Source organism: Eulemur rufifrons, chromosome 18 (genome assembly GCF_041146395.1).
Source record: "Eulemur rufifrons isolate Redbay chromosome 18, OSU_ERuf_1, whole genome shotgun sequence".
NCBI lineage: Eukaryota > Metazoa > Chordata > Mammalia > Primates > Lemuridae > Eulemur > Eulemur rufifrons.
Window position 1 is genome coordinate 7,500,232 of NC_091000.1, and position 72,089 is coordinate 7,572,320.

The following is a 72,089-nucleotide window of genomic DNA, read 5'->3' on the forward strand; positions in this document are numbered from 1 at the left end:
ATTGGCAGATAATCCTCGGTGGTTGCGTCATTGTAAAAAGGCGGCTTCTCTGCCAAAGGCTGTCATGGTGTCAAAGATGGTAGGAGGGCAGAGGGAGGGACAAGCGGGGTGCAAGCTATATCCAGTATTGTCGGGGCAAGAGGGGGACCCCTTTTTGGAAGAGCCCCCTCCTTATGTTACAGCTCACTCTCGAGGGTCGGAGCACTCCGAAACAGGGTCTCAGAGCCCCCTTGATCCAGCTAGTCCCCCGCACACTCGTAGCGGTTCCCAATACCAACCAACGCCTGGTGGTCCCATATCTGAGGCCCCTATTCTTCCTTTACGACAGGCACCCATGAGTCCCGGGACCGATCATCCTCCTTTTATGGTATATGTTCCTTTTTCCACCAGCGACTTGTATAATTGGAAGAATCAAAACCCCTCTTTTTCTGAGAAACCTCAGGGATTAATATCTCTTTTGGAAACAATCTTTTTTACTCATCAGCCCACCTGGGATGATTGTCAACAGCTTTTGCAGGTGCTTTTTACATCTGAGGAACGAGAGAGAATTCGGAGGGAGGCTGCTAGGGCAATTCCTGGCCCAGACGGGCAGCCAACAACTGACCCTGTCCGAATAGAGCGTGTATTCCCCTCCCTGCGTCCTGACTGGGATCCAAATGAAAATGAAGGTAAGGGGGCTCTTGATCAGTATCGCCAGACTCTGCTTAGGGGTATACGGGCCGCCGCCAAGAAGCCGACTAATTTGTCTAAGGTAAGCGAAACAGTGCAGGGACAAAATGAGGCTCCGGCGGCATTCTTAGAACGCCTCTTTGAGGCTTATCGCCTTTATACCCCTATCGATCCTGAGGCACCTGAAAATAGGCGGGCTATTAATATTGCCTTTGCCACACAGTCGGCCCCTGATATTAGGAGAAAGTTGCAAAGACTAGAAGGGTTTGAAGGGAAATTGCTGTCTGAACTGGTGGAAATTGCCCAGAAAATTTATAACAATCGAGAAGACCCTAATGTTGTGCAGTCTAAAAGGATGGCCAAGATCCTGGTAACTGCTATGGGAAATTCTCAGAGTCCGTGTACAGAAATGAACAAAACCAAGAAGGGGAGATACCCCAAGAAGGGTCGCAGTGATCTAGCACCAAACCAATGTGCCTATTGTAAAGAAAATGGACATTGGAAGAGAGATTGTCCGCTCCTTTACCAAAAGAAGGGAGGCCAACCAACTCCAGTTTTGGTGGAAGAGACTGAGTGACGGGGCCCGGGCTCCATTTTGATGAGCCCCCAGGAGCCCAGGGTCACGTTGAATGTAGGGGGCACCCCAGTAAATTTTCTGGTAGATACTGGAGCCACGCATTCTGTTTTACAGAAGGCAATGGGACCTGTATCGGAGGAAAGAGTCTCCATACAGGGAGCTACAGGAAAGACTAAATCGTATCCGTGGACTAAGACGCGGATAACGAATTTAGGAAAAGGGACGATTACTCACTCTTTTCTAGTCATACCTGAATGCCCATACCCTCTTCTGGGCAGAGATCTACTACAGAAATTGAGGGCCACTATAACCTTCCAGGGGGACGTGACTGAACTTTCGTTTGGCCAAGGCCCCTCTGCTATGCTTCTCACCTGCCCCCTATCAGAAGAATATTTGCTAACCGAGGAGGTCCCTAAAAGGGTTAAGTTGAGTAAATACTTGCAGGAGCTTCAGTATAAAATACCTGGTGTTTGGGCAGAAACCAATCCACCCGGTCTGGCTTCTCACCGCCCTCCCATTATCGTGCAATTGACCAGCACTGCCACGCCGATACGCGTGCGGCAATACCCCATTAGCTTGAAAGCAAGGAAGGGAATTGCCATTCACATAGCAAGACTCAGACAGGCAGGAATTTTGGTGCCTTGTCAATCTGCCTGGAACACCCCTTTGCTCCCAGTTCAAAAGCCGGGAACGAATGATTATCGACCAGTACAGGACCTGCGGGAAGTGAACAAAAGGACTGAGACTATCCATCCCACGGTGCCTAACCCATATACTCTCTTGAGTATGTTACCTCCAAATCATCAAGTTTACACTGTGCTGGATCTAAAGGATGCCTTCTTTTCACTCCCATTGGCAGCGGTAAGTCAGCCTATTTTTGCCTTTGAATGGATTGATCCAGAGGGGGAATATTCGGGACAGTTGACTTGGACTCGATTGCCACAAGGATTTAAGAATTCCCCTACCCTGTTTGATGAGGCACTAAGCCAGGATTTGGTCCAGTTCCGACAAAATCATCCACAGGTGACTCTTTTGCAATATGTGGATGATCTCCTCTTGGCCGCACAAGACCAAGTAACATGTAAAAAGGCAACTGAGGATTTATTGCTTGAATTGGCCCAGTTAGGTTACAGAGTTCCTGCCAGGAAGGCTCAATTATGTACTCCAGTAGCTACATACTTGGGTTATGAACTAAAAGAGGGAAAGAGAACTCTCTCCACTGACAGAATCCAAGCTATTTTAGGAATTCCACAACCCCAAACGAAGAAACAGGTGCGGGAATTCTTGGGGGCAGTGGGATATTGTAGACTTTGGATTCCCAAGTTTGCTGAAATAGCAAAGCCATTGTATGCTAGCACTGGAGGAAAGGGAGAAACCTTAGTGTGGACTGAAACTGAGACCAAAGCTTTTGAAAGTTTAAAACGGGCACTTGTGAATGCCCCAGCACTGACTTTGCCTGATGTGACTAAGCCTTTCAAGTTATATGTGGCTGAAGCACGGGGAATAGCGAAGGGAGTGTTGACGCAGGAATTGGGGCCTTGGAATAGGCCAGTAGCCTATTTGTCAAAGAAACTAGACCCGGTGGCTTCAGGTTGGCCAGGATGTGTGCGTGCCGTTGCGGCAACTGCCGTTTTAGTAAAGGAGGCCTTGAAGCTAACTTTGGGACAGGATTTATGTGTAATTGCCCCACACTCAATAGAAACTTTGTTGAAGAGTCCACCTGATAAGTGGCTTTCAAATGCTCGGATAACTCAATATCAAGTGTTACTATTGGATCCGCCCAGGATTCGGTTTTTGAAAACTGCTTCCCTTAACCCTGCTACTCTGCTTCCGGATACAGAATTGTCAGAACCTCTGCATGACTGCTGTGAAATATTAGAATCTTTGACAAGTTTGCGACCTGATCTTACAGATCAACCTTGGCCGGACCCTGAAGAAGAGTTATACACGGATGGGAGCAGCTATGTGAATGAAGGAACAAGGTATGCAGGGGCAGCAGTAGTCACCAAGGACCGGGTTATCTGGGCACAAGCTCTTAACCCAGGAACATCAGCCCAAAAAGCTGAACTTATTGCCTTAACCCAAGCTCTTAGATGGGGAAAGAATAAAGTAATTAACATTTATACTGACAGTAGATATGCTTTTGCTACGGCACATGTTCATGGGGCACTTTACCAAGAGCGGGGCCTTTTAACTTCAGGCGGAAAGGAAATAAAGAATAAATCTGAGATCCTAGCTCTCCTAGAAGCTATTTGGCTGCCAAAGAAAGTGGCCATTATTCATTGTCGGGGGCATCAGAATGAGAGTACCCCTACAGCGAAGGGAAACATGTTTGCTGATGTCACTGCTAAGGAAGCTGCCCGAAAACCAGTGGGGCCTCTCCATATTTTGCCTGTTCTGCCTGAGCGACTCTTGCCGCCCTCGCCGGTTTATTCAGAGGGAGAATTGGAACTGGGAAGGACTCTAAGAGCAACCACCGATCCGGGAGGTTGGAAAGTCCTTCCAAGTGGCAGGATCTTAGTCCCACAGCACCTGGGTCGCCGGTTAATTGAACAAATACATCAAAGTACGCACCTAGGAAGCACGAAGGTGGCAGAACTGCTTCAACGAGACTATTATATACCTAATTTGCATCAGATGACCCAACAGATTACGGCCGGATGCCTGACATGTGCGCAAGTTAATCCAGGTAAAAGATTGAACCCCCTCCCCGGAGTCCGGTTGCGAGGACAAGCCCCTGGGGAGCAATGGGAAACTGACTTCACGGAAATCAAGCCAGGCAAGTATGGATACCGCTACCTGTTGGTATTCGTGGACACTTTCTCAGGATGGGTAGAAGCATTTCCCACGAAATCAGAAGCAGCACAGGTAGTAGTAAAGAAGTTAGTAATGGAAATTGTACCTAGATTCGGCCTTCCTTTAGCCTTGGGGTCCGACAATGGCCCGGCATTCATTGCCAAAACTACTCAATTATTAGCTCAGGCATTACAAATTAAATGGAAGTTACATTGTATTTATAGACCGCAAAGTTCAGGTCAGGTAGAAAGGATGAATAGAACATTGAAGGAAATATTATGTAAGCTAAGAGCGGAGACGGGCGAAGACTGGGTGAGCCTCCTTCCTTTTGCACTATTAAGAACTAGGTGTACTCCATATGTCAGAGGTATAACACCATATGAAATAATGTTTGGCCGTCCACCCCCACTGGTTCCTAAAGTGGGAGAAGAGAAACTAGCTGAATTAAGTGACCACACTCTTCTTAAATCCCTGCAAGCCTTACAGCTGAGCACTCGGAAGATCCACAACTTAGTCAGGGCTGCACACTCTAGTCTTGCTAATTCTCCTTCTGATAAAGTTTCTCTTCAGGTACAGCCCGGTGACCTTGTTTGGATAAAAAAACTCCAGCCCGCTACTTTAGAACCAAGGTGGACTGGACCTTTACCGGTGATTCTCACCACCCCTACGGCTGTAAAGGTGGCAGGAAAACGCCACTGGATTCACCATACCCAGATCAAGAAGGCGACTCCAGTCCAAGAAGAACGATGGACGGCTCGGCCCACCGAAGATCCACTAAAGATAAGACTTTTAAGACATTCCTCTGGAGCATCTTGATGGGGATGGTGGCGACGAGCCCCCACCAGCCTTTAAATTACACTTGGGTGCTCACGCGCACAGTCGATGGGACAGTGATAACTCAAAATGTTACGGTCTTTTCTCCCTTGCTATATTTTGATTTATGTCAACTTTTAGGTAACACTGAGCCTGTGATGGGGTTATTACCTGAAGGGAGGTTCGGGGCCTATGGATGTGGCAATATTAACATAGAAGGAAACATGCAACGCATTAGGTATTATGGTTGCCCTACTACAGGCCCCTCGCATTGTCATGCAAATGGACAATACTGTATAAAGTGGGGCTGTGAAACTATAGCTAGTTGGATAAACAATGACCCTGATATTATATTGACAAAAGAAGCTTTTAAGTGTGTTTCTTCAAATACCTGTAACCCCGTAACTATAAGTATTAAACGGGGCCAGGATCAGACTTGGGCCACAGGGAAGACCTGGGAATTTCACCTGTACGGAAGAGGGGGAAAGAAGGGGCCAGAAGTCTCATTCACTATTCAGAGATTTACCCCTGTTCGTCAATTTAATCCTATAGGCCCAAACCGTGAGACTTATTTAGGACCTGAATTACCGGCACAAGCAATCCTAGAGCCCACAACACCAGAAAAGGACTTGTTGCCAGAGCCACGCCGAAAGCCTGTGTTAAATTTGTTAAGTTCAGTGTATAAGTTTGTTAACCAAACAAAGCCTAATATAACTCGAGATTGTTGGCTCTGCCTTAATCCAGAACCTCCTTATTATGTAGGGATTGGAGCCATCCGACCCTTAGGTCAAAATGAAAATAATATAAGAAACTTGACTGCTGAAGAAATATATAAGCAACATTTATGTAAATGGGGTCAAAGGCCCAAGCTGACTTTAGAAGACCTACAGGGACAAGGAACTTGTATTTACCCTGTGGGGTTCACTTTATCCCAGTCTCCCTATATGGCGTCATGTAATATTACTATTCAATTAAATAATTTGACAGATCCCGAACCTAAAACACTCTTGGTGGCCCCAAATGGCACGTGGTTTGCGTGTACTACAGGTATCACCCCTTGTGTCAGACCCTCGATAATTATACAAAAGCAGGATTTGTGTATTCTATCTCATATCGTGCCTCAAGTCTACTTTTATTCAGGAGAAGGCGGACGAGAACATCTTCAAGCTTCCATCCCTTGGCGGCTAAAACGAGCCATTCCAGTTTTGGTACCGTTATTAATTGGACTAGGCATTGCAGGTTCGGCTGCTGTAAGTACTGCGGCCTTAATAACTGAAAATCAAAATTTTAAAATCCTGAGTCACCAGGTAGATTTAGATTTAAGTGACTTGGAAAAATCCATTAGTTATTTAGAACAATCAGTTGATTCACTGGCCGAAGTAGTCTTGCAAAACAGAAGAGGGTTAGATTTATTATTCCTGAAACAAGGTGGATTATGTGTAGCCCTGGGAGAAACTTGCTGCTTCTATGCCAATCATTCTGGAATTATTCAGAATAGTCTTTCCCAAGTAAGAAATAGAATACGGGAAAGAGAAGAACAAATTAATGCTGAAAATAACTGGTATCAAAACTTGTTCACTTGGTCCCCATGGCTCACCACCTTGTTGTCAGCTATAGCCGGACCATTACTGTTACTTTTATTAATAATACTGATTGGTCCATGCATACTTAATTGTTTAACAAATTATGTACAAAGGCACATACAAGGTGTGAAATTAATGGTGTTGCGTACCCATTATCACCACATTTGTGAAGATGAACTGTAATAACTATCAAGGATTTGATATCTCGCTGAAAACCAGTGGGGAATGTAATGGGTTAAGGGAAGAAAGACACCCCTATAGGGTTAACTTGTTAAGAAACTCTAATGAATGCTATCTGCTTCTGTACTAAGCTTGCTGGTCTGGGAACCAGGGAGGTGGGGAGGATGATTGCCCTGTCATGGGTTCAACATAGGCCTAAAAGATAATCAAGATAAATGTGGTATGCTTGGTCAGTAAAATAGATGACCTTTTACGTCAGTGATTGCAACCTGTTTTATGGCGCCAAGGGGTCCATAAAACACCAGACCTCCGGGCGGTATAACCTTAAATTGTTAATGATTGTCCTGTTTTTGTTCTCTTTGTTCTTCTTATACATGTGTATAGGCACGTAGCCCTCCTCAAAAAGGGTATAAAATCCCTGTACAACTTCAAGTCGGGGCCACTCTCTGTTATTGTTTGGTGGACAGAGGTGGTCGCCGGCCGGCTAATAAAGACTCCTAAACTGGCATTAAATTCTCTTGTGATCTGCTTGCGCGCTTCCACATTATAACAACAGTTAACAAGCTTGCAGGCATCACAGGGTCTGCAGAGGAGGATGGGTTCTATCCTGCCTTTGTGCTTCATCTGATAGGCAAGGTTGCAGCCAGAACAGGTCGGACCCCAGCCTTGCAGGCGGGAGTTCAGCTTTAGTTCACAGGCCTCGTTTCTATTACCTGTATGTCCAAACTGCAGCCATCTTAGGCTGCTTTAATTTTGTTTTTCCTTCATATTTTCCTTTCTCTGACATGTAGAATGAAATCAAGTAGAACACCACTCTATCTCAATTTATATTTTTCCTAAAAACAAAAGTTAACATTTGTATGGTAATCTTTCAGCAAATTTGGCAGGAAAAAAAAAAAATCCAATTCGAACATTTCAAAAGAATTCTACCTGTCTTTTAAAAAAGTTCTTGGAGCCCCATCAATGACAAGAAATACCTTTCAGGCTCTCCCTCAAACAGTGTCACATTTACCAGGTGACATTTTCTTCTACTTCACATAACTTATCTGACACAGGAGCGTATCAGCAATATACTACAGGGAAGATAATTGGAATCAAGAAAGCTAATCCACCTTTCTGCTTCAACTGTCAGAGAAAAAAAATGAAGTCACAGCAAATACTTTTAAAAGCACAACAGTAGAATGTCAATTTCCTGACTCAGCAACCCAAACAAAAATGGCAAATCTATTCACAAAGCCCTTGGAATCTGCCACATCCGGTATTGAGTTGGCATAATGCGCTTTCACAGCAGCTTGAATGGAAATTGCGTGAAAGAAAGATGGGAGAAACCCCCCGCCCCAACCTCCAAGTGAGGAGAGACACACTGCGCAAGGGTATGTGACCCAATACATTCAGCCGAATTAAAGTTTAAAAGGAGTCCTTTGGTCTAACAGAGTAAAAGTTTCAGAAAAGTAATTCCAAATATAGGAAGGACAATGATTTCCATACAATACTTGCAAAAAGCAATGTCACCTGACCAAAGTTAATCAGGAAGCAAAATGGATCCCGGTGGATTGAACACAATGATATTCACCCCCCCCCCACCCACCCCCCGCCCCCAATCTTCCTTATACCCTGGAGCAAAGATTCCTATTTGTCAGGCAAAAAACAAACATGCTGGTTATTAGATGTGTCCCTGTTTGTTTGAAAAACAAACAACAAATCTGACTTGATAAATACATTATTCTTATTTATGTCGTGTCAAGAAGTGGATCTTGGAGGGTATAAGTTATTTTGCCAAAGACAATTCCCACAAGGTCTACCTGCCTCCCTCATTCCCTCCCTCCCCGCCTTTCTTTTTCCTTCTTTCTTTCCAGAAAGTCCCACTTTATCAGGATGTTGTACATGCTATTCCAAAAGTTGAAGGATCTTCTCTTGCTGGAGAGAAAATACCTAAATATCCACTAGGCTAGCAGCCATCCTATGAAGAAAATTCCTTTCTGAAAGGTGGTAGAAAACTGCAGGGGGGGATGGTGCAGAGGACCAGCAAGCAGCTGGGGCGGCAGGGAATGGCCCTGGCCTTGGCTCCATCCCCTGAGTGCTGCCTCCTACCCTGCCAAGGAAGAAGAAATGTTAGAGTCCAAGGTTGATTCATAAAAATCTAGAAGTTTAAAGAAAAAGAAACTTTAAATTCCTTTATTATATTTTCTACTTTTATACTACAGTATTTAGAGCAAAAAAATCTAGGAAAAAGATATTCACATGGAAAGTTGAATTTAATATTTTATAGACTGGTTCAGCATCTGTCAAGATGGCAACCTGTTATCACACTTGTGAGAACACCCGAGGCATGAATGATTGCAGACTAATTCACAGCCTGTCACATCTTACTACTTAATTGTCATACACCAGTGTAAACAGATACCATTTTTTGTCACTAATAAATGTGTTTTTATTTATGAAAGCGTTAGTGTAATTAATTCTACCTCTAACTTCAAGCTCAGAAAAGCAAGATCTATTTTTTTTTTTTTTTTTTTTTGAGACAGAGAGTCTCACTCTGTTGCCCAGGCTAGGCATCAGCCTAGCTCACAGCAACCTCAAACTCCTGGGCTCAAGCGATCCTCCTGCCTCAGCCTCCCGAGTAGCTGGGACTACAGGCATGCACCACCATGCCTGGTTAATTTTTTCTCTCCATATTTTTAGTTGTCCATATAATTTCTTTCTATTTTTAGTAGAGACGGGTCTCACTCTTGCTCAGGCTGGTCTCGAACTCCTAAACTCAAAGGATCCACCTGCCTCGGCCTCCCAGAGTGCTAGAATTACAGATGTGAGCCACGCTCAGCCCCTTACAGCTTTATAATAGAAAACAGTGGACGGCAGGATGAGAGAGACTAAAATATTCATTATGCATGGTTCCCTCCAGATTTCAGTGCCTGTTTTTCTCTACAATGGCTGTTCTGGAAGTTTAAAATTCCCACCAGGACTCCTCCTCCACAGTTCCAATGTCCCAGGGCTCTGGAAACACTATTTCTTCCCTTAAGGTACCAGCTGTCTCTCTCTCTCTCTCTCTCTCTCTCTCTCTCTCCAGCTCACACTTCTGTAAGTAGTTCCTTCATTATAACAAAATTTATGTTCCTTAAAACTGTTCATGAAAGTTTCTCAATGCTTTCTAAGATACAGAGCTGTCTACTTGTGTTAGGTAGATAGTGAGGGATTCCAGGTCTCCTAGGGACAAAGTGGGTGCCGTTGCCCCCATGTTTGTCCTGCCTCACCCTAATTCTCCACACCTGGGGGGAGGAGGGAACACCCTAGAACCTGCCAATTATTACTTGGCACCAGCTGCAAAAGAATGCAGAGGACTCTCTAGCCCACCAGCCAAGTAGCATAGGTACCATAGAGTTCGGATGGTGATCTAGAACCCACATGCCTAGTTAAGGCTCAGGTCATGTGACTCCCAGCTGTCCAATCAAAGTAGTTCCACGGTGACCTCTGAACCATGAGGGAGGTCCCTATCCGGGCACTATAAAATAAGACACAGACCTTAGCCAATCTCTCTTTGCCCTTCCTTGTGCTTACCCTTCTGCGACAATGGGTCTGGTCATCGTCTGTGCTGTATGTATCAGGCTCTGTAAACCTGTATCTTGCCCTTGCCCTATAATCCTACCTTTCTCTCCTCAATGCAACTCATTTTTGTGCTTGCCTAACTTTGGTGTGTCTGGTCATTCTTTGGCCATGAGCGCACTAAGAACGACATTCCAAACTGAAACCTGACACTTGCGAGACCTCAGTCCTTCCACCTAAAATTTGAATCCCATCCTCTCTTCCCCAGGAATCTCACATCATCAATTATTCCTTCTCTGTCAATTTTTTTACATTTCCCCTTTTACTGGATTCTCTCCGTTGGCTTTGATCATGCTCAGGTGCCTCCCATCTTCAGGAAAAGCAGCCAACCTGTGACTCTGCTCACTCCCCTCCAGGTATCCCTCATCCTCTTTTCACAGGCAACTTCATCACACTGCCAAAGTTATTTTCATTTACTCTTTCTGTTGTCCCACTACAATTATCTTTAGTTCACTTGTCCTCTGCTTTAAGTATATCCTAGAAACCGTCCTCATTAAAGTCACTAATGATTTCTGTGCCCCTAAATTCAACAAATATCATTCATTCCTCAACACTCCATCCTTTTTGAAATACATTCTATTTTCCCTTGGACAGGTATTAGGACAAATGCAAATTGAAAATAAGAGGCTTAATTCTCCCTATTGAAAATAAGAGATTCCTCCCCACCCCGCACCTTCTCAGGGCATTTACTTTGGAAAACTCATAAGTACTTTCTCCTCTCTTTGAAATGTATATATATCCTTTTGAAGATTAGATAGGACTTTTGTCAGCTTTATGACCCGGGAATGTCTTTCTGAAAGACCTGGGAGCCAACTCTTTGAAATGTAAACATCTGGGGAGATACCGATCCCATCCCCCAGTTTCTGTGGGAGGGGAGGAGCCTAACTTTGGTGGGTGCTTCTCTAAGTTGCAAAACTGCCCTGTTGTCTTAAAGATAGGAGAAATTTGGTTTCCCTCTAGATAAAGCCGGATTATCTGGCAGACGTGGTCATCCCAATTATCAGCTAAAGTTCGGATGAACCGTGTGTGACAAATGGTGCTGTCAAATCCTCTTACTTGAGAACTAGTTATTGTTTATCATGAGAACATGTATGTAAATAGGTTGTATCTGTTTGGCTAAATAAAAGGGTGAGATTTCTTTCTGTCTTTACGATTTCTTAGCAGATTGCCTGTGGTGCACATCACATCCTGGCTTAGTGCTTGTTCAATAATAAAAAATGCTTTCTTTCTCTGCTACCTTTGTGGAGAGGATTTCTGGGTTGGGAGAAGATTTTGTTTTAAATTCTATTTCCCCTACACTGGGTATCATCAACATTTCTCATTTTCCATTCTGTGTAATGCTATTTTCCTTTCCACAAACCAAGTTTCCACATTGCAAAATGATTTTTCAAAATGTGAACCTGACTACATTAAAGCCCAGGTTTCTCTCTTTCTCCTAGCTGCTTACTGACTTTAGTGATCTTAGTATAAAAATGAAAACCAGTAAGACAGCATACACGGGGCTATAATCTTGGGCTTTGTCTTTCACCCCTCCTGCTCCAGCCTAACCTTCTAGTTTCTCAGATGTGCCATATTCCCACAGTCCAGAATGTTCTCCCCTTTTTAGCACCCCCACCCCATTTAATTCCAATTTATCATTAAGATCTCATCTTAAGTATCACATCTTCGGGGAAGCTTAACAAAATCAAGGTCAGATATTTCTGGTATAGTTATAAGAGCATTGTATGCAATTTTTTGGATAAACTTACTGCAGATTGTGTTGTGGGATTGTTTGATTGCTGTCTGCCTTCTCCATCTGACTGTAAGCTCCAAGAGAGCAAGACGTTTATTTTTACTTGCCATTGCTTCTCCATGGCCTAATACAGTGCTTGGCATATGGCAGGAGATCAAGAAAGGTTACATTTGTCCTCTTCTCTATTGGAATAAAATGTTGGCATTGTATGCAATAAACCAGAAAAAAAATTCAGAAAGTTCTATGTTAAACTTTTTCAGTTGTTAGCTTCCTCTTGAGTCTTAACTATAAAGATATGTGGCTAAGAAACCAAATATTATAATATATTAAATATGTTTCTCACGAATTCCTTTTACAAAATCAGTATTGACTTTTGACTTCGATTACTGCTGCTTTTCGATTGCCGTGTAACAAATTAATCCAAAACTTAGTGGCTTAAAACAGGAGCTGACAACAATTTTTCCATAGAGGGTCATATAGTAAATATTTTAGAGATCTCGTTGCAACTACTAGTGTAGCACAAACGCAGCCATCAACAATATGTGAAGGAGTGTGGCTGTGTCCAATACAACTTTACTATTGGACACTGAAATTTGAGTTTCAGATGATTTTTGTACGTCACAAATATTATTATTTTGATTCTTTTACAACCTTTTTAATGATGTAGGATCCATTCTTAGCTCACAGGCAATACAAAAACAGGCAATGGGATAGATTTACCATGGGCCATAGTTTATCAACAACATTTTTATTATCTTTAACAGGCTAAGAATGAAGACAGAGCAGGGTGATTCTCCTGTTCCTCTTGATGTCTAAGAGGTCACCTGTTAGCACTCAGCTTTGGATGCACTGCGCTGGAGGGTCTGAGACAGTTTTACTCATATTTCTGGCACCTTGGTGGGAACACTGGCAAGGCTGGGCTCTGCGGGGATTGCGACACCAATTGCTGACCTGGCTCTCAGAGACACTTTGGATTACCAATATGTATTTTGATGGAGGGTAAGACATTTTCCACATGTAAAATAAGTCAGCTTTTGAGAGGAAGGAATGATGTTTATCAGCATTAACAAAGTACAGTGGCATCGTGGAACAAGTTTCTTAGTTTCCTCCTAAGAAAGTGCTTATGCTAATACACACTGTCAGGTTTTGTACAACTGTTCGCTTCTGATCTCATCATTTTCTTCTTTTTTCTTCATCCTTCAATTGCCTTTCCTTTTCAGCTCAAAACAAGCCTGCAGAGTAAATGCTGAAGCATAATCCTGTATTAATTTATGGGCCGTGGTGTAGCTTACTAGAAATGAAATGCTCCGGTCCCACGGAATCCTAATCACTTTCACAGCCAGCAGGTGCCAGAGTTAAAGCATTTCCAGTGAAGTGAACAAGAACATTAAATAAAACCCATGCTCAGGACTGGATGCATTTAAGTCAGGAAGAGGAAAGTGCTGTGTTACTGATCAAAGCCTGGCCCAGGGAGGCAACTCTATTTGGCTTTAACTCAGTGGGAAAGGCAGTAACTTCAAATCCATGGTCAGTTCAATTCAATTTATGAGAGACTTACCCAGTTATTTCTGTATTGCATAGCAAGCAGAGAGGTTCTGAGCCGGCTTGTGAAAAATACCCCAGGTGAAAGAGATATCTAAAAATTGCCCCCCATGCAAGTTCTTTCAACTGTTCCTGACCCTTTGAGCCATTGTGTCAAAGCAGATCAGAAGCTCCGGAGAAGGAAAAGGCCTCCAGGTTTGAGTGGACGGCTCTGGTCCTATTCCCTGGTGAAAATTTCTCTCTCATATGACACAAGTGGTGGGAAAAGCCCTCTCTGTTAACTGCTGACTGGGAGTTGCCCACATGAAAGCAGGTTTGGGGACAACTCAAATTTAGATGCACTGAGAATCATGGAGTTCCTGAATATGCAAATGACTGAGAATAATCCTCTAAAATCTAAGAACAATAGATACAAAGATGTCTTTAAATACATTGTAAATCCAAAATAAGCTGAATTAAGGCACATTTTAAAAGTAATATGACTACGCTTAGTTCTGGTGATCAATTATGCCAATCCAAAACAAATTCTCAAAGTTGGTAAAAGTTTTCCATGTATCTTAAACAGCAGGGGGCTGTTAAATCCAATAGAATGGTGAAAGGAAATAGAATGGTAAGCCAAAAACTACAGATAATCAAAAAATTGCTGATGTAGTATTAGGTTTTGGAATGCCTGATATGAACACCTTGGCAGGAAATATATCTTCTTAATGATATTCAACATATAGTAATATTAGAATCAGCTTGCTCTCCCTGCATTCAACTTATGGTGTCATGCACAATAGTGCCCACGTTTTAATTTTGCACGTAGTCCTGATTTTGAGTGCCAGTTTTACTTTACAAATGATTTTATATGCACTGTAAAATAGCTTTGGTAATGCATAATAGCTTAGACACTTTTAGGATTAAAATAAAGATACTAACATTGTCTGTATTACCACTTCTAAGTTTAATATAGTACAGGTATACCGCAGAGATATTGTGGGTTTGGTTCCAGACCGCCACAATAAATCAAATAGTGCAATAGAGTTGTGCAATTTTTTTTTTGTTTCCCAGTGCATATAAAAGTTATTTTTACCCTATACTGTAGTCTTTTAAGTGTGCAATAGCATTATGTCTAAAAATCGATGTAAATACCTTATTTAAAAATACTTTATTGCTAAAAATTGCTAATGGTCATCTAAGCCTTCAGTGAGTTGCAATCTTTTTGCTGGTGGAGAGTCTTGCCTCGATATCGATGGCTACTGACTGACCAGGGTGTTGGTTGCTGAAGGTAGGAGTGGCTGTGGCCATTTCTTAAAATAAGAGAACAGTGAAGTTTGCCATATTGATTGATTCTTCCTTTCACAAAAGATGTCAGTGTAGCATGTGATGCTGTTTGATAGCATTTTACCCACAATAGAACTTCTTTCAAAATTGAAGTCAGTCTTCTCAAAATTTATCACCTGCTTTATCAGCTAAGTTTATGTAACATTTGAAATCCCTTGTTATCATTTCAACAATGTTCACAGCATCTTCACCAGCAGGAGATTCCATCTGAAGAAACCACTTTCTCTGCTCATCCATAATAAGCAACTCCTCACCCATTAAAATTTTATCATGAGACTGCAGCAATTTGGTCACATCTTCAGGTTCCATTTCTATTTCTAGTTCTCTTGATTTTCCTACTACATCTGCAATTACTTCCTCCTCTAAAGTCTTGAAGCCCTTAAAGTCATCCATGAGGATTGGAATCAACCTCTTCCAAACTCCTATTAATGTTGATATTTTGACCACCTTCCATAAATCATGAATGTTCTTAATGGCATCTAGAATGGTGAATCCTTTCATGAAGGTTTTCAATTTACTTTGGCCAGATCCATCAGAGGAACCACTATTTATGGCAGCTATAGCCTTATAAAATGTATTTCTTAAATAATAAGACTTGAAAGTCAAAATTACTCCTTGATCCATGGGCTACAGAATGGATGTTGTGTTAGCAGGCATGAAAACAGCCTTAATCTTCTGCACATCTCCATCAGAGCTCTTGGGTGACCAGGTACATTGTCAATGAGTAGTAATATTTTTTTTTATTTCAGTATATTACAGGGTACAAATGTTTGTGTTACATATAACGTTATGTTACTCATAGTCAGAACTTCAAGCATGTCCATCCCCCAGACAGTGTGCACTGCACCCATTAGGTGTGTGTATACCCACCCCTCCTCCCCACTCCCACCTGCCCGACACCCGATGAATGTTACTACTATATGTGCACTTAAGTGTTGACCAGTTAATACCAATTTGATGGTGAGTACGTGTGCTTGTTTTTTCATTATGATACTTCACTTAGTAGAATGAGCTCCAGCTCTATCGAGGATAATACAAGAGGTGCTAGATCACCATTGTTTTTTGTGGCTGAGTAGAACTTTATGGTATACGTATATCACATGTTACCACTCATGTGTTGATGGGCACTTGGGTTATTTCCACATCTTTGCAATTGTGAATTGTGCTGTTATAAACATTCTAGTGCAGATGTGTTTTTTATAGAATGTCTTTTGTTCCTTTGGGTAGATGCCCAGTAATGGGATTGCTGGATCAAATGATAGTTCTACTTGTAGCTCTTTGAGGTATCTCCATATTACTTTACGGAGAGGTTGTACTAGTTAGCAGTCCCACAAGCAGTGTATGAATGTTCCTCTCTCTCTGCATCCATGTCAAAATTTATTGTTTTGGGACTTTTTGATGAAGGCCATTCTCACTGGAGTTAAGTGACATTGTGGTTTTGATTTGCATTTCCCTGATGATTAGAGACGTTGAGCATTTTTTCATATGTTTGTTGGACATTTGTCTGTCTTTTGAAAAGTTTCTGTTCATGTCCTTTGCTCACTTTTTAATGGGGTTGTTTGATTTTTTTCTTGCTGATTTTCCTGAGTTCTAAATAGATTGTAGTTATCAGCCCTTTATTGATGTATAGTATGAGAATATTTTCTCCCCTTCTGTAGGTTGTCTGTTTGCTCTCCTGATAGTTTCCTTGGTTGTGCAGAAGTTTTTTAATTTGCGCAGGTCCCATTTATTTATTTTTTTTGTTGCTGTGATTGCCTTTGGGGTCTTCCTCATAAATTCTTTCCCTAGGCCAATGTTTGTAAGAGTTTTTCCAACATTTTCTTCTAGAATTCTTATAGTTTCATGCCTTAAGTTTGTTATCCACTATGAGTTGATTTTTGTGAGAGGTGAAAGGTGTGGCTCCTGTTTCAGTCTTCTACATGTGGCTATCCTATTTTCCCGGCACCATTGAATAAGGATTCTTTTCCCCAGTGCAGATTATAGCAGTAATATTTTAAAAGGAATCTCTTTTTCTGAGCAATAGGTTTCAGCAGTGGGTTTAAAAGATTCAGAAAACCATGCTGTAAACAGATGTGCTGTCATCCAGGCTTTGTATTTCCATTTATAGAGCACAGGCAGAGTAGATTTAGCGTAATTCTTAAGGGTCCTAGGATTTTTAGAATGGTAAATGAGCACTGGCTTCAACCTAATATCACCAGCTGCATTAGCCCCTAACAAGAGAGTCAGCCTATCCTTTGAAGCTTGAAACTAGGACTTGATTTCTCCTCTCTAGCTAGGAAAGTTCTACATGGTATCTTCTTTCAATAGAAGGCTTTTGTCTACATTGAAAATCTGTTGTTTAGTGTAGCCACCTTCATTACCAGTCTTAGATCTTCTAGATAACTTGCTGCAACTTCTGTGCAAGCACTTGCTGCTTCACCTTGCACTTTAATATTAAGAGGATGGTGTCTTTTAAACCTCATGAACCAACTCCTGCTGGCTTCCAGCTTTTCTTCTGAAGCTTCGTCTCCTCTCTCAGCCTTCATAGAATTGAAGAGAGTTAGGGCCTTGCTCTGGATTAGGCTTTGGCTGGTTTGATTTTCTATCCAGACCACTCAAACTTCCTCTGTTTCAGCAATAAAGCTGTTTCACTTTCTTATCAACTGTGTGCTCACTGAAGTAGCACTTTTAATTTCCTTCAATAATTTTTCCTTTGCATTCACAAGTTGGCTAACTCTTTGGCACAAGAGGCCTAGCTTTCAGCCTATCTCAGCTTCCAATATGCCTTCCTCACTAAGCTTAATCATTTCTGGCTTTTGATTTAAAATGAGAACCGTGGGACTCTTCCTTGGTCTTGAACACTTAGAGGCCATTATAGGGTTATTAACTGGCTTAATTTTAATATTGTTGTGTCTCAGGGAATAGGAAGGCTTGAGGAGAGGGACAGAGATGGGGGAACGGCTGGTCAGTGGAGTAGTCAGAACCCAAACAACATTTATTAAGTTCCTTCTTATATCGGTGCAATTTGTGGCACCCCAAAACAATTACAACAGTAACATTAAAGATCACTGATCACAGATCACCATAACAGGTATAATAATAACGAAAAAGCTTGAAAGATTGCAAGAATTACAAAAATGTGACACTGAGACACAAAGTGAGCACATGCTATTGGAAAAATGGCACCTATAGACTTGCTTGATACAGATTTCCCACAAAACTTCAATTTGTAAAAAACACAGTATCTGCAAAGCACAATAAAATGAGGTATGCCTGTAGTTAGAAATATCTTTTGATTACAAATGTAGTAATAGTCACATTGGCCAGTGGGGGCCATCCAAGGATGTATGTAGCAAAATCTAAGAAACATTTATTCAAATTGTGATGTGAGCATTAAGGATGGATCGGGAAGCTACTCATAAGTCTAGGGTAGGAATGGAAGGAAGGGGGCAGGGGATATTTGGAACTAGACCAATGTATGCTCAAGCATGAATTCTCTGAGTCACACAATAACCCAGGGATGGGAGGAAAAAGGAAATGGTGTCCATGTGATGTGTGTGTGTGTGTGTTTATGTTTGTTTCTTCACACTGGATAATATAATTGTTGTCTAGATTCATAAGATGAGAGAAGGAAACCCTTCAGAAGCTCTTGAATTTGATACCTTCTATAAATCTATGTCCTGAAAGAATAGCTACAAGAATGTTTCATAAGCAAAGATCTCCAATCCCTTGCCTTCTTTCAACTAGTTTTGTCATAATCATGACACAAATAATTCTGTTTAAAAAAACAAAGCTGTTCTAGCATATGACTGCTAATGGAGCACTTGAAAGCCCTTCTTGTTTTGACAAGTCAAGTTCAAATAGTATTTGTGGGCATGAGAACATGGTTTGTTTTTACCTGCATCCAGAGACACCTCACCCCTGGAAAAGTTTTGTGCCATGATTTTTTAAAAGGAATACTGTCTAGAGTTTTGACAGTGCTCTCTGCTGATAATCCTTAACCAATTAAAGAGGACCCACCAGAGACCTTTTTCATAAAAGATTTACAGAGAAGTCACAATGTAGTCGAATTCAAAATGAAGAGTATAAAGATAAGTGAGCAATTTTTGAGTAATAACATATTCAGTAAAAGATAAAACATAGCACCTCAGAATACAATGGAACAGCATTAAAGAAAGGTATCCTGGGAGACATTTCTCTCCCCTAACAACTCTTTAGAATAACAGATTTCTTCAGGGTTACTTTGAAAGACTGTAACACTTAACAGGTAATTGGGTCAATAATCCCACTGTTTTGAAACAGCTCTTCAGGGACACACACAACTGGTCCTCTAGCAAGAGCGTCATTTTGACAATTTGAAAAACAAAAAATGTTAGTTTGATTGTCTCTAGCTGAACAGACACCAGCAAAGGAAGAAGCCAGTTTATTTATTTCTAAGGGACATTGCATATCAAAGCTTGCATTAATTCCACTTGCTGCCACCCAATAGCTATTAGTTTTTAGAATATGATGTTACTTTTGCAAGATTTGATACTTTATGCTTATTTTTTTCTTAAGTTAGGGACACTAGCAGTAGGAAATGAGATCTATGGCAGGAACTGGGAGCCATAGATTATAGAATATTGATTCTACAGGAGAGAGTAGGCGAGGGAGGGGAATTAAAATATATTCAATTCCTATTGTATGTTAGGCCCTGTGGAAGGTGCTTCATAATTTACAATTGCTACAATAGCCTTATAAAGTATGTATTAATATCCCTAATTTGACAGATGCGAAGTCAAGTACTTTCTCCAGTGGCACATGGATAATGTGGTAGGAGAATTCCAATTTAGGTCTGTCAAATTCCAATGTTATGATCTTTCTAATTCAAGAGGCTGACTCATCAGGAAGAGAACTTGATATCATCCAGCTCAGCGTTGCTCAGTTCTAATTGCATATGAATCCGCTGTGGGTCTTGTGAAAATGCAGTTTCTGATTCAGTACATCTGGGGAGGGGCCTGAGATCCTGCATTTTTAATAAGCTCCCACGTGAAGCTACTGATGTCGGTTTGGAGACTACTCTTAAAGCAGCTAGTCTCTGGCATACCCCCTATGGTTCAGTTGTGCAAACCTAACGTTCTGAGAAAGAGCTTCAGATTCCCCAACTAGCTAGTGGCAGAGCTGAGTTTGAGCTAGTGTCAATGCCAAAAGGTGGTTTTGGAGGTAGCCTTCTCCTATTCTCCCACGGCCCACCAAAGCAGACCCTTATAAAAATGCACGTACTTGCTGTGCAAACTCAGTTACAGGAACTCCCTAGGCCCTCTTTTCAGTAAGATTGCAGTCCCTCCCTTCTATGTGGAATTCATGACTACTGTGAACCCTGTGTTCTGACTTCTAGTCAGTGCTGTTTCTACTATAACTCAAGTATTTACATCTGAAAGTGGGATGCACAAGTGAGCCGTGGAAGGAAGCCATTATGAATCCTCCACAGCAGGGGTCACAAACTCAAATGTCCTTGGTCAGGCAAGTCATGGAAAGCATTAAAGCAGGCTTGCTGGGTGCTGACAAACCTGTGAGCTGCTGCCCCCTCCCGAGAGGGAGTAGGTTGGTTAGATACTCTAGTTAGTTCAGAAAGGCTAGTTCGGCTTAAACTCTCCTACAGCTAGTTAGTATCTCAGTAAACAACCCTGGTCAAATCTTCATTTGGTGATTGGTTCCTCTGAGAACATCTAGGGTCCTCCTGAGTGTTGGAGAGAATGCGTGTGTGCACACATATGTGTGTGTGTGTGTGTGGGGCATCCTCATGCAATTTTGGATGATCAGATATTTGTGTATTTCTGCTTCTCCTACTCATCGTATCCAGGATGATACTGGAGATATCTTTACCCTCAGTTCTGTAAGTCCACCATGGAATTTCTAATCGATTTGTATAATTTTTTTTCAAAATGTTCCAGTGAATAGGGAATTATCTTGTGGCAATGGACCATTAATCTCATTAAATAATAGCAACTAGCAGTTCCTTTCAGTGCCAACATGTGGCTAGATGAGACACCTGGGTGGACTATATCCACTAAATATTTTTATAAAATGAACCAAATCTAGGGAAAGGGGTAGGTGTCACGGCTTTTGCATCTTATAGCAACTGAAAAAAATATCAAACAATTAAATAAATGTTCCAAGCTGTATATGCTTTAAAAATATTAATGAATAATAGTCCACACTAAAAATAAGGGTTTGTGCTCCTGTGCATCAGAATCATGGATTCAACTAATTTATTCCCCATAGCTACAATTTTGGGTATGAATTGAATTTTAGAAAACTTAGTAAGTTAGAAGGAACATGATATTGAACACAAGATATTTTAAGAATATAGCAATTTGAGGTTATAATTTATATATGATCTAAATTTCGGCAGCATTTTATGAATAAACTGGAAATTAGCTGGGTTACCATATCTGACCTAGAATTTGGGAACCTTACTGCAATTGCTGCAGGAAAAAAAAAAATGAAACACCGGACTCTTGAAGGATAGAATTAACTATATTTGCACCCTTGGTAGGATAAGCACAGACGATAGGCAGAGAGAAGTGACACGTTCTGAACACTAGTTGTGGGCCTTTTCTCTAAGTTTTGAGCCACTTCTAAGTCTTAGCTTATGCATCTATAAAATACAGGAGTTAGACTTCTATATCTGATCTCAAAGGTGTATTCCAGTTCAAAAATTCTGATGCTATGAACCATGTTTTACATTTATAAAGTTAGTTTTAATGCACCTTGATATAGTATCAAAGTAATATACATGTATGATTTGTAACAATTCTAGAAGGCGGCTTATCATGGAATCATCAATGATCTTCTTATACCCCCCCTCCACTCCCTATAAGAAATCACTCTTGATTTCTCCTGGTGGTAACCTCCATATCCTCAGGGAGAAGTGATGCTTACGCCTCTTTTTCTGATTAGTTGAGTGTAGACAATGAGGATTTTGCTCATATTTCCCACGGTAGTTAAATCACTGTAGTGATACAGTTCCTTTCTTGATTACCTGTAAACATTACGCCTTTGTTTCTTGTTTCATTACACAGTGTCTCCTGATTTTCTATTTTGACAGATGAGAGTGTTCATCATTTTAAGTGGAACCTGTTAAAATTTAAATCATATTAGTTACTATTTGATTATTTTATTCAAAGGAAAGAGGTTAACATTTAGGTGTGTTTAGGTGTGTCGGGTCCCAGTCTGAATGTCAGTTCTTGGTGTGCTCATGGCGGAAGAGTGACCAGACACACTGAAAGCAAGGTAAACACGAAAATGAGGTTTACTGAGGAGAGAAAGATAGGATTACAGAGCAAGAGCAAGATACAGGTTGACAGAGCAAGATACATTTGCCACAGATGATGACCGGACCCATTGTGGTAGCAAAGGAGAGCTCAGTTATGGGTTGGGTCTTGTTTTATAGTGTCCAAATAGGGACCTCCCCGTGGTTCAGACGTCATGATGGAATCACTTTGATGGACAGCTGGGAGTTATATGACCTGAGTCTTATTACGCATGCAGATCTCCCATGAGCCTCTCTGAAAGTCCATTTGGGGAGGGTGAACCGCAACGGTTTGTCCCTAGGAGACCTGGAATCCCACACTGTCTACCTAGCAGATGGTACTCCTGGATAGGATAAGGGATCCTTTGAAAATTTTATCACAATTAATTCAACATTCATTGTGTGAACTATTTTTAAGAGAAATCTCAGGTTATCCTTCTTGGCCTTTGTTAAATCACTCTTTAGGTTTTGAACTTGTAAAACTGCAGTCTTTGTTCTCATCTTCAACTTACCTGCAGATCTACAATGTTTTATCTCAAATAAATGTCTCAAGGGACATCGAATGATAACAAAATGACTAATTACTGTTGATAATGTCAAGAGCTGTGAAGAGTCAGATTTCACCCTACTTGCCAGCCAGCTAACAAGTGAGCCTGCTGTAGCTTCATGAAAACTGACAGAAGACGTGAGATACCTGGGTCAGAGACAAAGGAGTTTTAGTCACAGCAGAGCAAGCAACACGGCTTTCATGTTCAGGTCCCTACCAGGCCCCACGGCGGGTACAGAGAGGCAGGTTCAGGTGGATACTACACACAGTAAGTTGGCATCACAGCTGGGGGACCTCAAGCTTAGGAAACCCTGATGTTTTATTAAGGGGCCTGCAAACAAACCTGTCTAAACCTTACCTCAAAGGGAGACATAATCTTTCTCCTAATGGATAGCAAACAAACATGCCCCTTGCCCTGGAGGGAGACACTAACTCAATCTTCCAAAATTTTTTCTATAGAAAAATTCTTGATAAAGGGGTGGGGAACCTATGGCCTCAGGGCCACATGTGGCCCTCCAGATCCCCAAGTGCAGCTCCTCAACTGAATTCAAACTTTATAGAACGAATCCGTTTAATAAATTTGGATTCCGCCAAAAGGCCACACTCAAGGATCCAGAAGACCACATGTGGCCCCAAGGCCTCAGGTTCCCCACCCCTTTCTAGCTTTCGGCAGAATTAAATGAGATAATACATATAAAAGTACTTAGTATTGTTAAGTGCTCGATCAGTGCGGGCTAGTATTACTCAAGCACACAGTCTGAAGGGTTTCTTTCTGTTACTAGTCTAATAATCTCTGTACAACTTAACTACTTAAGCATATGTTATGTATCAGTCAGGACAGTAGGTAGTTTACGCTGGATCATACTAACAGAGGGCGTGTTCACCCCACATGCCCATTGTGCAATGTTGTTGGGGGTCTGCCCATTATGGTCAGCCAAGGACACAGCTGGTGGGGGCAGCCACCATCATGTTGTCAGGCTTGGGGAAAAGAGCTGGGGAAGGTCTCACACTCCACTTCTGCACAAAACTGATCACCAGAACTAGTCACGTGGCTGTACCAAATCACAGGGGGGCCAAGACCAGTCCTACCAAGTGCCAGGAAGGCAGAGCTGGAAACGTTTGGCGAACAGGATTCCTGCCTACCATAGTTTACGCTGCGGCAGGCAGAAATAATAATCAACCCACAAGAAGAGTCTTTGTTGCCCCATTTAAATAAAGTGAAATAATTAATTTAAAAATAATTGTTTCAGGGATTAAAGCAAATAAATGAAGAGCATGAAATTATCAAAATCTTTATTATATACAGTGATTAACATTTTCCTGTTTGCCTATTGTACTAAAAATACAAGACACTTGAGTGACGTTCATCTGAAGCCTCTGGGGTATTAATCAAGAAATTTTGATATTGCTGATATCAAAATCGTTTCCTTTTTTCTAAGTCTTGCTGGTAAACTAAGACAATGCTTGGACTTAAAGTCCACTAAACTCCTAGGCTATGCTACTAATGTTATATGAGATGAAAGATATAAACTGAAATCAGGATAGAAGTACTATATTGTACTCACCATCTAATGTTTTATACCTCTCTTTATATATATATATATATATATATGTATTTATACATACACACACAGATATATACTTTTCTATTTCTCTCTAGATATTGTCACAGTATCTGTATCAACTTAGAGAAATAGAGAATAGAACACTTGATAATAAAAATCTAAGTGACTATTTATATATTCTCAGAACCGCTTAGGAAAGCCGCTTAATCCATATATATGCTTAGGACAATCTAATTTCACCTTAGTATGAAGCAAGTGGTGACCGTTTCTGTGAGGTTAAAGGAAAACAACTTGCTAGAATGGGCATGAAAGCTCTGCAGCCATTGTCCTTCCCTTACCCGTTGCCCTGTCACAGCCAAGCAATCCATGTGGTAACACAACCAGGACAGAAAAACCAACCACCAACTACTGTCTGCCATGAAAAGTCAGATCAGGAATAGATTTTCTAAGGTTCCCTTCTCAAGTTACTTTCTTGCTTTTTCCAAGTTTTAGTGAACCATTTCTAAGTTCAGTTTATTTATGAGTGGCTCACAATTCCCTTTACCAACTGTGCTATTTCACGAGTTTCCATGTCTCAACCCCAGTAAACATTGATATCAAAACATCATCAAAGAAGTGAGTTTTCTCCATACGCAGCATCACCAGCAACAACAAAAAAAATTCTATCTTCTCAAAGGAAAGGACAATGCATCTGCAGTATTTAAATACTTTTAATATTATGGTCAAATATACAACTTTAAAAATGTATTTCCAAAGCTAATTCCATTTCTTTCTACTTTAGATATATAGGGATTACTTCTATCGGGAAGAATGTGAGTTGAAGAGAAAACACCTTTTAAAAGCACGTGGATTGTTTTTGTCAGCTAAACTCATTTGCTGGGGGAGTGATAGGACATGAATACTTTAAACTTCATTCTCCATTTCCTGGTGGTAAATGGCTGCCGAACTTATTAATGGATAGCAAATATGCAAAACAGGAGTAAGGAAGTTTCTTAAAGGAAACATACTGTAAGTTTAAATATTGTTTTCCCCCCCTTTTCCAAGGCTCAGCATCAGAAAGCATACCTCATGGGAACCTTCAAAAGTAAGATTTCCTCTTCTGTGAGTGTGAAGCTGTAGGGTTATTTCATAATTAGCTTTCAGGCTACAATTAGTAGTTGCTAATTCCAGATTTTAAGTCCTTATTTGTGGAGAGTATGATTTAGTGGGACAGGGGGCATGTTCAAAGAGGCTCTCCAAACAATTTTGTTACATAACAAAGTCTGAGAATCTCAAACTATAGCTTTCTACCCTAAACTATAAAGAACATTAAACATTAAGTATAGAAAAAACAGCAGAAATACTAAAGTTTGAGGACATTGTACCTGTAGTTTTATTAATGACTCTTGATTAAAAAAATAATAATTTCAAAGGAAAAGATGCTGAGAAAACACAGATACAACTTCTGCATAGCTGTCAGTCATACAGTTAATTCAGAAGTTAGGAAAACAATGCCAAGCTAGACAACATATTTACTGACTTATTTCTAATTGCAATACCCACCTCTGCACAAGAGATTAGTAAAATTATAGTACAGATCAAGTTCCCCAAATCATTTTCAAAAGAAATGATCAATATCAAATATTAGTAGCTAAAAGATCAGAGATTTTTGTGGCTTAAGAACCTTCACACATTAAGCTCCAACAGAAGAAAAAAAGCAAATATCAACACAGTGGCTCATCAGAAGATTGTTCGTATCTTCTAATATGTGCAGAACAAAAGCGTCTATGATATTAATATCATCCTTTAAGCTTTTAGGGAATATGAGGTCAAACTAATAATCAGTGATAAGAGACATATCACTGTCACATACTGAAATTCAATCAGGACTAATGCTGAGACTCACTGTTACTTTTTTCTTTAGGTCTAAAAAACTTGTATACTCTATTTTAAGCATTTAAAGGTAGATGGTTTCTTTTGGTTTTACTATACCACTGTGGAAATAAATCCCCAAAGTAGCAATTTCTTGCAACATTGATCAGAAATCCAAATATCACCTAAAATTTAAACATATACAACACACACACATACACATATTTATTTTCAGGGGATATACAAAAGCTTAAATAAAAATAGATAATAAAAACAAAAGCATTTCAGTTATAGAAAGTGCCACTTTAGCATAAGTTTATTTTTGTGTTTCTTTTACAAAAAGACTTGAGAATACTTGAGGAACACTATACAATGACAGTGAGCAACCTTTTCAGCCTTTGTTTCTTTCTTCTTTAAATATAGATGTTGACAGAAAAGATGGATTAGATGCAGTCCACTTTTTCCTCAGTTGGCTGATTTTTTAGAGGATTATAAACCATGAAACTAAACTGAGTAAATGTGGAAAGTTTACTGCAAGCAGCACCTGGGGTCATACAATGAGAAAGTGGTTTGGTTAGACATAGGATGCGCATATTTACAACCAATACACATACTGCTTATTGCCTGGACGCTGGCCATTGTATATCTTATGTCTAACTGAGCCACACAGAAGTAAACTAGTGTCATCCTCTGTGGTACTCAGCAGTGACAGTCCACGAGAGGAAAGAAAGGTAGTGGGCAAGCCATCTCTTGAACTTCAGGTAACGGGCTGATGTTTCTGCTCTATAAACATGCTGTCATTGTTACTATTATTTAACTGTTTTCACATCCTTTCCTTAGAAAAAATTATCCAGGCACATTCCAAAACCTTTATTTCCCTAGCCACTAGAACATTCCCATCAATCACCCCGCCCCGCCCCACCCCACCCGCTCTCTATTCTTTTCTACCTTCTGCTCTCACAGAAAGCCAGAGGACCTATTTGTCAAGATGCCATCTGTTTAGTCAAGTTCGTCTTCTTTAACTGAAATACCTGCGGGGTGCGGCGGGGTGGAGGGGTCCCCTTCTACTGTCATTACTTTTAATAAAGAATTAGTCAATTTTAAATTCATCTACAATTATATAATTATCATTTTCCCATTCTGTTAAATCCAACTTCGAGCCTTCTAATAAGGTTTATTTCTTAAGAGGGAATCAATAAAACTGACTTATTTTATACCTAAAGCCTTTCCCCCTCATAACTTTTATCGACTTTTGTGTCTTAGTACTTAAAAAAGAATAAAGTATTCTTCAAAACAAGTTTTTCAAATACAGAACTGTGGGAAGTAAAAGATCAAAGAACAATAATAAGCAGTCTAACCTAATAAGTCATATTGATCAGTAAGCTGTATATCCTCCTCATCTGAAAAGTCACTAATGAGAATCAGCAGTGGTTGATCTTAAAACGCTTTGAAACTGTGATAGGCTCATATGGAAAGTAAATGAAGCAAACGACACGGCTCCAACACAGTGCAAAAATAATTCTGCTCACCTCTTTGGTTTACTAATTAGTAATACATTTTGTTCTTTGGAGCCCCAAGAAGATCTAAATGGCTGAGACATTTAAATAATGAACAGAAAGGAAACAGGGAAGATAATTTATTCTGGTCTACTTCTAATTAGTAAAAGCATTTGCTAGATTAGTCATCTCAACAGGTACTGGAGCTGACACCAACCTTCATCTGGGACAGATGTGAAAGATAAGAACTAACAGCCAAAGACTGGATCACAGCTGCCCGCAGTCTCCCCCAGAGGATTTTAGGTGTGTTTTTAACACTTTGTGGGTCTTCACAGATCATCAATTAACATTTACCCAGTGCCTACTCTACAGTTATCCCTTCTTCCACTGGATATGGTGTATCGTACACTACAGTATTTAAAAGTGCATGTTTTATAAACATTTGTAAATTCACCAAGATATGAAATCCCAATACGACTTACCATAACTTCCGGTCACATTGGCACATATAACAGCCCCAAAGAATTTGGGATAATACTTCTGAATTCTTGAAATCACTTTCTGGCAAGCTGTGGTTGGATCTTCTCCTCTTCTCATATATTCTACAGCTTGGTAGCTGATGTAAACAGAGGTGAAACTTTAGTATCACAGAATAAATACTATAATAACTCCAAACAGGGTTACTTGAAGTTAGAAATTTAAAAACACCAGCACAGTGACATGTGAGAGAATACATAGAAATGGACAGGAGTCAGTAACTCCTATTAAAGCATTGACAAAGCAAGTAAACCTTGATATAATGTCTATCTTTTCAACTAATACACCCATTAATTTCAGATGAAGACTATTATTTTTGGCTTTAGCTGAGTAACCATCACTTGGTAAAAACAGCCAGAAATCATAGCCAATAGAGGTTATATTTAAATGAAAAAAGAAGCTACAAAGGGGAAAATACTGCATATGTGTAAAAATCTAGTTGTAGTAATTACATGTACACAATGACTGCAACTTTCTACTTTTATCATCAATTATCACAGCTCCTTTACTCAATAGCTTTACATCAATTATTTAAGTAGGTCCCAAGTAGTCTCACCTGTGAAGTAGGGCGAGCAATACTATTATGTTTCAAAGGACTATGATTACTTGAGCGATTATCATTATCAACATGATAGGCAGAAAGTTTGTATGCAGTTTCTAACATGCTCTTGTGCACATGAATTCAGATTACATTATGCAAAAATTATTTCCTATCTTAACAGAGAAAATACCTAAGGGTCTCTAAAATTCACAGGTGTAAGGAGTCATACCTCGGTAGAAAGCGCATCAGTATATCACCATCTCCAGTGGCTGCAGCTGCCCCCGCAGCATCATCGGCATAGGCCCCAGACCCAGGAACTGGTGAGTCTCCTATACGGCTTTGTGGGGCAGAGCATCAGGATTTAGGACAGGAAATCAAGCGTAAGCTAAATTATGTCATGAGCTATTTCAAAAATAGGGGATATTTCCACTGAGCCACTGATTATCATTTTAAGTAAATTCTTTCTCAGAACATAGGTTTTCATTAGTTTTTTTTTAGTCTTCCACAAACCTCTGTTCACTACACAACAATTTGTTATCAGATGTGGAGTGCAAAAAAGTTGAATTTAGAGATTAAAATGGTGGTTACCAGAGGCTAGGGGTTGGGGGGAGTGGGGAGATGTTGGTCAAAGGACATTAAATTTCAGTTAGGAGCAATAAGTTCAAGAGCACTACTCTATGTATATTGTGACTATAGTTAATAACAATATATTCTATATTTGAACATTGCTAAGAGGGTAGATTTTAAGTGTTCTCACCACAAAAAAATAGGTATGTGAGGCATTGTACATGTTAAGTAGCTTGATCTAGCCTTTCTACACTATATACATATATCAAACCCTCATGTTGTATACCATAAATATACACAATTTTTATTGTCAATTAAAATAGTTAATAAAAAAGAACTTATCAGCCAGTTACATACCAAGATGGCAGAGATTTATAGTGACTCCTCTATTATTACCATTCTTTATCATCTAATTTTTAAACTATCTCAACAGGTTCAAATTTGGTTTCCCTTACTTATAATCTATTCCTGCTTCCTATATAATGTGCCAAACTTTTACCAATTTTTTTCTAGGAAGAAACCTTTAATGCTTTTCTACTATTTCAAGATAAAAGCCAGAACTCCTTAAATTGACTTAAGACACCCTGAATCTGGCTCAAGTCCTCCCTGGCGGTGTTATCTTCCACTGCTCCCCGAGCCCTCCCTGTCCTCATGGACACAACTTCCTTCCCAGCCAGCAGGATCCCTGAACCCGAAGTGTGCACCACTTTGTATCTGCTAGTGCCTTTGCCTGCATGTTCCCCTCTCCCTTCTGTGGACTCAGGGCTCAGCTCCCAGCATTACTTTACTGGCTTTCCTAACTACTCCAGCTTAAACAGATCACCTCCACCACCCTTGTACAGCACTGGCTGTGACTCCCTTTCCTTTGGCACTCAGCGGAGAGTATTGCATTTGCTTTCACACTCATTTATCTCACCTGTAAGGCTAGGGCTGTGCTTTCCAACAACCCCACTCCCACCCCATCCAAGCACCTAGCACATAGTGCTTTACACTCAATATTCATTGCAATGATCTGTTCTTTTGGAAACACTAACCCAGGTATTTTGAATTTTAAACCATTTGTAGATGTACCAGCAGCAGTACGTCCCGTCTTATGGATTACAACCATGCCTGGAAGTTAAAAAAACAAAACAAAACATTGTAGATATCTAAAGTTTACCTCAAATATAGCCAAATAATTGAGGAGCTGGTAACTGCTATGGTCTAAATGTTTGGGTTTCCCCAAATTTATATATTGAAATCCTAATTGACAAGGTGACAGTATTAGGAGGGGGTACCTTTGGAAGATGATTAGGTCATTAGGGCAGGCCCTCATGAATGGCATCAGCATCCTTATAATAGAGGACCCAGAGAGCTAGCTTGCTCCTTCCACCACGTGAGGACACAGTGAGCAGGCACCATCCACAGCCCAGGAAACGGGCCCTCACCAGACTCTGAATCTGCCGGTGCCTTGATCTTGGACTCGTTAGCCTCCACAACTGTGTGAAATAAACTTTGGCTGTTGATAGACCACCTAATCTGTGGTATTTTGTTATAACAGCCCAAACTGACTAAGAAAGTAACATAAATATACTCTTTTGTTAATTTTAGGTAGCAGAAAACAAAAAACTTGAGAATATGGAAAATTGTACCAGTGGACAATTTGTGGTTTTTGATGTCCTGGTTTCACAGCATTGTTTGGCAGCCATTCCACATCCTCTTACTCTTCTAATTGCTCAGTTACTGTTCAATACCATTTCAAAGGTAATTCCAAAGAAAATCACTGATACAGATTGCTACGGTCTGAATGTGTCCCCCAAAAGTTCATGTTTTGAACACTTAATTGCCAGTTAAACACTGTTAACAGGTGGAGCCTTTAAGAGGTGACTGGAATGCTGTTATCTCGGGAGTGGCTTAGTTATCACAGGAGTGGCTTCCTGATAAACAGGATGAGTTTGGTCTGATTCCCTCTGTCATGCCCTTTTGCCACGGAATGACCCTCACCAGATGCTGGCATCATGCTTCTTAAGGTCCCAGTCTCCAGATCTGTGAGCCAAATACCCTTTTATTGTTTATAAATTACCCAGTCTGTAGTATTCTGTTACAGCAGCAGAAAATGAACTAAGACATAGACAAATGCACATTTTCAACATGACAGCTTGGAAAAAATTATTTAAGGTCACTTGAATATGGCAAACACAAAATTATCAAAAAACTAAATATCAAATAAAGATTTAAAAATGCACAAGTGAATAGTTATTGAATTTTAGGGGTCTTATATAAATAATTTACAAAATTGTATACAGATACTAAGATAACATCTCTCTCTCTATCTAGGGAACATACTTGGCAGTTAAAACAAAATCAACTTCTGGTGCATGAATAGGGATGAAGAGGATCTACAGGAAGGCAATTAATTAAACGTTAACCATAAAAACTGTACAAAAGGCAAATTACCAATTGTATCATGACCACGGTCATCTCTTGTTTCTCTATAGGTAGGATCATCCTGCTTTAAGATACTAGGTGGTTTGTAGGGTCCACAGTACTTTGAGGCATCTGGTATAACATTCTGTAAATAAGATTTAAGTTTTATTTCTTAGAAAGTGTGTTTTTAGAAATTGCCAAGTAGCTATATACAATCACCAACTACTAGGAAGAAACCAACAAAGACATCTGGTAACTTAAAGAATTAAAAGCTAAGGATTAACTAAGTCTTATGTAAAAACAGATGGATATATAATTTTGCTAAATACCCATTCTAGTCTCAGAATTACGTAATATGGGTTAGATATCTATATTGTATGGAACAGGTCTCTTGATTTTTCATTTCATATATGTAAAATTCTCAGCACAATGGTCGACACAAATGAAGACTTTTTAAAAATTAGATATTAATCCTCAAAGGAATTAGGTGCATACTTGACCTTTAAATTTCAGAATTTGTTCCCTGGCCAAAGAAGAATTCTGAGATTTAAACTAAAATTGGTATTAAAATCTTTTTTTCCCCCAAAGCTAGGTTTATGCGAATATATTCTAAATTGTACTGTAAGATTCCTTTATAAATCTTAAAGACTCAAGAATATAATCCAAATTCATAAGTTTAGGCTACGTATACAGATTGGTATTAAAGCAAGAAACCTATCACTCATGCCTTACCAATTAGTGCACAAGGTGCCTCCCGTAACCTCGTTTTATGATTAGCCTCTTTCAAGTGCTAGCCCCAGTGACTCCTGACTCCTTGGTGACTCAGAGGTATTTAGGACTTAAGGAAGAAACAGATGGGAGACTAAGATATCCCACAGAAGGACCCTGTATGGCAAAGGCAAACTGATTTATGCTAAAAGTCTTATTAAAGACAAATCATCCCACTAGTAACGTACTAGACATATAACAGTATAAATCAAGTCAAATACAGACAAGATACCAGATATACTGCACATAGATAAAATCTAAGAAATATGTTAGACTAATGGTTTCTAAATTTTGTTTTTTTTTTTTTTTTGGACTTTGTTACAATATAAGCAGAACAGTTCTGATTGAGGCAGCCCCCTCTCCACATTTTGAAAACTACTGCCAGAGACCAGCAGTTCTCCACCCTGGATGTGCATCGGATACAGCTAGGGAGCTCAGGAACACCCATGCCACCCAGAGAGCCAACTTAAATGGCTGGTTCTAATGTTCAGCCAGGACACTAACTGGCACCCTACACAACAGGCAGGCAACAGAGAGTAGAAGGGATGTCATTCAATATTTTCAGATAACTTGCCCTTTAAAATTAAATATGTTTACCTACCCTCCAATAATTTGGCTGGCAATTCCGAGCAAGCCAATCTGAATGAAGAGCTCGAGAAACATTAGTAGATAAATCCTCATTGATAAACCCCATGCTTTCTGCAAACTTGGTGGCTGGAGATTGGGAAGAAAAGTATAAATTAATCAAGTATCGTCTTTTAAACAAAATATATGTACTGGAGATGTTCTATGTCAACTATCTCAAGTGGGGTACACAAAGACATCATAGGGACACACAAAGACTTTCAGGGGAGTCTTCAGATGTGAACAGTTTTAAGGGAATCAATTTCTAGATCTTCGACTTTCATATGTACTTCCTAAAACTGATCTGCTTGAGATCTTGGTGTGTATGTTATGACAGTTTTCCTGCATCTGCACGTCTTCCTCCTCCCATTTTACAAAAGAAAAGGCACACTTCTCACCAATACTGACTCTTATTCCCCTGATCAGTGTGCAATGCCTAGGGTATAAAAAACTCTGGTAAAAACTTTGAGACACAAAAGGGACACCTGGATTCCAAGGAATGGCAGCAGATCCTTTTACTTGTCAGGTAGTTGCCAATTCTGTACATTCAACAAAATTGAAGGAAGCCTAGTGGAGTTGTTAGATCATACATCATTAACAGTAATTTTTGACTACAGGTCACAATGTGATTTTTGGTATATAACTTGGAAGGCATTCAAATAATTGACACTGCTATAACAAAACTCCTTCCATTCCCATCGTATCTTAAAGATGAAGAAAGTGAGATTTAGAAGTTAACTTATGGAGTTAAACATGTTAAGTAAAACAGCTGGAATTTGAACTTAGGTCTGCTTTTATCCACTGTTTCAGACTGAGTCCTATTTTTCATAGCGAAGACTATAGACAGAACCCTGGAAAAAATTTCAGTATAGTTAACAAATACCTGACTCTCCTGCTAAAAGTGTGTGTGTTGTATGTTCCAGTACTTTCCGTGCCACACCAATAGCATTTTTAATTCGTCTAAGATCTCCTACTGCTCCTACATCCATAGTAGTGCTGCAAGGAAAAAAATGCAGTAAGATTAAGGCATTTTCATAGGTTGATAAATATTTTTCTCCAAGCAACAGTGTTTTGTAGGATAAACCCCCTCATCTTAACACAAAGAAAGGTGACAAGATATTCGTGAAGTTCATATAGATTCCCACGATCAGACAAAATTAAGGAAAAAATAGAAAGATGGCATATTTACCAAATACCCCAACAGCACTAAAATTCTCAGTTTCTCCTAGCTCATTTTAAATATGGCTTTTGAAAGGGGCTGTAAGGCTCCAGATCAGGCAAAACACAGGACTTGTGGGTGGCAGGTATACAATTATTTATAAGGTCAGAGACATATTGCTGTAGCTTGGGATTCTCCCTGTTTTAAGGAGACTACCTACTTCTGTGTGATATTTCTATTGCTACGATGGTTTCTTTTTTTCATGTGAGAGGGAAACTCTTTGTGTCTGGAAAGGCCAAGTACAGTAAGCTAGGGGTTTTTATCTGTGACAAAACTCATGCATTCTTCCATCTTGCTCTCTGTAGAAGAACTCCAAATGTAACTCAACATGAAATGAAACTGCAGAGATAAATAGGTCCTGAAGAGTGTTCTCACCCATCCATGATCATAGCATCCAGTGTGGTCTCTCCGAGTTCATCAGGACTTCCTCCAAAGCCTACAGTGCCATCACACTGCTCTCTCTCACATGTGGCACAGCCACTCTCCACTGCATCCAGGGTCGAACCTCCAGATGCTAATGTCCTCCATGCTGTTAATGAAATCCCAATAATGTTTCTTTATATTTACATATTTTTCCAATGCCAAATGCAACAAACCAAAAACATTTTGTGAACTCCAATTTTTAAAAACTTTTCCACATTTACTCCAAGTTAAACTGAATTTTTAACAAATTAGTTTATGAAGTGTTACAAAGAAGTCAAAGTAATATAGACAAATTATATAATTAGTTACCATGAAGAAGTCAAAGACTTTGGCTAATGGTACAAAGTGAGAGTTTCTTCATTTATTAATACCTAGTCTTCTGTGTTTGTGAGAAAAGAAATAAGTATCTTCTCCTTTATTTTAAAAGGTACAATCAAAACTACTAAAAGGTAGTCAAATTTAAAATCTGCTAAATCACAGCCTTATAAATTTCTAATTCATCATGTTATTAAAAATGTGCACAATACTTTTATTGAGGTAACACCTATCACAGCAAGTCTCGATAATACTGTAACAGCAAATAAATAATTACAACATGGGCTTTACATGGATTGATCCATTTAATCTTCATAAGAGCTTTTGAGGTAAGTATTGTGCAATTACCATTCTTAAAAAGAAACAAAGCCAGAGAGGTTAAGTAATTTGCTCCAGGTCACACAGCTAGTATGTAGCAGAGTCAGGATTCAAAAGTAGCCACTTTGGCTCCAGTGGCCATGCTTTTAGCACTATGCCATGTTCTGTGGACCCTCGGACATTGGGGGAAGTCTTCAAGGGATAATTCCTTTACGGATAAAAACAGAATTACATGAAGAGTAGTTGCTATTGTTGGTAAACACTTAAAGCATCTCTTAAGCGCTACTACTGTATCTCCAGGCTTCAAAGTGTATTTAGAGACGTTCCCCCTTTCAAAAGCAGCAACTTACACAGAATTGTCCCCTGCCCAGCTTGCTGCACTTTCTTTCCGTCATTATCGCTGGTAATATCTTTTTCACAGCCTGTTTCCTCATTTTCTCTGAATCGTATGCACTGCCTATAACACACAAATTTAGGTCCACCAAGTTCTGGGGCCAATTCTGCTCCAGAAAGTTAGAGGGGTCTGAAATTACTCATGTAGTAGTAGGTCTTGAAGCAAATGAAAGAAACAGCATAGTAAAATGCGAAAATGCCAAGCCAGTGGTAACGTACAGAATAATAAGGCACAGAGGAGAGGAACCTAACTCAGCCTGGGCTTGAGGGCAGTAAGCCAGGGAAGCTGCCTGGAAGAGGTGATACCTTAGCTTAGTGGATCTCAACCCCAACTGCAATTCAAAATCATCTATGGAGCTTTGTAAAACAAAAACAAAAACAAAACAACAACAACAAAAAACAACAGATGCCCTGGTTCCAGCAGTTAAATCACAATCTCAGGAGGTGGTGCCCGGGCAGGATGATTTTTGAGAAGCTCCGCAGATAAATTTAATGTGCAGGCAGGGTTGGAAACTCGCATTCTAGGTGGCAAGTACCAGACGTCAGCATGGAGCAAGAAAAGTAAATGGAAAAGAATACACTATGGTTGGGAAATTATTAATCGTTTGTAAAACTGGAGTACAGAGTACTGCAAAGAAGTGAGGGATTACAAATAAGAGGTGGAGAAGCAGACAGCCCGTGGAAAGACCGGGTTTCAGGCAAAAAGTGTAAGTGCCGCTGGAAAGTAAAAGCAAAAGGCCGTAACTTTGAGCGCCGCAGCAGGGTGGAAGATGTACTGGCGCAGGGGACTGCACACAGGGAGTAAATGATGAGGACCTAAAATGCAGCAGTGGCAGGAAGGGAGTAAAGGTCGACTGCAAGAGACGCAGCGACGCTGAGACCGCCGAGGCGCGGCCTAGACTGGCCCTTGCCCGCCCTACCGGTCCGCGCGCCCTCAGCGGGGCCGGCCGGTGCTGCCCCACCGGCGAGCCCTCGCAGTGCAGCCCCCAGCCCCCGGCCGCCGCCCCGCACCTGCTTCGGTTGCATCCTTAAAAGGCCAAGTGTTGAGGACCAGGGGCAGAGGGCTGCGGCTGCGCACTAGGGCCGGACGGAGCAGGAGCAGCACAAGAAACAGACGCAAGTTCGACCTCCGCGCCATAGCTGCGCGCCGAGCGGACCAGCGCGAGAAAGGTCGCGGCCGCCAGCTCGGCGCAGACCCCCCAGCCCGCTCTCGCCGAACTCGTGATCCCCAGGGCCCCGCCCACCGCCGCGGGGCGCGGTTAGTGCTCCCGCAACTCTCGCGAGGCGTGGCGTTTTCGGGGGTCCGCGGGGCGTTCAGTCAGCTAGGGTTATTCTTTCTAGGTGATAGGCAGATTTTTTTTTTTTTTTTTTAACATAGTCTTCCAAAGTGTTGCTTTCTCTGTTGTTATAGGTATGCTAAGCTTGATATTGGAAAATTAGTATGAAATTACGCAACTCTGGGTTGCATGACTCTAGGAACTTCAGGCAATTACTGTGTATCATTAATTTGGTTTGTACGTATCGTTTTAATTTAAAATTGAAGTTGAAAAAGTTTGCCAAACTCAACATGCACTCTTCTGGGATTCCTGGCCTCAGAGATCTGGGATGGTTATTGAGTGTAGGTGAAGCATGTTGGCTTACGACCAGATTTTTTTTTTTTTTTTTTTTTTTTTTAGATTCCCCCCGCCCCAAAGCCTTGCATCGTTTTCCCGCATCGTTTTGTAGGACGTCCTTGTAATAAATCCCTGAGCTGGAAGAAAAGGAGAAACAGCGTGGGAAAGTAGAAATTTACCTTTTGCATAGCTCACTGAAGTGCACCTTTCTGCACCTCTAGAGCAAGAAGGCTACCTCCATTGCTTTTTCAATGTATTTTGCCTTACTAGTGTCTGGCACTATTAAGTGCTAAACAAATGTTTGAATAAAAGGATGAATGGAGACTTTACATGCATGATAGAGGCTGCTCATTTTGATAGTTGCTGGGCAGTTGTGCGAGGGTGAACCAATCTCTTTTGAGATTCTGGCATGCCTGTCCATGTTGCCAAAGGAGGACAACACAAATAGTTTTTAAGAACATCTGTAAATCTATTCAGACTTTTAAAATATGAACTATGTAGGAATTGTGGGGCTTAGAAAACCTTCCTTATTGCTAGGAAATTACATAATTTAAACAGCATAAGATAGCTTATAAACAGCAGGGAAGGGCTATTAAAGTTAGGTGCAATTGAAGAGAAATGTTATAAGTTCCTTCTGTGGGATTTTGGAGGAGGAACAAATCATTTGTGATGGGATAATCAGCATAAGCTAATGCCAGGTGAAATTTGAAAGACAGGGGAAATGATGAGAACGCAAGAAAAATACACTTTGTGTTAGGTAGATAGTGAAGGATGCTGGGTCTCCTAGAGATGAAAGTGGGTGCTGTTGCTTCCATCTTGATCCTGCCCCACCCTAATTCTCCATACCTGGGGGAGGAGGGAATACTCTAGGATTCACCATCAGAACTTGGCCCCAGCTGCAACAAAATACAACGGACTCTCTAGGTCATGTGACTCCCAACTGTCCAATCAAAGTGGTTTCATGTGATCTCTGAACCATGAGGGTGGGCCCCATCTAGGCCTTATAAAATAAGGCGTAGACCACAACTTCGGTTTTTGCCTTGCTGTGCTGCTGTGGTGGGTCCGGTCCTCATCTGTGGCGTATGTACCATGCTCTGTAAACCTTTAGCTTTCTCTTGCCCTATAATCCTACCTTTCTCTGCGCAGTAAACCTCATTTTTCCGGATTGCCTAACTTTGGCTTGTCTGGTCATTCTTCGGCCATGAGCACACCAAGAACCGACAGTTTCAGACTGAAACCTAACAATTGTACTCTGAATTAATTTTCCTTAGCACCTGAGTTGAGTATTACTTATGCAGCATAAGGAACTGGGACATGTGCTTAGCAAAAATTTTTTATTTTTCAGTGTCCATTGCTATCTCTAGCTTTTTCCTAGTTTTTAAGGTATTTGTGTTTCTTCTGGATGAAAGAGCCTGAACTCTTACTGCCTATGTCCATTCCTTTCTCCAAAATTCTCTCTCCTTACTCGAAATCAAAATTCCTATCAGAGAAGTTCACCTCATCTATTTGTTAGAAGAAAACAGCTAAATTATACGATAGTGGGAAGGTCGGAGAGAAAGTCTAACTATGTCAACTTTCCCATGGATGTTTGTATTTAAAATAATTAACTCGTAATCCCAAAAGAATGTATCCTATTTGGTGTCCTCTTAGTGGCTATTAATATACCCACTGGGTCTACTCTCCAATTTGCCTAAACTTTCATTTCTCTAGCTGTGTCTTAAAGAAGTTAAATTAGTCTGGGTTCCTTCTGGATTAATTTTTCTTTAAGCTTAAAGAATAGTTTGTGTTTTAGTCCTGGAAGTAACCTCATGTTACTCTCACTTAGGTTTTCATTTGGTCCTAAATATAACTGGGTCCTTCTTTATTTTGAGGTAAATTAAATGAAAAGGGACATCTGCTAACACACAGTAGACCTTTAGAAAATGGTCCACAGTTTTCCCAGTATCCTCTCTAATTTTCCATGCTTTAAAATCATTAATTATACATAACAATAGAAGTATGTAGTGTTACTGATAAATCAAAAGAACTAGGTATAAAAATTTAAATTTAGAATGTATTACACGATTTTTTTTGGTAAAATGTTTATGTTCCTAAACAGAACTTACATAACTAGCAACACATAAGAAGGACTCTCAGGACCCAGATTTTAAAGGTAAGGGTGACTACTATCAGCTGTGGTTAACTCAGTGTTCTTCCTGAGCCACACTTTCCTCATCTGTAAAATGGAGGTAATAATAGTGTTCTTTCTTTCTTTACAAAGCTTTGTGAAATAAGCTCTGTAGGAGATGTGAGAGAGAGGTAGAGTACTAGGCAAATTAAAATTCTATTGTTTTAATTGGCATTTACCAAGTATCAGGGAGGGGGCAGTCCAGAAATATATGAAGCTGCAAAAAGAAATCAATTTAAGATTTGAGAAATTTCCACAGGAATGATAAAGATTTGGCCAGATACCTGTAAAACCTTCTAAAGTAAGCACTTAGAATTTCCTTGACTGTATTAAATGGGAGTTAAAAATAATATTTGCAGTCTACTTTGAGCTGTCTAAAAATTTGGTTTAAATGTTTATAAACATGGTGCATGGCAGGGTTGTGAGATTTCTGGATGTCTTAAAAACAGCATCTTCAAGTCTTCACAAGGAGAAAACCTCAAACGGAAACTTAAATGATGTTACAAATAAAGTCTTCCCCTGTGTGTGCGTGCATTGTGTGCCTGTGTTGGGGGCTGGGAGGGAGTTTTGGGCAGCTGCAGGCTCCCCTCCATTTCCTCTAAACTTGATGGCTTTCAATTTACCAGTCTCAGACGGATGAAGAGTTGAGTCTCTCCTGATAGCATTTGAAGCTGTGGTTCCACAGAGGATTTAACGATATAGTTGCAGGGAGTCTAGTATTTCAATTCTGAGACTTAAAAAACTAAGCCATCCCCTCCGGCTTTTGCATTGATGCTGTGAAATCCATTTGAGAAACATGCCCATGTTTTGCTACTTGTTCAAAGCTGTAAGCGTGACTTGGCATGGAAATAATTTCTTTTTCAAAACTCCCCACTGAACTATTACCTGGGTTATCTAAATATAGGCTAGTTACTTGATTGGCATTTGCTCTTGTCAGTTTCACAAACTAAGTAATGATTTTTGCTGATGTTAGAGCATTGTGGTATTGTGTTTCTAATTTAAATCCAGTTTCACATTAATCCGGGAACACTTGATGTTATTACCTGATTGTACATTCTGGATGTAATTAGAGTCATTATACAGAAATAAGTGTCATCTTATTATTCTCTAAATGAGAAAAGAGAGTATTCTTCCTTTCTGAAATAATTTTTCTGGGTCATGACCCCAAAACCATTTGTCAAATCAATAGAAGATTCAAATCACAAACTTTTTTGACTTTTTAACCTTTAAAAGTCATCTTTGTGACATATAAAGACCAAGATTATATAGTAGAATAAAGCTGTTGTAAACATCTGCATGCAGGTAACATAAGAGTTTTAATGGATGTATAAAATTCATTTATGACTGCATGAGAACTTAACTATTGATTTCTGTTGCCTTTAAAATTTTTGGTCTTTGTATATGAAGAATTTTTCAGAATTAACCTGTCAGATATTACATTTAGTTTAATATGATAGTCTGTAGCAATTAAAATAGCATGCTAGATCATGGGTGAAGGTCAATATTAGGAATTTAGGATTCTTACAGAACTCAGGTGGATGAGCACAGTTAGTCTGTTATTAATACTAAGGTTTCTGAAGAGTTGGGGCAGATTTAGAAATTAATCAGGTCGCCAAATTCAGGACAAATTTGGGGAATCAGATGGTTTGAGAAATTGGTATCAAGTGAGCTCTGATTATGAGGAAGGAGCTGTTCAACCTTTCTACTCTTTTTGATTTTTATATTGGGTACAGAATTAGGTAGCTGTGAACCCACTAGCTTTTAAGTGTAACCCAAGTGTCTGATGGCACTCAGTAGTTTAGGTGCCCTAAGTACTTGATGGCCCTTAGAGTAAAAGCCTAGATCATAGCTCACTGCAGTCTTTAACTCCTGGGCTCAAGCGGTCTTCCCGCCTCCTGAGTAGCTGGGTACTACAGATGCTTGCCACCACACAGGCTCATAAATCTTTAAACTCCTTGAATTTCATAGGTTTGAAGTTATGATAACTGTAACTCTGAAATTTTGTATCAGCTTTCAGTTGCAAATAACAGAACTTAATGGTGGTTTAAAGCAGTAAAGATTTACTTTTTTTACACCTAACAAGAAGTAGAATGCTGCTGGCAATGGTTCAGCAGCTCTAAAATGTCAGACCTTATTTCTTACTTTATAGTCACAAGACGGCTACTATTGCTCCTGACATATGTCCACATTCAACCAGGGAAAGGAAGAAGAAAGGCTTGGTATCAGCCACATCTTCCCCTTTGCATCAGGCAAGCAAAAGCATTCCCAGACACTCTCAACAGAATACTACTTTATTCTCATTGGTCAGAATGATGCCACTTGGCTTTCTCAAGAAAGTCTATAATACAACATTTTTCTCTTTAAAACATTTTTTTTTTTTTTAAAGTCTGGGCCATCAGTGGAGTATATAATAGGAACAGCTTATACAGAAATAGGAGCTTGGATACCTAGATGACCTTGAATATTTAAGACTTATGTAAATTTCTAGAAACTTTTTAAAGGACTTTGAACTTCATCACAGTAGAAATTTGGAGTTTGAACCAATGTTACTTAGATCTCATTCAATGTCAGAATTATGACTCTGGCACTCAATGAGAGATTGAAAAGAATATGGCAATTCTCCCTCTGGTATAAAAAGATGGTTATTTTTGATAATAAGAGAATAAAGGAAAATGGGGATTAGTGCCTAATAATCTTGATGTTCTCTAAGAGTAGTAAAAGTTATCTGCCTAGATTGTAGCAGATTTGGAATGGGATTGGTGACTAGAAATTGGTGAAGGATTTGAGGAGATGCACTATGGGGCATCTCAGAGAGATGGACAATAATTGAACAAAAAAGATTGTGGACATGAATGAAGATCATCTGAAATCAAATAGCCTGATGATTGCTGAATCCTAATTAATCACAGTCTCACTGGGTGTGGTGGTTCAGACCTGTAATCCTAGCATTCTGGGAGGCTGAGGCGGGAGTTCAAGCCTAATTAATCACAGTCTCTTTCCTTTCTCCCATATCATTTTAAAGCACCGAAATTATAACATAAAAAGTGAGAATTATCCCCCCCTATGGAGGGTATCTGGTTGGTTGCTGGGAAATCTATTGGTATTGCTGATAATGGCAAAGTCCACACTAGAGAGTTAGAAAATAAGGAGGTTGTAATAAATGATAACAGCCCCTTTCACATACCACTGACTGTCATATCCTAGGCTTCAAAGGTAGGTTCAATCCACAAATTGAGGAAAGGGATCTTACAGACTATGGTGGCCTTGGCCTTGGCTTTAGAAACCCCAACAATTGTTGCTTTCCATCTTTCTTCTTGTTTTACTTACCTCTTTTTCTTCTCTCCCTTCCTTCCTCTCTCCTCTCCTCCCCTCCCCTCCCCTCTACTCAATTATTTTATTGCCTACTGTGTGCCCAAAATGTTTTTATGTATTCTGGATATAGTAGTGAACAAAGACAAAATTCCTACCCTGATAAAACTTACCTAAACTACTGAGCAAATAATGTAGTATGTTAAATAGTAGTAGAAGCCATGGAGGAAGATAAAGCAGCTTACTGGAATTGCTGGGATGGGTGCTTGTGGTGAAGTGATGAGAAGTGGTTTTGAAGGAAGATCCTGCAGGGCTTGGTTGTGGCCTGGGTATGTGGCTTCAGAGAGAGGAAAAGCACCAGGCTTTGGTTAGTTATACTGGACAGTGTGAGTAGACATAACTTAGGGTGAAAAATGGGATAAGGACTAAGTTTTTGTCTTTGGTTACAGAGTAACCTCGAAGTTGATTTAATTAATGTACTACTCTAACACATTTCTGAGCATTATGAGGGGAAAATCTATATCGCCCACAGTGGTCTCAGGAAGACACTTTACAGAAGTGAATGCTGGTATTAAGAGAGTAGCTTCATAAAAGCAGGAGCAGGAGCAGGGCTCTCGTGCCCCATTGTGCTGTCTTCCTCCAAAGGGGAGAGCCATATACATCCTGGTTGACCAAACATTCCTGTTTAATTCAGCTGGAGCAAGAGAACAAAAAGCTGAGGAATGTTAGGGGAAGCCACTTTTCTCAACTCCTTATATTTCATTTCATGTTGAGAGTATTCATTGAACCCTCTGTCTCTCTACTCCCTTATTTTGGGTGCCTTCTTTGAAAAATTTGGAAAGACTAAACCGGGTGGCATGCGAGGCTCATCTTTGACCCTTTTCCCCTTGAGCCTGAGCTGCTCACAGGGACTAGGTTCTTTGCTCTTGCTTTGTCATGGCAGGTCTGTCTAATTCTGGGATTTAATGCCAGGAAGTCCGTTTCACTCTCAAAGTAAGGGATAGCCTCTGACTTAACCTTTATTAATTGCGGAAGTGATCTTCAGGCCTCTCATGCCACTCCTTGATTTTATGTTTCAGTTTACTCAGAATTGGTAGGGAAGAGGAGTAGTATTCACTGAGCCTCCAAGAGAACCAGGCAGCAGTAATGGCCACACCACTTTCTTCTGTTTCATAGCAGTTGACAGAACATATTCACACACGTAATCTCATCTATGGCTTCTATTTTGCAGGTGAAGGAATTGAGGTTTATAGGGTCAATGACATGACCAAACTCACAGTCACTAAAAGGAGGGATGAGATAATATATCCAGGTCTCCTTACTATAAACTATAGTGTTTTTTCCTCATATCCACAACAGCTTTGGATATATACTGAAGGTATGTTTTCTTTGTGTCACTTGGGTAGTGCATATTTAAAGTTTGAGCAGCAGCATAGGGAACCTCGGTCAAATGGTGAAAATAGAAAACTTGACACTATATATTTTATTAAATCCTTGCACATTTGTTCAAATATGAATCTCATATTTGAAATATGTCAAATTTTTCATTCCTGTGTGAAATGTATTCAAATATATTTTCTTTGAGAGTTGCCCTTCATGGATTTTTTAAAATTTAAAGTGCTGAATTTTGGTATTCAGTTTGTTATGTTTGTTGATCTGGTGATATTTGTGGTTAAACTAAGAAATGAGTAATAATATCCCAACAGTGTTGAAGAATTTCTATAGCAGCTGCTTTTTACCAAGTACCTCTTAACTCCTCCAGTTGGCAGAATGTAATATCTATTAATTACCACAAAATTCTAAAAGTCTCCTGCTTCATGATGGAAACTATCTTGTGCTTATTTTCATGTGAAGTAAAATCTAACATGGTGAGCACCCAGGAGAGCCGTTATGGACAGACAGTAGTGCAATATGAATGGCACTGGAATGTTTCCATGTGGCACTAAACTCTTATCTCCAGCCAAGACCCATCGACACAAACAGAAGGAATGCGAATTAGCCGATGAGGCTGTGCATTCACTATTAAGAGCAACTGTGCAATCTAGTTTTCGGGACCCGTGCTACCCAAACACATTTTTCTACATTACATAATGTTATCATTTAAATATTGTCATTCAAATGTGAAGACCAGCTGTGCATATCAGGACACAGCTGTTGGGTTGAGGTGCAGATAAGCCATCTGGTGCTTGGTTCTGGGTGGTTAAATTCCAGCCGGGGATTTAACTTCATATCCAGCTGTGATAAAGTAAATTGAAGGTTGCATATTATTCCTCAGAAATCACTCCTTTGGGATATTTCTCAGCCATAAATTTTAACCAGAGGTGTCATTGATTGGTTTTACACTTTCAATTATAGCATTTGCCAAAATAAAACCACACAAAAAACTGTTTAGTCGTTTCATTTTCGTTCTATGAAATAAAACCAAATAGTTAAAGAGAATAAAGCTTTTCAGTCTTCTTCAAATTATATGTGCACAGGGACAATCTGCAGTAAAATTGCCTGGCTTAACACATCTCTCTGAAGGATGGAAAGAAAAATCAGATGACCCATAAAAGCTGAGTAAGAGGGCAAAGGTGGTAATTAGCCTGATTTCCAGAATTGCTGTGCCTGTAGGTATGTGAAATACGAGAAAGCAACACAATTTTCACAATAGTCATCGCTGTGCTTAGACACACCCCTTTCTCAATTTCAGATGTTGTCAGTGGAAGGATCTTCAAATGCTGCCTCGACCTTTTGTATGTGTGGCTAATCATGGAGTCCGGAGAAAGAAATATCTTGAAAAGTTTGACTCCTCCAGTCTCCTCAGGCATTCCTGTGTATAACTATCTATTATATATTATGGAATTTATCTTACTGTTAAACATCTTCAAAGGAGCAGACTTTTACTATAACTTATTACAATATTTTGGTTAGTGAATGCTCTAAAATTTTACTTAATGCAAATAACACTAAAATATATTATTGAGTGAGATAGAGTTTATGGCATATATTGTGAATGTTAGTTATCAAATAATTTAGCTAATACCGAGATGAAATGGTTTCTTCTTTCTTTAAAACTAATTTGCTTTATTTTATCCTGTGGCTTCTGAATGGAAAACTGATTTTTGTCTCTAGATGGAACTTTCTTCTGGCAGCCATTTGGCTAATTTAAACAAAAATGTGAATGTGGGGGGTGTAGAGAAATTATTTGGTAAAGACACTTCATTTTCTTTTCAAAATGTGTTTAGAGAAAATTGTATAAGGAGAGTATGTGAGTCAACAGAACACAGAGATAAGCACAGTAATGCAAACTTCAGATGAGTATCTTTAGGATTGGTGGTTTATTTTTCATTTGATGCTATATGCAGAAATTCTTAAACACTTTTAATTTTAATAATATAAGTTTCAATTCAGAACTTGTTTCTAAAGGTTTGACAGGTCTAAGATAAATCAGTAAAAGTAGGAGATTGTAAGAAAAGCTGGGGGAAAATATTCTTTTGCATATGTTTGTTGGGGAAATAGAATTTAAAAAGAAATTATTTTAGAATTGATATCAGGATTATGTTTTAATTAGCAATTTCTCCCAAATACATTTAAAAAAATCTTGTCAATACTTTGAATAAAAAATAAAAAAATCTCCCCTTAAATTCTATAGGTGCCCATACTTTCCTATCTCATTCCCAGCACTGAATGGGGCTGATAGTAGCAGTTGCAGAAACTCTGGAGTGTGGAAGGACAGGCCTTACTGTCATGGAAGTCATGGCACAAAAATGAGAAACAACAAGGAGAAAACAAAGATGTTTGCAAAGATTCTAAGTTTACACAGATTCTGAACTCATATTACACCTCTTGTTTTCAGATTTTAACTGTTGACAGTTGTTAAATTTTAGGCTAATTCTCATTTAGTTCTTTTCACCTAGAATACCTAAAAATAATTTTATTACATGCTTTTAAAAAATTACATGTTTTTGTACCTGCAAATGTAGACAAATGAAAAACTGCAAATTACTCCTATTTGTTAGAAGTTTCGTTATTTGACTTAGAAATATTAATTTTACTGACGTCTCCATGTCATCTAGACGCCCTTCAGTGATGGCAAGCAGCCCCTTCCTTCCCCCCTTAGACTAGGAGGGAAAAGTATAAAGAAAACTGATTTTCAGTGAGTCTGGTTGTTCAGTTTGTTTGAATTCTTTTCCTTTTGAAAACGAGAGGTGGGCAAGAATCTCCTGAATTAGTGAATTTCAAAAAATAATTGAAATGAAGATATTTATATAATCCCTGGATTATATTGTGAAACTATAAGGGAAAAACTGGAAATGGTGAAAATTACCCAAGTAAATTTGGTGTTTGTATTAAGGGACAGGTTGTGGAGTCAGACTTTCCATGATAAAAAAGAGATTTGTTGTAATTTCTTCCTCTTCCCTTCCCTTCCCTTCCCTTTCCTTTTTCCTTTCCTTTTCTTTTCTTTCTTTTCTTTTGACACAGGGTCTTTGTATGTTGGTCAGGCTAGTTTCGAACTTCTGGCCTCAAGCAGTCTTCCTGCCCGGCCTTCCAAAGTGCTAGGATTACAGGCGTGAGCCACCATGCCCAGCCAGTTGTTTTTTCTTTGTTCTGTTTCAGGCATGAGTTTTGGTTTCCAATTAGGAAATGTATTAGGAGCCTAAATGTGTCAATATGTTATGTATACAATAACGTCATGATGATGAACAGCTACCTTATTGTGTACTTTCTGTGAGCTCAGTGCTGTTCTAAGTATTTCATGTATTAATTTATGTAATCCTTTCAACACTATCATGAGCCAAACTTTATAGGTGAGGAAAAGAAACCCGGAGAGGTTAAGTAACTTGTCCAAATTCTCTTAACTAGTAAATGGTACAGCTAAAATATAAACCCCTAACATGTGATTCCATAAACCATGTTTTTTTCTTCTAAATTATATTGCCTACAAACTATTATGTTAAAACATATTATATCTAATTGTGATCTCATAAGCAAGTAGGACTCAAAATGTGCAAACACACAGGTATGCATTCTTTTCTCCTTAAACAACCAACCAAAAACACCCAACCAAAGAAATGATTATGTTTGGAATATGTTAAATATTCTAGGTTAATAATCCTCTAGTTATTTTCCTTTACATCAAAGAATTTGAGGAGAATGATCAAGTGAAAGGCAACAGAATAATTTAGCTGCTTAAAATGGGTATTTGAGTATAGAGAACCTAAGTGGCATTGACTTCAGGAGGTTTACCTAAACTGTACTTAAATACATTTGTGTTGTTCTGTTTTGGTTTTTGAGACAGGGTCTCTCTCTGTTGCCTGGGCTAGAGTGCAGTGGCATCATCATAGCTCACAGCAACCTCAAACTCCTGGGCTCAAGTGATTGTCCTGCCTCATCCTCCCCAGTAGCTGGGACTACAGGTGTGTACCACCATGCCTGGCTAATTTTTCTATTTTTTGTAGAGGTGGGGGTCTCACTTTTGCTCAGGCTGGTCTTGAACTCCTGGCCTCAAGAAATCCTCCAGCCTTGGCCCCCCAAAATGCTAGGACTTCAGGTGTAAGCCACTGCGCCTGGCCTTCAAAAACATTTTTTTAAAAATTCCTGAACAACAAAGGGTAAAGTTTCTATATATCTGTGTACCCTGAAGACAGGAAAAGAGGAAAACAGAGTTTGCTCACAAAAAGGCAGGTTTGATTTAGACATACATAAATCTTTCCAGGACTGTGTGAAATAAATCAAAGCCATAGAGAATCACTTGGTCACTGCTCATCACAGCTCATGCATCTGTTACGGTGAATGAATACTGGATCACTAAAATTCCTTCTACCTTTATGATTCGGTCAAGGTAGGCGCGATGTTTCCCTGTCCTTCAAACTGATACAGCTTGATTACAAGGGCTGTAATACAAATAACTACTAAAAGTGGATACATAATCCTTGAGGAAATACAAAAAAAACAGTATTATTCAGCAACTGAATGGTAGTGGTTTACAATGCATTTTGAATTCCTTATGCAATATCTAAGGTGAACTCAATTAATTTCTAACCATACTTGGGTTGGATAATCACGAGCCAACCTATTCATGGGTTAGAAGCTTCTAGCTAAGTACCTAGTTTAAGTTAAGAGAAAATATTCTTCCTAGAAGAGATTGTGATCATCAAAATTATAACCTAATAGAAGATGTAATCCCCTCTGAAGGAAAGATTTTAAGCTAAATTTTAACATAAAAATGTACAATCACTTCATTACTAGTTATTTAAAAGAGGAACAAAAACACTTTCTTTTAGGCAAAAACTAAATTATCTTACACAGTTACTCAAAATTTATAAAAATGGTAAGTTTTATGAAACATCCATTAATCCTGGAAGTGCTAACCCATGTATTAACCCTTTATTATCATATTACTATTATCTGAATATTCCAAATTTTCTAGGCCCACTCCAAGATATGAAAACTAGACTATTAGCCCTGAGGAGCAAAATGGAACAGTTTTTCATCATTTTTTTTAAATACAAAGATATGACATTGCACACCTGTGATACTTGTGTGAATCTATGTTCTATCAGATTATAATCTCATACGTATATAACTTGTTTGATCTTAATATTTTTTTAAAGTTCTGGTCCCTTCGACAGTTTAACTCACTATAAAATTTCATTCCATCTTCCAAAATTCTTCATCCCTTTCAAGAAAAATATATATTCAAGCAAATGCAAGGAAAGGCTAAGGCACAGCATTATGGTTAAAACTATATAGCATATCCTAGGGACAGTCTGCATACATTTGAACCTGCTATATAAACTTCATAGTTTGTTACATAGAACTATGTATTGCAAATTATAGAAAGTTTTCATTCCTGGGTGTGAATTCCACTTTCTTCAGTGGATTCTTTTATCATCTTCATAAAAGAGTAGATGTTTGGGTAGTGCATGGTGTCCATTCTGATTAACTAGTGCTGATGAATCAAAAATAAATCATTTGAATATCACTCCTGGACCTAAGTATAATTGTACAGATACTTGGAATTGGTGGTTCATATGTATGTATGATGAGATATCTTCAGAAAAATGTGTAGGTGAGCCAGAATGTCCTGGCACTTGCTTTTTAAGTATTTTGTTTTCTTGGGAGAACTTAGTTACTCATAAGTCATGGCCATTATCATTGTTTACAATTTATTTACTTTTATTGAGTTATAATTTTTTTTTTTTTGAGACAGAGTCTCACTTTGTTGCCCAGGCTAGAATGGTGCCGTGGTGTCAGCCTAGCTCACAGCAACCTCAAACTCCTGGGCTCAAGCGATCCTCCTGCCTCAGCCTCCCGAGTAGCTGGGACTACAGGCATGCGCCACTATGCCCGGCTAATTTTTCTATATATATATTTTTAGTTGTCCATATAATTTCTTTCTATTTTTAGTAGAGACGGGGGTCTCGCTCTTGCTCAGGCTGGTCTCGAACTCCTGACCTTGAGCGATCCACCCGCCTCGGCCTCCCAGAGTGCTAGGATTACAGGCGTGAGCCACCGTGCCCGGCCGAGTTATAAATTATATCTGTAGCTAACTATATATTTTTATAGAAAGCATATAAGTAGGTTAGGTGTGTATAAGTGCACAAATATTAAGTATATAACTTGATGAATTTTTCCATATAAAAATTGACTCATGTAATCACCACCCATATCAAGGTATAGAACATTTCCAACAGCTGCCCTTAGTCAATTTCTACCTCCTTCCCAAAATGAGCCCGATTGTGACCTCTATCACCACAGAATAGTTTTTGCCTGTAGGATCCTTCAACTGCTCTCTTCCTCTCTCTCTCCACTTCCACCCCAATTGCCTTCTTGCTGTTTTGGGGGCATAATGAACTCATTTCCACCCCAAAGCGTGGGTCACTCTTCCCCTGGATCTTTGCAGGACCTATTCTTCCACACATTTAGGTCGCTACTCAAATGTTGCTTTTCAAAAATATTTTCCCCAACTAACCTACCTAACTACTTTGTTTCTTTACCCTGTATATTTTTAACATTTATATGAAATTATTTGCTTCTTTATGGGTTTATAGGTTGCTCTCCAATGAGTTTTACTTCTCTCTGTGAACTCGTTTTAGTTTCAATTTAATAGTGAGTACATGTGGTGTTTGTTTTTCCCTTCTTACAATACTTCACTTAGGAGAATGGTCTCCAGTTCTATCCAGATTGTTGCAAAAGGTATTAATTCATCTTTTTGATGGCTGAGTACAACTCCATGTTATACATATACCACATTTTATTAATTCACTCATGAATTGATGGGCACTTGGATTTATTCTACATCTTTTGCAACTTACTTTGAAATGCATCAGAAAATAAGAATGGGGATGGGGTGAGGGATAAAAATTACCTATTGGGTACAATGTATACTATTCTGGTGTTGGGTATGCTAAAAGCTCTGACTTCAGCATTATATAGTTCATCTATGTAACAAAACCACTTGTACCTTCTAAATCTATTGCAATTAAATAAAGGAAAAGAAAGATGATAGGTGGGTAGCGAAATGGACAAATGGATAGTTATGTGATAAAATCAATGTAGTAAAATGTTAATTGTAGGTGCTGGGCATATGGGTGTTTGCTGTACAACTCTTTATAGATTTTTATGTTGGAAATTTTTCATAATAAAACATTGGAAAAATAAAAAATGCTAATGGCTCTTTGTCAGTCGACACGTTTTAAAATCAGATAACATTTGATTATTTTAGAAAGAGCTACAAAGTAGAATCTAGGAGTAAAATTGTAAAAATTCTTCAAAAGAATTTCATTTCAGAGAATTATTGGTGGAAATACAAAGACGATAAGCTTAAATCCTTTATGAACATATAAAGAAAAGGACTTGGAAGAACCAGATTACCATTCTGATATATTTTTAGTTACTTCTGAAAATAAATTCTTATTGGTATTATTCTGTAAAACCAAAAAAAAAAAGAATGTTTGTCAAACAATATGTGAACTGCTTATGGATTGGTATTATCACAAAACCTAGCAAAGAACATCGTATGTGATGGACATTTCTATTTATTAAAATAGAAAAAGCATATAAACCCTCTTAAAATGCGAGGCCTTTTTTTCTCATAATGTCAGTAGAGTTCTCATTCTACCTATTATAAATATTACTTTCTTCCACTATAATTAATTAAAATATAAAATATATTTATTCAATTTATTTGTTTCATGTATTTTTATTTAATTACTAATATTGCATCATTTCAGAAAAGTGCTATGTATTTAAGAATTTAGTATATTTTCTATTTGTTTTATGATTGAATATTTTTAAAGTTTATGTTATAAATGTTCAATATTCCATTTGTATAATTGTTTCAATGTATTTATTAGCTTATAGGCCCTCGGTAGCACTTATATTAATGTTTCTGTAAGAAAACAAATTATAAAGTTCTAATAAAATAGTGTTTAGAATTCTAAGCCTGTTTATAATTTAGAGATTTCCCTAGAATGTTTGATTTGGGGGTTTTAATCCATGGCATGAGGCATTCATGAAATATACATTAACGGTACAGAAAGCAAAGTAGACATCTGCTTTTAGGTACTTCTGAAAAATATCTAAACAATCCCATACGGATGGCTACTTGTATTCTTTCTGATCATCCCAAGGGAGAGCTTTGCCATAGTAGTTCTTCGTAACTGGCTTTATTTCAAAATAATCTAGTCCAAGCTGTACTTAACAAATCTGCATTACATTTCGGTTTCTCCTTCTTGTCCTCCTTTCTCCCTTCTATGAGGACTTTATTCCTTGTTAATCTGCTAAATGGTAGTGCTGTTCATCAAGAAATCAAGGCCCCATAATGGGATGCTAGGTTATAGTTACTGAAATGTGGTGTCCATCTTGCTCAATATGAAGCATATGATTTAACTAAATAACCAAATCCACAGCACAATCTATTGTTTTTTAATGAGATTCTTGCATATTTTTATATTTTATTTTATGTAAGGCATATGATCCTTGTGTGTCATCGACTATGGAAAGGTTAAGGGAGAAAAAATGGGAAGTGAGAGTTTTAAAATATACAAGGTTAATTGAAATTTCAGGTTCTGCAATTAAAGCAACTCTAATTCAATTTGGTGACAATGGAGCACGTTTTCAAGGTATGTTAATTATGGTTATGAGAAGCAGATATTTTTTCTGGTTAGTTTTAATTTTGCTAAAGATACCAATGACTGAAAAAAATTGTATTTTCATTTGGATGTAGTTACTTTTGTTAGTATAAATTTGAAAGAAAATGTGGGACTCTCTAAAGTTGGATCTTTCTTCTTCCTTTCATTTCCAAAAACGAGATGGTCAATGACAGGAGTGAAAACTTCTTGATTTGAAAAATAGAGCCTTAATTAAAGAACATCACTTCAAATATAATCTTATGTGGATGGTTGAGAGATTATAATAAAGATTGGTATATTACTAATGCTTTCTTTTTATATACATTAAAAAAGCAAGAACTGATGGATTGTAGTCATTACAGAACACTACTGAATGTATCAATAACATGCATTTTTATTGGCTGTTGAATTTTCTAGTGAGTGCTACATAACATGAATATCCTTTTAGTTAAATTAATTCATTTAGAGAGAAAAAGACCTCATCAACCAATTGTTATTAGTTCCATGACCTTATTTATTACTATAGATTTTTGTTTTAGTTTAATGAACTAGGAAATTATTGTCAACATTTGGCAAATAGCACCATGAGTTAATAATATGTGCAAAAGTAACAGTTAAGTAGTATAGTTTATATTATTAGTGATGCTAATAATAAATAATGACACTACCTGATTCAAATTCTAGCTTTGCCATTTATTTACTATGTGACCTCGGGCAAGTTATTTGACTTTTTTTCTCCCCCTCTTCTATAAAATGTATCTGTTTACCTGTGTGTACACTGGCAGTAAAGGTAATAGCTTCTTCTAAGGATCAATTGATTTCATTCATATAAAGCACTTAGAACACAATACCGGCAATTTATGTTTTTATTTTTCTATTCAACAGAAGTTATACTTTAAGCCAATTCCTGTTCCTTAGCAGACACATCATTTTAGTCAATTTGGAGTTTCTGCCTTCCTTTGTGGCAGGATTGAGTCTATATTGCAGGAACTTACAGAGTACAGGTTTTGGTGGGGTGCTGGGGGGCACAGATGTAACCCTCGAGGTCTTTGCTCATCATCCTGACTGGGCTTCCCCATCTAGGTCATTTCTGATATATCTACTTTTCATCTGTCTGTGGGCAATAGGGAAACTAGCAGGCTATTTGAGGTGCCATCTGCCTGGACTGTGCCACAGTTCCTGCTGTGGCCATACTGCCAGAATCCCCGTTATCTCCCTGGAATGAGACTCAGGGCTCCCCTTGTTCTCTGATCCCAAAAATCTAACTGGCAGTTTGCATATGTAAATAGGATGGACTATGTAACCCATTTACTAAACCAATTTACAAGCACAGAAACATAAATATCTACTAAATTTATCAAATTATTATTTCAAGCAAGCTCTTATTCCTTGGAAGAAGAAAGAGGATTAAAGACAGTAATTAAGATATGCACAGACATTACCAATAATCCTGTTCTTGGGCCAGGGGTCTCCTGGGCATTTGATCAGCTGACATGACCATTAAACTAAAGTAATATTTGTGAGAGCTCAGGGACTTTGAGAAGGGACTCTATAGTGTTTAGTGCCCTACCATGAGTATGATATGAATGACTTGGTCAGGCTGAAAAAAAAAATATCTGGAGAATGTTAGGAAGGGGAGCGATCACTTATGACTGGTGAATTAGGGAAAGGGAAGAGAATGGACAAGGAGGTATATAATTTAGGCCTGGAGGGATGGGTGGGGTTTTAAGCAAAGATAAATTTTGCAAAGAAAAGCTGTTATTGCCCTTTTTTACCCAAAGTTTTTTTTTTTTTTTTTCATCCCCAGATTTAACAAATAGAACAGTGTTTTTGTGGTGGAAAGCCTGGAGACTTTGGAGTCACCAGACTCAACACTGTCAGTGGGTGGCTGGGTGACTTCAGAAAATCAATTTCTGAGCTCTGTAAAATGACAGTGACATCTGCCTAATAGGGCTGAGAAGGTCAAATGCTGAACCATGCATTAAGTACCGCAGTACAGGGCCTCGGCAATAAATACTATTTCCTGTCCTTTCTCCCTTTTGATCTCAGTGGATTAATATAAAGTTTATTTAGTAGTAGGGAACCAGACAAAATTTTCTTTAGGAATTTGGTTCTAAAAATAAATACTTTGGAATGATAGTCCATTTTCTCCTAGAAGAATCTGTAAAACACAACTGTTATTGGCACTGATACTAAACCCAAATTTGTATGATCATAAAATGTAACCAAATAACTGATACACAGAGCCTAAAAGGAAAATATGTTCAATTTATAAATATGTATTTTTAACTGCCAGATTCCACAGAGAGCTATTTTAAAAGGAAGTACTTCTGCAGAGCTAACATCTAAGATTTTGTAAGTGGTTGCATTTAGCCAGACACATGATGTTTTTCTCCCAATTGACCTCTTAAGAATTAGGTCACAGAGTAGACTCTATTCCCACCAATTAAGCTTTGATAACATCTAATTGGACAATTAAGCTCCCTCATTAGACCTTTTGCTCTTGTTATGTAAAAGTTTACCCCATCTCAAGAAGAATGAGACAGCTCCCCTGGAGTACAACTAAAAGTCATTACAAGTTTGGAGAATGGAGGAAGGAAACAGAACTGTTCTCTGCTATGTAGGCTAACCTTGGAGGTATAAAATTCACAAATGTGAATACATTTTTCACATTGACATGAAGGAGAATTTCCAGCCTTGGTACTGTTGGGGGTCTAGGGATGGTTTGGAGAGAAGAAAATTAAAACAAAAAAGCCACTGTAAATGGATGGGGATCAAAACACTGGGCTGCATCAAGACAATCTGATTTTGACTTTCACTAAGGCAAAACCCTTTGTAAATATTCTATCCAGCCACACATCTGAAGTTTTTTTTTTTTTTTTTTTTTTAATTTCAAAATACTAAGGGGGTACAAAAGTTTTTGTTACATGTACACACTCTATAATGCTGAAGTCGGGGCTGTCAGTACCCACCACCAGGACAGTGTTCATTGTACCCAATAAGTAAGTGTTTATACTTCCCCCCCTCCCCTACCTTCTTCTTAGTTTCTAGTGTCCTTTACATCTTTTTGTGATGCTGTGTACCCATCGTTCAGCTCCCACTTACTAGTGAGTACATGTGGTATTTGTTTTTCCATTCTTGAGATGATGCACTTAGGATAATAGTCTCCAGTTCCATCCAAGCTGCTGCGAATGACATTATTCCCTTCCTTTTTATAGCTGAGTAGTACTCCATGGTGTATATATACCGCATCTTCTGTATCCGCTCCTGTACTGATGGACACTTAGGTTGATTGCATATATTTGCAATTGTAAATTGTGCTACTATAAACATTCGAGTGCAGGTGTCTTTTTGATAAAATGATTTCTTTTACTTTGGGTCAAGAACCCAGTAGTGGGATTGCTGCATCAAATGGTAGCTCTACTTTTAGCTCTTTGAGGAATCTCCATACTGTTTTCCGTAGAAGTTGTACTAATTCACAGTCCCACCAAGAGTGTATAAGCATACCTTTTTCTCTGTGTCCATGCCAGCATCTGTTCTTTTTTTGGCTTTTTAATAACAGCCATTCTGACAAGAGTAAGATGATATCTCATTGTGGTTTTAATTTGCCCTTCCCTGATGATTAGTGATGTTGAACATTTTTTTCATATATCAACCATTTGTTTTCTTTTGAAAAAATTCTGTTTATGTCTTTTGCCCACTTTCGACAGGATTGCTTGATTTTTTCTTGCTGTTTTGTTTGAGTTCCTTGTAGATTCTCGAAATTAGTCTTTTGTCAGATGTACAGTTAGCAAATATTTTCTCCCATTCTGTAGGTTGCCTATTCTGTTAATTATATGTTTTGCTATACAGAAGCTTCTTAATTTAAGTCCTATTTTTATTTATTCATGTTGTTGCTATTTGTCTTCAAAATCTTAGTCATAAATTCTTTGCCTAGTCCTAAGTTCAGAGGAGGTTTTCCTGTGTTTTCCTCTAGAATTTTTATGCTTCATATCTTAAATTTCAGTGTTTAATCCATATTGAGGTTTTTTTTTTGTTTGTTTTGTTTTGTTTTGTTGGCATATGGTGAGAGAGATGGATCCTGTCTCATTCTTCTGCATGTGGCTATCCAGTTGTCCCAGCACCATTTATTGAATACGGTGTCCTTTCCCCAGTGTATGTTTTTGTCTGCTTTGTTGAAGATCTGTTAGTTGTAGTTTATGGTTTTATTTCTGGTTCTCTGTTCTGTTCCATTGGTCTACGTCTCTACTTTTATACCAGTACCACGCTGTTTGGTTTCTATGGGCCTGTAGTATAACTTGAAGTCAGGCAATATGATGCCTCCAGATTTGTTCTTTTTACTTAAGATTACTTTGGGCTACTTGGGCTCTTTTTTTGGTTCCAAAAGAAGCTTAGGATTATTTTTTATAGATCTGTGAAGTAAGATGTTGATATTTTGATGGGAATTGTGTTGAATCTGTAAATCACTTTGGGCAGAATGGAAATTTTAACAATGTTGATTCTACCAAATCATGAACATAAGTTGTTTTTCCATTTGTTTGTATACTCTGTGCTTTCTTTCAGTAATGTTTTGTTGTTCTCCTTGTAGAGATATTTCACTTCCCTGGTTAAATATATTCCTAAGTATTATGTTTTATTCATAGCTATTGTAAATGATATTGAGTCCTTGATTTGACTTTTAGCATTTTTTTTTTTTTTTAGTATATAGAAATGCTACTGATTTGTGTACATTGATTTTGTAACCTGAGATTTTGCTGAATTAGTTATCAATTCTAGGAGTCTTTTGGTGGAGTCTTTAGGGTTTTCTAGATACAGGATCATATTATAAACAAACAGGGACAGTTTGACCTCCTCTTTCCCAATTTGGATGTCCTTTCTTTCTCTTTCCTGATTTCCCTGGCTAGGACTTCCAGTACTATGTTGAATAGAAGTGGTGACTGTGTCTTGTTCCAGTACTTAAGGGAAATGCTTTCAACATTTCCCCATTCAGTATGATATTGACTCTGAATTTGTTATATATGACTTCTATAATTTTGAGGTATGTTCTTTCTGTGCCTAGCTTCTTGAGGGTTTTCATCATGAAAGGATGCTGGATTTTATTGAATGCATTTTCTGCATCTATTGAGATGATCATATGGTTTTTGTTTTTCCTTCTGTTTATGTGGTAAATCACATTTATTGATTCACGTATGTTGAACCATCCTTGCATCCTTGGGATGAAACCCACTTGATCATGGTGAATTATCTTTTTGATGTGCTGATGAATTTGGTTTGCTAGTATCTTATTGAGAATTTTTGCGTCAGTGTTCTTAAGGGATATTGTTCTGTAGTTTCCTTTATTTGTTGTGTCCTTTCCTTGCTTTGGTATTGAGGTGACGCTGGCTTCATTGAATGAGTTAGGGAGGATTCCTTCCTTCTCGATGTTATGAAATAATTTCTGTAGGATAAGTACCAGTTCTTCTTTGTAGGTGTGGTAGAATTCACCTGTGAATCTTTCTGGTCTGGGGCTTTTTTTGTTGTTGTTGGGAGATTTTTTTTTTTTTTTTATTACTGCCTCAATCTTCCTGCTAGTTATTGGTCTGTTCAGAATTTCTATTTCTTCCTAATTCAGGCCTGGGAGGTTGTGTGTTTTCTGGAATTTATCCATTTCCTCTAGGTTTTCTAGTTTGTGTGTGTAGAGATTTTTGTAGTATTCATGGATGGTGTTTTTTAGTTCTATAGCATCAGTTGTAATGTCTCCTTTTACATTTCTGATTGAGGTTATTTGAGTCGTTTTCCTTCTATTTCTGGTTAATCTGGCCTAGTGGCCTATCAATTTGTTTATCTTTTGAAAGAACCAATTTTTTGTTTCATTGATCCTTTGTATTTTTTTTTTTTTTTGGTTTCCATTTCAGTTCTTCTCTGAGCTTTGTTATTTCTTTTCTTCTACTGGCTTTGGGTTTGGTTTCTTCTTTTTTTTTAGTTCCTTGAGATGTGACATCAGGTTGATAATTTGTGATTTTTCTGTCTTTTTGATGTCAGCATTTAAGACCATGAATTAGTACTGCCTTTGCTGTATCACATAGATTTTGAAAGCTTGTGTCTCCTTTGGCATTCAGTTTGAAGAATTTTTTGGTTTCCATCTTAATTTCAACATTGACCCTTGGATTGTTCAGTAGCAAGTTGTTTAATTTCCATGACTTTGTGTGACTTTGAGAGTTTCTCTTGGCATTGATTTCAATTCCACAGTTTTATTCCACTGTAGTCTAAGAAGATACGTGGTATGATTTTCATTTTTCTGAATTTGCTGAGACTTGCTTTGTGGCCTAGGCTATGATCAGGCTTGGAAAATGTACTATGTGCTGATGAGAAGAATGTATATTCTGTAGTTTTTGAATAGAATGTTCTGTAAATGTCCATTTATTCTAGGGTTCCATTTAAGTCCAGTATTTATTTGTTGATGATCTGTCCAGTTTTTTCAGTGCATTGTTGAAGTCCCTGGTGATTATGATGCTAGTTTATTTCTTTGCTTAGTTGTAGTAGAATTTGCCTTATGAATCTGGGAACTCCTGTATTAGGTGCAGGATTGTCTTCTTGCTGAATGCCTCCTTTATCAAACTAGGTGCATATATATTTAGGATTTTTATGTCTTCTTGCTGAATGCCCCTTTATATAATGTCCATCTTTGTCATTTTTTTTAAACCATTGTTGATTTAAATAAATTTTATCTGATATAAGTATGACTACTTCAGTTTGCTTTTGTTTTCCATTTGCTTGGGATATTCTTTCTATGCTTTTACTTTGAGTCTGTGTGTCCTTGTGTGTTAGATGGGTTTCTTGGAGACAACATATACTTGTGAAATGATTTTTCATCTATTCAGCCAGTCTATAGCTTTTAATTGAAGTATTAAGACTATTCATATTCAGTATTAGTATTGATATATAGGGTATAGTTCTGTTTTGTTGAATGATAACTTATTGTTTTGTTTTCTGTCTTGTGTTATTGTTTTATAGGAACTGTGAGCTTTAATTTTTGGGTGATTTTAACCTGGTCAGTATCTATTGTGCTGTTCCATGTATAGTGTGCTATTGAGCATTTCCTATAGGGAGGGTCTAGTAGTGACAAATTCCCTTCATGTTTGTCTGGAAAAGTCTTTATTTTTTCATCATTTATACAACTTAGTTTTACAGGATATAACATTCTTTGCCTGGCCATTGTTCTGTTTAAAAAGCTTAAAAATGTGGCCCCAATCCCTTTTGGCTTGTAAGGTCTCCACTGATAAGTCTGCTGTTAGCCTGATGGGCTTTCCTAAAAAGGAACCTAAAAAGATTAGTTGTTGCTTTTGTCTTGCAGCTTGTAGAATTTTCTCCTTTATTTTGACTCTGGCCAGGTTGATGACTATGTGTCTTGGAGATGTCCTATTTGCTATGAATCTTCCTGGTGTTCAATAACCGTCTTGTATCTGGATATCTAAATCTCTGGCAATACCAGGCAAGTTTTCCTCAATAATTCCCTCAAACAGGTTTTCCATGCTTTTTTGCTTTCTATTCTTCTCCCTCAGGGATACCTATTATTCATATATTGGTTCATTTTACATAGTCCCATATTTATCTAAGTGATTGTTTATCCTTTTTTATTCTTCTTTCTGCATTTTGACTGTGTAAGTTTGTAAACCTTATCTTGAAGCACTGAAATTCTTTCTTCTGTTTAGTCTGTTGTTGAAACTTTTTGCTGTGTATTGAAGTCCCCTAAGTGACTCATTTAAGATCTGTTACATCCTTTCTTACATTGTCTATCTCTTTAGTGACTTTTTCATTCATGATCTGAAATATTTTTTTTAGCTTGTATTAGCTTTCAATTTTCTCTTCAATTCCATTTATCTGTTTGCCATCAATAGTCTGAATTCTATTTCTGACATTTTGACAATTTCCTTCTGGTTGGGGTTCATTGCTGTAGGTCTATTGTGATCCTTTGGGGGTTTTGAATTAGCTTGGTGTTTTTTTGGTTTTTTTTTTCATGTTGTCAGAATTCTCTTCCTGGTTTCTTCTCATCTGAAACCTCTCAGTTCAGGGAAGATAGGTTTGCAATGTTCCTGTTCTCCTTTGCTGAGAACTCTCCTATTTGGTGAGAAGAAGGATAGGTACCTAGGTGGTGCTTCTGTGTCCTATTCCAGAAGATTGATCCAGTAGGAGAGGGGCGGAAACACTGCAATCTTGTAATGTATCTGTTGTATGTTGTCCTATTCCCCTGTGGTTGTCACAGCCCAGGCTGGTGCTGGGGGAATCTTTGTGTGGAATGGTTGGTCCCTAGGCTGCTGTTGGAAGTTTAGGTATGGGGCTGGGTGAGTCTTTCTCCACAGTTGCAGTTGTCATGGGAGATTGTTCTGCCAAGGTCTACCTGTGGTAGTGACAGTTGCTGCTTGGTGAAGCAGGTGTGGTCACAGGTGTCAGAGCTGTAGGCATTCACTCCACCCAAGTCTAGATATAATGGCAGTATAACCAGGTGGTGGCTTGTGGCTAGAGGGTCTGTGGTCCACCAGCGGGGCACAAAACCAAGGGGCATGGTCTGCCGTTGGCTTTGGGGTCTGCAGGGTTATGGCCTGCCAGTTGACACACGTGGCTGGGGGCCTTGGTCCACCACACTGTGCATGGGTGTATGGGGGTGTGGGCCTCCACATGGTGCACATGGCACACAGGCTGCAGGGCTTGCTCCTCCAGTCGTCTTGTGGGGGTGTGGCCCACTGGCCTGTGTGCAGGTCCATGGGAGTGTGTCCTGCCAGCTGCCTGTGGGTTCATAGGTGAATGGACCTCCATGCGCTAGCATGCAGGGTCAGCAGGCTTGTCGGTAGGTGGGGTGCATGGGTTGGGGCTGTCTGCTCACATAGGTCCCATTGGGGCTGCTACTATGGGACCTCTTGAGTGGTGTTAGCACCTGCTCTGATCGAATTCCCTTATGGGGGGCACTTGGTGATAGAGTGTCTGCTCTCCCTGCTCCCTCCCTGGCTCAGCCTGGGGTGATGTTGGGGCAGCTACAGTGAAGCCAATCCCTGCAGAGACAGGGAACTCTGACCTGGGAGCTCAGAGTGGTGTCAGCTGCAGCCGTCCAGGAACAGAGGCCAGTGGGGTCCCTGCTGAGCCTGCTCACTGATGCAACTTTACCATACAGTCTCCAAGCAGTTCCCTCATCAGAATGGAGGCCCATCGTGGTCGTAGAGGCCTCTCCACAGCTCTACTTGCAGTGTCCTGTGGTGAGCGTGGGGCCCTGGAGCTCTGTCCTTTATCACTTCCCCATATGTAGGGGTCTCCCCTAGGTACCTTCTGATCTTGGACAGTGGATCTCCTGGTCCCAGTCCTGGTCTCCTTCACTCTGAGTGTCTCCCATCACCCCTCTGATGATTCACAATGCTCTCTCCAAGAGGGCCTGTGCCTAGGTGAGTATCTACTTGTAACTTTTGATCCTTTCCTTGAGAGCAGCATGTGTGGGTGGCTTCTAGTTCGCCATCTTGGCCCCTCTCCACAAAGTGGCATTTTGATGCCACTGATGCCATTTATGATGAATGAAAATCATCTTTGATTAGCCCTGAATAAAAATACTTCTAATAGAGCAAAGAATTGTATCTGAATAAATTACTCATTAATGATGTGTGCACAGCACAACTGAGAGTCAGCAGTAATAAGTACTAGCTCAGAAGGAATATTGTGTTTGGACTTATTTTTAACTTAGTTGTTATCCTAAATAATTCATATCCATTTTTCCTCAGCATGATTTCTTTCAACAGTGTTAAGCATCCTGTTTATTTTTTGCTATTTTGGCCTGGATTCTTTGTTATACATTCCATATAACTGAGTTATCTTTTTTTCCTCTAACCTGACATGTGTAATAGTTTGGGGGGTGGCAGTATGCCATTATTGTTTTTAACTTATTCTATTTATGAACATTATTGAGGGGCAGTTCACTTTTGTGTGAGTGTTTTTCTGCTGGTTTGCATTTCATTTTGCATGCATTATTTACTTTGATACTGTTCTGATAGTTATTCCTTGCTTGAGAGCAGTAGATTCAAGGGGTTATTTCCTGCTATGTTATGTATTTACTTTGGTGTCCTGTTCCGTCTGCTTTATCCTTGGCTTTGACATGGTACTCTTCTGAGTTATTTCCGTCCTTCCTGTTTTTCTTATTTAGATTGTGTCCTGCTTCTAATTAACAGACTTGAGAATTCCTTGGTGGTTCTAATTTGTGATACTACATTTACAGTTAGTCCAATTCAATATTAAATACACATTTTCACAGCTTTTTACTCTATTAGAGATATTTCACTAAAATTAATCATCAGATTTATGCATAAAATGATACTTTATACAATTTTATTCACACTTTCTCTGAGCTCTCCTATTAATAATTTGTACATTTCTTATGGTACCATGTAGTCTACAATTTTGTCTAAATATCCTTTCAGATACTAAATCTGATTCCCTGTATGTCCCTTTAAGCTGGGGTCAACAAACTATGGCTCAGGGACCAAATCTGGTCAATCACCTGTTTTTATAAGGTTCATGAAATAAGATTGATTTTCACAATTCTAAATGGTTGGGGAAAAAATCAGAAGAGGAAGGTATTTTGTGACATGAAAATTAGATGGAATTAAAATTTCAGTGTCTATAAATAAAGTTTCATTGGAACATAGCCATGCTCAATCATTTAGGTATTGTCTATGGCTACCTTTGTGCTATATGACAGCAGAGATGAATAGTTCTGACAGAGACTGTATAATCCCACAAAGCCTGAAATATTTACTATGTAGACCTTTACAGAAAAAGTTTACAGATCTCTGCTCTGAGGTATTAGAACAGGGATTTTCATAGGAAGAGCTCCATTAAGGCCTTTAGAATGAGTAAATAAATGTACATTAAATTGGAAGCCTTTATTAATTTAAGCCATTTATACAATTTAATCAATACAGACAATTAAGAATTTTCATTGGGATTTAAAGCCGAGAGCTAGCATCAGATACTCTGCTGTTTCTTCTGTTTTCATTATTACTGGATCAAGGTTAATAGATGTCGGGCACAGTCCATATAAAGATGATCTAGTCTCCGAGATTCTAGAAAAGATTGAGAAGGTGAACAAATTTGAAAAACGCTAAGAACTTCTTGATTGAAAATGAAATTAAGACTTTTAAAATGAATAGAGAAAATTCAAGCACCAATTTTAAGAATAAATCAATAAAGCCCCTGGAATTTCATTTAGATAAGATCAACTCTTAGGATAAGAAAAATAAAAGCCAATTCTGACATAAAACAAAGCAGACATCATAATATAAAACTAACCTCTTTATCAATGGAATTAGAAAAAGAGTGTATACAGAATAAAAAATTGATACATGTGAAAAAGATGAAGGAAAAAAACTTTAAAAACTCCCTATATGAGAGGAGTATGAGGTAATTTTTTTCTCTTTCTTTGACAACCTTGGACACTCCAGAAAGGATGTCAAAAATTGAAAGAGAAATAGAAGACATTTCTTATGTTTGTCTTCTTATCTACACCTACTATGCTGAGGCATCACTGAATATGTTAGTGACTAGGGAAGGTGAGGTACCACAAAGATGAATTTTTCTTTCCTTTTATTTTCATATGTTGGCCGGTAGTTACTGGAGTTTGTAGAGTTTTAACAGCACTTAGGATGTTTAGCTGATTTTGAGTACGCAATTTCCTGCACTTATAATAAATTCATGAGAGAGAGTTTATAGTTAGAATTTTTCCTGAAAAAAATCACACATTTTAATGAATGGCATTTAATAAGAAATACTAAAACTCAGACTTGCTCTTTATTGCCAGGGCAGTTGCACTTAGTAGGTGTACCTTAAGTGCCTATTGGTGATGAGAGAATATAGTATCATCCTTCTTCCTCCTCATATCCATGTGTCTTAGTTGGTTTGTGTTGCTATAATGGACTATCTAATGCTGGGTAATTTATAAAGAAAAAAGGTTTATTTGGCTCATGATTGTGGGTGGCTGGAAAACTCAAGATGGGGCATCTGTACCTGGTGAGGGCCTTGCGCTGCTTATACTCATGGTGGAAGGGGAAGGGGAACCAATGTGTGCCAAGATCACTTGAGAGAGGAGGAAAGAGAAAGCGGGGAGCAGCCAGGCTCTTTTTAACAGCCAGCTCTCGAGGGATCTAATAGAGTGAGAGCTCAACTCTCCTCCAAGGGAGAGCATTAATCTCTTCAGGGGGATCTGCTCCGATGACCCAGACAACTCCCATTAGGCCCCACCACCAACACTGAGGATCACATCTCAACATGAGGCTGGGAGTGGGCAACCATCCAAACCACAGCACCATGCCTACTATAAATAGCTTGAAAATCACTATCCCAATAAATATAATAAGTAACACATGCTGTGAGTGTGGTCTCAAATGCTGTAATATAACAGCCCAGAGTAGAGGGGAGTTGTTTCTGAGGGAGTCATTGATGGGTTAGTAGGAAAGCTGGTTCTTGAAAGATTCAGAGTGGATAAAGACTGGCAATCTTTAGCAGAAGGACGGCAGGAGAAAGCTCACGAAGGCAGGGACATATAAGATGTCTTGAGAAAATTATATATAACTTGTGTATCATTTAGGGTATATGAAGGGGATTAAGTCCCTGAGTTAAAATAACATTATTATAGAATGATGGCATGAAATAATATTCACATGCTATTTTCACGTTTAAAATCTATACAGATTCAGCCTGAAACAAACATAGAACACTGAAAGAAATAAATTTCATAGTAGTTCTGATATTAAAAAAAAACACCTACCATTAGGTTTCAGTACTTTAAAAAGTGGTGATCTGAATGCTCTGTGAAGACCTGCCCAGTAAAATTTGCAGGCAGAAGAAAAGTTATATTAGCCAGAGTTTAACATTGTGCTTCATTACCTTTAGATTCTCTGTGCCAAAGCAAAGGGAGTTCAGACCTACATCTGTGCAATTTAGAAGAAAAATTCCTCTATATAAAGAGCATAGCATTTTTTTGTAGGTCTGTATAGGTTTGTTATCACTTGCACAATTTGGCAATTGCTTACAACTGCTGCTTGCTCTGCCTATGTAGGTAAAACTAGGTATTTGGTTACAGCAATATATGACTAATGCATTTTTGCATTTTTAATTTGAGGATTTCTGAGAAGGAGGCAAGAAGAGCAAAAACTGTGAAGCAAAGACTTTTGAATATTAGTATTATATCATACTCATTATCTACCATTATCAGTTTCATCTTTTTTATAAAATAATCTTTTTGTACAAAGAATTCTCCAATGCCCAGCCTGTAATCACCGTGATACCTTATAACCTCATGAAATATACCTCCTTCTGCTCTGATGTGATGAGATAATTATAAAAGTTTTCTGATAATAAAGAAAAAAGAGGAAAGAAAACACTGCTTATGAGGCATAGTTTAGGAAGTGAAATGTTTATAATCAGTTTTAGAAAAGTAAACCTGTATTGATAACAAAAAATGCTTATCTGTTTACTTTTATGAGGAAAGTACAAATTTTCTAAATAGTTGGGTCAAATCTCAAAATACCGTATGACTTTATAAAATAAAATGAAAACCATCTATTGTATTCAAACCATGTGTTGAGGCTAAAAGGTAATGTTAACTGGATTTACTGAATCCAGCCTAGGAACTTTGATATCCTTCTGTGCCATGTGAGGACTTAGAAGACTCTGTACAATATTAAGCTTCCCAGGGAGGATCATACTGTCTTTTATCAATCTGGGTTGCCCCTTAGCCAGTTTTGTTCCTATTAACTTCTGTTGCAATCCTTTCTGGGAAAGGAACAGCAGTTACATATTTTTTTCTTTCTATCATTTTTTGCATTGATGTGGCTCTATCTGTGCCTGAGTTTTTCAGGAATAAATAGAATAGTATGGACCAAGGAAAGAATAAGAATAAAATTTTGAACTTGACCTAGCTATTAGAGAATATTTTTCACTATTAGACTGGAAGATCACCTGCTTCAGTATCATATGATATTGGAGGCCTAGCTTTGGAGGCCTCAGACATCCTGAAATACAATTCAGATAATATGAAAAAGATGCATACTTAAGCCCCTAAAGCTCCGTGCCTGCAGATTTTCGTCTCTTCCTGTTACAAAACTAAAATGTTGGCCATTCTCTTATCTGTGCACAAGGTGTAAACATTAATTGATGGCTGTTCTTCCTGAATTACATTCAGTCTATTGGGGAAAACCTGTATATAATCAGTTCAGAAACAGAGTGAGTTAGAGTGTAATGTCACAGATAAGCAGTGAAATTTTAATTCATGCTTTTATGATATCCAACTTGGATTATTGCAGTTCTCTTTTGACAGGTCTCCTTCAAGTGTCCCACTGGAAAAAGAAAAGATAGCTTGTACAAGCGTGCAACCTGTGAGATTTTAAGCATGCAGAATCTGGTCAACATATACCTCCACTTGAGATTTTGGGTCTGGCTGCCAGTTAGGTACCGGATTGATTGTAAGAGGTCTTACTGATGTGTTTTTGAAACACTGCGTGAATCCAAATAAGTTTTAGGTTCCCTGTTGTCCAAGCCCAATTTTGTTCAACTGTGAAGACGTTGGGTTTTTATTCGTTCAGAACTACTATTATAAATCACTATGCCCCATAGCTTTTTCAAGCAGTTGTGGAATATATTTTTCTCAGACAGATTCAGAATATCAGACCTGTCTTTGAATTTAGGTCAAGACTAAAGTGACCTGTTTAATTTGCTTTCTTTTGCTAGTACTGTATTCTTTCTGTGTATTCTGTGTAGGTTTGCCAGGATTTTTTAAAAGTTCTTTAAAATCTTAGCATTCTAATACTTAGAAGTCCTGTCTAAAATGGACGTGGTTGATTAAATCTTGTTTCATAGCATGCTAATTTATATGCATGCTCTCATATGCATGGTAACATCCCAGCCATAACTCCCATGGGTTTCTTGTTGGTCAAAGAGAGAAACAAACATTACCATTTAATGTTAATTATATTGTATAGGATATTTATAGAAATATTTTGAGATCATTTTTCACAGGTAGTATTCTTATTGTAAATTCTCAAATCATCATATTTGTGTCAATCTTACTTGAAAATAAATTATTAAAATTCATTTCCACTTTTTAAAAAATCTGGGAATGGAAATGGCAATAAGAGCCCATATTTCTAAATATAGTTGCATAATTTGGTTTCTTTATCTACTGGCAATTTCCTATTTCTGTTAAACATGTTTCTTCTGCTTTCTAGACATGTATTATATGTATTGTAGTCAGTGTAATTATTCTCCCCTTTTATCTATTGATCATATTGGGTATGTAGTAGCAGTTTTATGCAAATTAAGTCAGTAACACCTATTTTAAGGGAAGGATATACTATTAGTAACTAACTACCTCAGTTTTATTCCTCCTGAGCAGGGGATATTTCCTAGCTGTATAATTATAGGCAGCATAACATAAGAATAAAAATGAGATTTAAAATTGAAAAATGCTGTCATGAATAAGTCACCTTTTTAAAAAGTTTTTTTTTATTATTTTTTGCCTCTTTAAAACTAACAGATAAAATAATATGTATTTCCTGTATGCAACATGTTGTTTTGAAGTATGTATACATTGTGGAATGACTAGCTAATTAACATGTATTACCTCACATAGTTAACATTATTGTGGTGAGAACACTTTCAAAAATACAATATATTGCATAAGTATAGTCGCCATGCTGTGCAATCAATCTATTGAACTTATTCCTCCTATCTAACTGAAATTTTGTATCCTTTGGCCAGTCTCTCCCCCTATACCCCCACCACCACGCAGCCCTTGGTAACCACCATTCTACTCTTTGCTTCTGTAAGACAAACTTTTTAAGATTCTACACGAGTGAGATCATATGGTATTTGTCTTTCTGTACCTGGCTTATTTTACTCAACATGATGTCCTCCAGGTTCATCCACAGTGTCATTTTGAGCTTTGCCCCTCATTTGTCAGATAGTAAGTAGTTCATGACTTATGTGAGAATTAAAAGACATATGAAAGCACTTTGTAAGCTATAAGACTATTTAAAATATTATTTATAATACAATCTAGTGGAACGAAAGCTTTATGGACAAGAAACAAAGTATTTAGCAACTCACTTGAGTACAGTCATGTGAAGCATAAAGAGCGTTCACTGAAGGAAGGACCACATATGTGACTGGTTCCATAAGATTGTAATGGAACTGAAAAATTCCTGTCACCTAGTATTTACTAAACTACACCTTTTATCATTATTTTAGAGTGTACTCCTTCTACTTACATGTAGATACAAAAGAAAACTCTAAAATAGCCTCAGGCAGGTCCTCCCCTAGGTATTCCAGAAGAAGACAGTGCCATGTGTGTTATTGCCCCTGAAGTCCTTCTAGGGGGACAAGATGTGAAACTGGAAGACAGTGATGTTGATGGCCCTGACCTTTTGTAGTCCTAGGCAGATGTGTGTGTTTGTGTCTTTGCTTTTAAGAAATAAGTTTAAAAAAAAAAAAAATAGAAAAAAACTTTAAAACAGATATAAAGAAAGAATTTTTATACACTGTACAATGTGTTTGTGTTTACAAAAGAGTCAAAAAGTTAAAAACATTAAAGTGTTTAAAGTAAAAGAGTTAGAGTAAGTTAAGCTTAATTTACCTTGAAGAAAGAAATTTGTAAAAACACGTTTAGTGCAGCCTGTGTGTACTGTGTTTATAAAGTCTACAGTAGGGTACAGTAATGTCCTAGGCCTTCACATTTACTCGCGGCTTACTGACTGGCTCACCCAGAACAACTTCCAGTTTTGCAAGCTCCATTCATGGTTAAGTGCCTTATGCATGTTGTATTGTTTATATCCTATTTCTGCCGTACCTTTTCTATGTTTCCATATGTTTAGCTACACAAACACTTACCATTGTACTACAATGCTTACAGTATTCGGTACAGTAACATGCTGTCCAGGTTTGTAGCCTAGGAGCAATAGGCTATGCCACATAGCCTAGGCATGTAGTAGGCTAAACCACGTAGGTTTATGTAAGTATATTCTATGACGTTCACACAATGGTAAAATTGGCTAATGATGCATTTCCCGATCATTAAGGGATACATGACTATATTTTGAGGCATAGAATTTGCTATAACAGCTGATCTTCCTCCCTACTTTTTTTTTTTTGCTATATATTCTTTTTCACTTTTTTGGTCTATTATTCCACCTATTTGGTCTAATAGTATATTTTGTACTATTATTAGTATAAAACAATGCACATGTGTGACCTCTGTATGATGTCCTAGTAAAAATCAGATAATAAAATCCTTGAATATGTACAAAAATTTAGCAGTGTATATGGAAAGGGAAAATATACGTTATTAAGGCCCTCTTCAAATATTTTACTCTTTAAGTTCACAATAATAAAAACAGCCACCGTGTTTCTGAACAGTCACAAATATTTTGGTAATTATGTTGGGATTGATACACAACCCATTTTTATATTTTTCTACAGTGTTTCTTTAATGTTAGAATAATAAGCATTGGATTATTCTCTTCAGTTGATTTGAGAGCCATTGATCTTATCTTTGAGCTTTTCCTACTAAGGGAAGCTTGAAGTTCAAATGCCGGAGCATACAGATGTGGCACCATGTGGAATGGGTGGTGTGATATAATCTCATTCCCCTGCTGGGTTCTTCCTGTCCCTGTTTGGTGGAATTGCTTCTTTTGAGAAGGAAGCAGCTTTTCTTAGGGAATCACAGTTGAACTCCTTTAATTCTGTGGACCAAGTCCTTTTGCAGTCCAAATAAAGTGGTTAACCTCATGCTCAGGATCCAACCATGAGACATCTTTTCCCTTGAACTCTTTAAGCTCGCAGTCTTCTTGGCTTCTTGTTTCACTGTGTTTTCTCCCTGAACTTTTCATTATTGAATATTTTTATTCTTTCTTTTGTTTTATATCATAGCCAAACTTATGTGTATTAATTTTTTATGTGGGGAGAATTGCCTCAGAGATGAACTACAGATTTATGCATGTCCAGTACAATTCTCGCTGTTTGACAGTGTTCCTGTGTTTTAACTGTAGAACAAACTCATGGGGCTTCATCCAGAACAAGTTTACGTAACTTTAAAAAAGGATATAGATGATGTTACAGCACGAATGCTAACAAAAGGGGCTTGCGATACCCAGGTGAGCTTCTGATATCCCTGTATTACTTCCAGTGACCATAAATTACTTTGTCATTGACCAGCTGTTAAAACTTTTTTTTCCTACTTGTACAAAATGAAAATAAAGAGAAGCAGCTAGAAAATGCGCAATGCATAGATGGAGTTTGCCCTATAGACTAAGTTGAAATAATTATAAAGGTGACCTGTAGGATGTTTCATTTCACTTAGAACAAATTCTCTGCATAACTTTACTCCTGTCCCATCCCCTAAATAAATATTTTCAACAAACATTTCCTCAACATATGCTCTGCAGTAGGTACCATGGTAGAAGCCGAACACACAGATATGAATAAAATATAGTCTAATTGGCATATAGTCGTCTTTGGCTTAAGGAACTAATAAACTGACTGCTTTTTTGACTGGAGTATTTAAATTGTAGAGAATTTATTTTGGAGGAAGAGTCTAAATAACAATGAAGATGACAAACATTTATTGACTTGTAGAGGCAGCATAGCATAGTAGTTAAAAGCTTGTACTTCAAATTTCACCACTTTCTAGTGCTGACCATCTGATGTCTGTTTCTTTATCTACAAAAAATAAGTTAACATCAGAATCTATCTCATAGGGTTGTTGTAGAGCTTAAATGAGTTAAAATTTGTAAAAGACTTAGTGCCTGGAGTCAAATAATTGTTTAAAAAGAAGTAAGATGCCTCGCCGATACCAGAGACAGATCTAACATTAAGAATGTGTTAGTCATCTGTTATTGCATAACATACCCCAAACTTACCCACTTAAAACAACATTTGTTGCTTTATAGTGCCTGGCAGGTCAGGCTTCTTGGTACCTGGTTAGCTGTTTGTTGCTCAGGTTGCTTGAAAGGTGGCCACTAAGTTATTAGCTGGGTCCACATTTACCTTAGGTCTTGACTGGGGGAGAATCAGCTCCCAAGTTCATCCTTGTGACTATGGACAGATTTCAGGTCCTTGCAGTCTATTGAATGGAGACATCAATTCCATGCCACATGGACCTCTTTAAAGGACATTTTCTAACATGGCAGCTGGCTTCCCCCAGAGTGTGGGATGAAG

The 72,089-nt window shown here is 38.5% G+C and overlaps 1 protein-coding gene and 1 pseudogene across 2 annotated transcripts; both read right to left on the reverse strand.

Moving 5' to 3' along the window:
• Positions 1–14,658: 14,658 nt before the first annotated feature.
• On the reverse strand, positions 14,659–17,670 carry LOC138398758 (tigger transposable element-derived protein 1-like; annotated as a pseudogene).
• A 7,881-nt stretch (positions 17,671–25,551) lies between these two features.
• AGA (aspartylglucosaminidase) lies at positions 25,552–36,881 on the reverse strand. Of its 2 annotated transcripts, none has more exons than XM_069493777.1 (9): positions 36,673–36,881; positions 34,588–34,741; positions 33,877–33,989; positions 32,971–33,083; positions 31,632–31,746; positions 30,252–30,305; positions 28,858–28,957; positions 28,033–28,166; positions 25,552–26,598 (listed from the first exon to the last, which is right to left on the reverse strand). In XM_069493777.1, the coding sequence occupies exons 1-9, from the start codon at positions 36,797–36,799 to the stop codon at positions 26,498–26,500; spliced, it is 1,011 nt and encodes a 336-aa protein (XP_069349878.1). In that variant the 5' UTR covers positions 36,800–36,881; the 3' UTR covers positions 25,552–26,497. The 2 variants fall into 2 exon arrangements, with proteins under 2 accessions (XP_069349878.1, XP_069349877.1); XM_069493776.1 differs by having other exon boundaries at positions 28,858–28,965; positions 30,230–30,305.
• Between the last annotated feature and the right edge of the window lie 35,208 nt (positions 36,882–72,089).

Excerpts from the sequence above, each read along its gene's own strand:
- AGA (XM_069493776.1), bottom strand. The coding sequence starts at position 36,799 with ATGGCGCGGAGGTCGAACTTGCGTCTGTTTCTTGTGCTGCTCCTGCTC. Across the intron at positions 33,084-33,876 it reads ACTTTTAGCAGGAGAGTCAG|CCACCAAGTTTGCAGAAAGC; the intron begins GTATTTGTTAAC and ends CCCAATCTCCAG. Across the intron at positions 30,306-31,631 it reads CCGTGGTCATGATACAATTG|GCATGGTTGTAATCCATAAG; the intron begins GTAATTTGCCTT and ends TTTAACTTCCAG.